The 72089-nt window shown below is 37.1% G+C and overlaps 1 protein-coding gene across 1 annotated transcript; it reads left to right on the plus strand.

The window, feature by feature from the left end:
- Positions 1–7157: 7157 nt before the first annotated feature.
- Positions 7158–10373, plus strand: LOC145089019 (putative indole-3-pyruvate monooxygenase YUCCA4). The gene is made up of 4 exons (XM_079027523.1): positions 7158–8188; positions 8653–8901; positions 8990–9115; positions 9882–10373. The coding sequence occupies exons 1-4, from the start codon at positions 7565–7567 to the stop codon at positions 10062–10064; spliced, it is 1182 nt and encodes a 393-aa protein (XP_078883649.1). The 5' UTR covers positions 7158–7564; the 3' UTR covers positions 10065–10373.
- The last annotated feature ends 61716 nt before the right edge of the window (positions 10374–72089 follow it).

Below are 72089 nucleotides of genomic sequence, written 5' to 3' on the forward strand. Positions count from 1 at the left end.
GTGGCCGCTGTGAAATGGTTGAAAAATTTGCCGTTATTTGTGTCGTCGTAACATCACCTAACGTAACACCTAAAAACGCCAGGGGGTGTTTTGGGCGTTATAACGCCGTTTTTCCGTTATCGGAATAACGCCCTTCTACGTTTCCCATAATGAGTGGTCTAAGGGAGAGAAACAAATAGTGATGACAGTGGGCCCTTTTTGACTATTTGACCGGCTTTTAAAGCAATTCCAACTATTTTTTCTACTACTAACCCTTTTTTTATATAATTCAAACTATTTTTTTTTAAAGTACATGGTTTTTTTTTTAAATTCAAAATTGTCAAACTTGCTTCCAAACACTATAAATACATACTTAATGACTTACATTCATATTTCAACACACAATTCTCTAAAAGATCTACATCATAAATGAATATTCATTGTATACCAACATTTTTTCATGTATATTCATAAAAGATCTACATCATAAATGAATATTCATTGTATACCAACATTTTTTCATGTATATTCATATGTGAATACAATTTTTTTTTTGATATTCATTCATAGATGAATATCAAATATAAACAAATACATACCTTCAATAACATGGTTGTTTAGAATTACTTTTATTGTTCTCGGTCAAAATTTAATTAAAAAATGTGTTAGTTTTAATAATATTTTTATAGAAAAAGTAAATCAAAATTTACCTATATTAATATTGTCCAAAATAGTTTTCATTTCAGGGTGGTTCCAGATTTCATCTTCTTGACTATTTAAACTTGAAGTTCCAATGACAAGCACATTACCTAGAATGTTTCCAACAACTTTATTGGCTGCTTTTTGCTTTGTTCATTCACAACATTACAACTTGTTTTTCATATTTTCACTGGTCTCTCCTTCATTACCCGTTCCTTCAATATCCCTATCCTTTTTCTCTTCATCATTCCTTTTTTCATTGGTCTCTCCATCATTCTTTGTTCCTTTATTCTCACCATCCTTTTTGTCTTCATCATTCCCTTTTCATTGTTTCCTTGACATTAGGATTCATTTGTTCATCATTTAGATTTACATCATTTCCATCAATCAAATAATCCTCTTCATCTTCATCATTTTCCTCTTCATTATCATTATCTTCAACATTTGTTTCATCGTTGCCATCTTTATCTTTCTCTTCATTGTCTTCCTCATCATTACTTTTTTCACCCATAATTGGTGTCAAGTTAATAATTTCAAGTCCAGTTGCATTACTTGGAAATTCAGAATTTTCACTGCTTCCATGTTTATCTTCAACAATTACATTTGTGATCTTTTCTTCCATATTCTTGAAACTTTCCTTTTCAGGAAATTTTGTAATTACATCATTGATTTTTGAATTTAGTATTTCCTTTATCATCTCAAAAGTATCAAACATTTTACATAATTTTGACTCATATAGCTATGTAATAAAAATAAATATAATTAGAAATTAATATAATAAATCAGCGTAATCAAATATGATTAAAATATTCAAAATAAAGACCTCAACAAAATCATCGCCATCTTTATCAGAATTGCTATCTTCTTGATCAGTATATCCTTTAACTTGTTCATCAACAAAATCTTCATTTAATTCCCCAAGACCAAATTTACCTTCTTCTTGTTCACACGTCTCACTATATCTTATATTTTATGAACTACAAGAACAAATTGTTGGACATTTACGTGTTGCCATTAAAGCTTCAGAGTGAATTTTATCAACACAGAACAACTACAAATATATGATAATTAATTCATATTCAGAAATGAATATATACAAAATATTGCATTACTTATTCATAAATGGATATACACATTATAATATATTCACTTATGAATATTACTAATGAACAAGTAATGCTATCTTTTACTCATTCATATATATATATATATATATATATATATATATATATATATATATATATATATATATATATATATATGAATAATGTGTTATTCACTTATGAATAAGTAATGTTATTAAAAAATAAATATAAATATTATAATATATTCACTTATGACTAACTAATACATAACATTACTTATGAATAAGTAATACTATTTTTTACTCATTCATATATGAATAGTGTGTTATTCACGTATGAATAAGTAATCTTATTAAAAAATGAATATAAACATTATAATATATTCACTTATGAATAAGTAATGGATAGCGTTAATTATGAAAAAGTAATACTATCTTTTTACTCATTCATATATAAATAGTGTGTTATACACTTATGAAAGAGTAATCTTATTAAAAAAATAAATATAAATATTATAATATATTCACTTATGAATAAGTAATGCATAACATTACTTATAAACAAGTAATATTATCTTTTACTCATTCATATATGAATAATGTGTTATTTAATTATGAATATATAAAAGATAATTATATTCACAAATGAATATATACAATATAATATATATAAATAAAAGATATTATTTAACTTACCACCAAGAAAGCTGAAGGTCCAACAAAATAATTGTTATCCATGTATGGTATGTATGAGTTCTTTCTAATAATGAGACAATCTAAAACATAGTTACACCACCTCTATGTTGTTGATATCTGTTTTTCTTGACTTAATGGGATCAAGTTGCATCTTCCCATTGATGTTGACTCACAAAATGTGTTAACATAAAGAACTAATTTGAAATTCCTTTACCACCACTACTTTCTTTTTGTTTCCTATCTCGTGAATCCTTTTTCTTTTGTTGTTTGGAAGGATGGCTGCTTTCTGAAATCTAAATCTGAATCTGAATCTTGTAGTTGTCACTTTTTTGGAGTGTTTGTTTTCTTCTTAAGCAATGTTATCTTATTTTTCTTTTGCTGGACTTTTTTCTTTTTGATTCTATCTTTTCTTTGGTGTTTTTATTTCATATATGAATATTGAGATGCAACAATAATGATTAATGTAACATATATGCTAGTTTTTTTATACACGTATCATTTTTTTTCTCTTTGAACAAACTCTCTTTCAATTCAATTGAATCCTCATTAGAAACTTCATTTTTGTTACTCTTATTTTCTTAACTTTTTCTGAATTTGTAAGAAACAGAGAAAATTATTTTAGTTTGGTTTATATTTATAAGTGAATAGAACATAACTGAACTTTGATTTACATATATTCTATTCATATGTGTATTTAACACACACACATACACACACACACACACACACACACACACATATATATATATATATATATATAGGGTAGGTTATATAGAAAACAAAAAAAACCCTAAAAAAAACCATAAAAATGCATAAAAACAATATCTAGAGATCCCAAAACTTTTTTTTTTGATCTTATATATGAAAAAATCGCATATCTATTTGAAAATTCGCTAAAAAAAAAATAAAAAATCAATTTCTTTTTAAATTGGTTTTTTTCAAAAAAAAAATTCAACGAATTTGTAATAAAAGGTGCGATTTTTTCAAAAAAATTCAAAAAAAAGTTTTGTGATCTATAAGTATTTTTTATGAATTTTTATGATTTTTAGGGTTTTTTTTAGAATTTTTTGTTTTCCATAGAACCTAAACCTATATATATATATATATATATATATATATATATATATATATATATATATATATATATATATATATATATATAGTTATTCTTAAATGAATATATAAGGATGCAACATATATGATGAATATAACATATATGATATGTTTTTTTTTTTTTAAATTTGTTATTTTTTCGCTTCAAACGTTTCTCTTTCAATTTAGGTGACTTCTCATTAGAAACTTCATTTTTCTTACCTTTTTCTTTTTGTATCTTTTCTTGAAAATTTAAGAAACAGTCAAACTTAATGTAGTTTAGTTTTGCTTGTATTCACAAACGAATATAATATAACTAAATGTGACATATTCATGTATGAATATAACATATTAAGTTTCATATACAATTATTCAGATATGAATAGATATTGTTTTTTTTAGTATTCATAGATCAATAAGAGAATATTGATAAAGTATTCATATGTGAATAGAATATAAATAATTCGGTTTTATTTGTATTCACAAACGAATAGAACGTAATTGAGTGTTATATACATCTATGGTATTCATAAGTGAATATATATATATATATATATATATATATATATATATATATATATATATATATATATATATATATATATATATATATGCTTCTTTATACTAAGTCAAGTCACATAATATAGAACAGTTATGAATAAAACATGAAAACATATATATGAAATATATATATATATATATATATATATATATATATATATATATTGTTATTTATATGTGAATGTAATTATTATGAAAAGTACTTCAAATGTGAATGCAATTACTATGTATAACACATTAATATATGGTATTTGAGTTGAATATACCAGGTGATGGTTATAGAAAGAATGGTTTTGATTTCAAATTGTGGTGTATAATTTTGCCTAGATTAGATTACTTATGTTAGATTTTTGGGAATTATGATTTTGAATTATGTTTACTAATTTATGAAAATCGAATGAAATTAGATGTGATTATTGATTGATTGAATATAATAGAAGATGATTCTGATTTCAAATTTTGGTGTAGAATTTGCTCAGTCAAAATTGCTTATGTTAGATTATGAGAATTCTGATTTTGAATTATGTTTTTATTGGTTTCCGAGAATTTAATGAAATTAGGTTTGATTATAACAAGTAGAGGAATATTTGAGTTTGAATTTTGTATTTTGATTGCATCAAGAAGATGTTAATTTCATCTTGTTGTTTTTCTTTTCTAAAAATCATACTAGTTGGAAGGTCTGTTTTTTTATTTTGATGTTGTTTTTTGGTAGATATGTTAATATCCTATCCACCGTTTAGAATGAGGATTTTAATACAATTCCTTTGTGAGTAATGCAATCACAAGTGATAATGAAGTTAGTGTAAAATACAATTTCTCAAGTTATTGTGAACAATGTAAGAAAAACATGACATCGAAGAAGAAGATAACGATGAAGAATCTTTTGACAACAACTTTCAAGTTCATTCAACTTTAATGGTATGGAGAAAGCAAATATGACTAGTGAGCATGTGTTTGACAATTGGGAGTAAAGGATTGTTGGTTTCGTATTTAAAATTATATATATATATATATATATATATATATATATATATATATATATATATATATATATATATATATAGGGAGAATTTCATATATGTCCCTCTTAAACTTCAAAATATCATATTTGTCCAACTTAATTTCTCAATATCATATTTACCCTTCATAAACCTTCAAAATATCATATTTGCCCAAATCCTTTTTTATAATGTTTTTAATATTTTATAATCATTTTTTATACCTTAAAATTATTATAATAATTAAGAAATTTAACAATATTATCATTGCTTCTATGATAATGGAATGTGAACTTCTAAATTGTTGGAATGTCGACCTCTTCACAGACAAAAAGATTCATCTTCAACCCTTTCTATGGAATGTATATTTTGATTGTTTAGTTTTTGTTGTTGTTGATTATTATTATGTTGTAGATGAAGGATATTTTAGATATTACCACTGATATTTTGATGTTTAAAAAGTGCATATATAATATTTTGATATTTAATAAGGGCATATATGCTATTTTGATGTATAAAAAGGACATATATGATATTTTGAAATTTTATGAAGGTTAAATATGATATTTAGAAATTTTATGAAGAGTAAATATGATACTTAGAAATTAAGTTGGATAAATATGATATTTTGATGTTTAAGAAGGGCATATATGAAATTCTCCATATATATATATATATATATATATATATATATATATATATATATATATATATATATATAATCTAAGATGGTGTTTGTTGGTTTGATTTAACAAAACGTCTGTTGGTTTTTGTAAGAAGTCGTTGTTGGTTTAGATTTAAAAAATTATAGATCATAATTGTGTTTTAAAAAAAATATTGATAAATATTAATAGCAAAAACTAAAAAGAAAACAAAAAATTTTATATCAAAAAAATAAATAATAACTACATTGAAATTTTCATATGATATGAATAGGGTGTTGTTAAATCGACACCTTATGAATATTTTTATTAAAAGTCAACATACAATATACTATATATAAATTAATTTTTCAAAAAAACAATATAAATTTACCAATAAAAATACCTTAAAAATCAAATAGAATGTATAAATAGAAAAACATCGTGTTTTTTTAGCAAATTCCTATTAGCTTTTTTTTTTGTTCATGTCACATGTGAAACAAAAAATAGAACACAATATTTTTTATTTTTATTTTATTAATTTGCTTAGTAACCCATTTTGATAAATGAGAACTTCTCCAATAGTAAAGTTATACCATCATTTGAAATTTTTGTTACTTTCGTTATTCTAACAACTTTGACCTCTAATTAAATAACTCATATTATACTTTAAATATTTACACTTTTATCATATTACATTTTAAATATTTCTACTTTAATATAAAATACTTTTAATTAAGATTAGTATATAAATATTTTATAAACTATGATAGAAATAATTAAATAATTAAAAATTATTTAAAACTATAATATAATTAAAAGGATAAAAATAAAATATATTAATAAAAACCAAATGATTAATTGTTTAAAGTTTTATAATATATTGATAATTTAATATATATTAAATAATCAATAAAAATACACGAATAACTAGAAACTCCAATATTATTAAATAAAAACAAATGATCATTCACTAATAATAAAATAATAAATAAATCAATATCGGAGATGCCTACCTTTAAAAAAATAACAATTAGTAAATAAGTTTTTAAAACCATAAAAACTGTATAATAAACAGATATTGAAACCCCTTTAAAAAAATAAAAGAAAATAGTCTATGCTGACATCATCTTACTCTGCCTCTCACATCAATTGCAGGCCTACCTCTTGAGTCTTGTAGAGAGAGTGACAAGTAGAAGGTCTAAGGTTTAACGTAAATAATTTTCTTTGAATTTGCATGATGAAAGGATTTGATGAAGTAATCAAGAGAACTTTGGGACCCACACTCAGCCATAGGCAAGACTAGGCGCGTGAAGTACAAACAAAGTATGGTGCGAGCGGTGGTGGCGTTGGCTTATAAATTCAATTCAACTATACACAAGAAAACACACAGTCATCCATATAAATGTATTTATAGGTTTCCCTCCTTCGTCACTTTGCCCCTTCACTTCACTTCATATCCCCTCCCCCTTTCTCTGCACAGAAGAGCCTCAGAAGAAAGAGCCTTGAGAAAGTGAACTAAATCCTTTCCTTAACCTTCACGCCTCCATTTTTACATCTCTTTTCTCTCACTTCTCATAAAACACTCTTTCTCTATCTACATTTAATTAATATCGTCAGAAAGACTTGCTCCCAACTAACGCACAATTTCCCTTCACTCATCACCCTTTTAAACTCACAGTCTTTGAAGTAAAAAAGAAAAGAAGCAGAGCATTTCTTGGATAACGGAGGGGTTTCTGTTACTTCCTCACTGAAACTCCCTTCTTGTTTCTTGTTTTCTGTTGTGAGGTTTCATCTTTCTTGATAAATCTTTGATGGGTTCTTGTGAAAAAGATCAAACGTTCATGAAGTTTGATGGGCCAATCATTGTGGGTGCTGGCCCTTCTGGAATAGCAGTTGCAGCTTGCCTTAAACAAGATGGCATCCCTTCTCTTGTTCTTGAGAGAAGTGATTGCATTGCGTCTTTATGGCAACATAGAACTTATGATCGTTTAAAGCTTCATCTTCCTAAACAATTCTGCGAGCTTCCATTGTTTGGGTACCCAAAGAATTTCCCAAAATATCCCACCAAAAAACAGTTTGTTTCCTACATGGAGGCATACGCAAAACACTTTGAAATCAAGCCGAGGTTCAACCAATCGGTGGCCAGAGCTGAGTTTGATGCTCAAGTTGGTGTTTGGAGGGTGAATACACAAGACTCTGTCTATGAATCACGGTGGTTGGTGGTGGCCACCGGAGAGAATGCGGAGGCGGTGGTGCCGGAGATTCAGGGAATTGAGAGGTTTGAAGGGGTTGTTAGACATACAAGTGAGTACAAAAGTGGGTGTGTGTTTAGAGAGCAAAGGGTTTTAGTAGTTGGGTGTGGGAATTCTGGCATGGAGGTTAGTTTGGACCTTTGCCGTTACAATGCAAGTCCTTTTATGGTTGTTAGAAACTCTGTAAGTTTATCATCACCACTCTTTCTTTTCAGTGTGTGCTTTCAGTGTTGTGTGTGTGTATCTAGTTATGATTAGGGAATTATTGCTCTAATTCTAAATGTCAAAGTCAATTACATTCGTCTTTTTCTTCACTTTTTGAAATGGATATTCCTTTTTAAAATTTAAAAAGATCACTATTTCAAAACTCAAAACATCTGACTTTCTTGTGTATTTCTTGAATCTTTTCTTTTCTTGTTTATAATCACTAAACTTTATGTTTTTCCATATTGGTATTTCATCTTTTTTCTTAAAGAATCCTTTCTTGACATAGAAATTTCTTTTAGTCGTAATAAAATCCGTAAAAAGCCTCTATATTTAATGAGTAGTTGCAATCCTTTTGATTATTTTAATGCTATAAAGACTTTCTTGACGTACTTTCTTTGACTTTGAGGGATGTTCATATGGTTGTTTTAATGTAATTACAGGTTCATGTTCTGCCTAGAGAGATGTTTGGATTCCCAACATTTGGAATTGCTATGGGACTTCTCAAGTGGCTACCTCTTAGGGTGGTGGATAAATTAATCTTGTTTATGGCCAATTTAACACTAGGAAACACCGATAAATTAGGCCTACGGAGGCCGAAAACTGGCCCCCTTGAGCTAAAAAACGCCACCGGTAAAACCCCAGTACTTGACACCGGAGCCTTATCTCTAATCAAATCCGGTAACATCAAGGTAACTATTGAAAGATTCAACACATGCAATAATGATTTGTAACGTACGATTCTTAAATCTTGTTTGTGTTTTATTGGAATTTTTGTAGGTTGTGGAGCAAGGAGTGAGAGAAATAACTAGAAATGGAGCCAAATTCATGGATGGGCAAGAAATTGCATTTGATTCGATTGTGTTGGCAACGGGGTATAAGAGCAATGTGCCATTTTGGCTCAAGGTAAATAGCATGGCATCCATTTAGTTCTTTTATCAAATCATGTATGAAATAAGTGTATGCTACATAAGAGACATGTTTCAAAATATGTACTTTGAATACAATACTTGTAATGTATTTTACTATTTGAATTTTATCTTATTCTCCATCTCACATCACTTTCCAAGTCTTACACATCGAGAAGCCTACAAAATGGTTTTTAGTAACCAAAAAGGTGAAAAACTGGTGGCACTTGTTTGGATGATTCTCAATCTCTTAACATTTTTGTTGTCATTTTATGATGTGTTAACATCAGCTAGTATTCTCATGATTATATTTCTCATTTTTTATGTCTTTTTGCTTAAAAGATTTAAATAGCTTACAAAAATGAAGTTTCTAAATCAAGAGTAATGTACTAGTTTTGATCCATATCCTACTAGTCATTGTAGGATTTTAGTTCTGGTTTTAGTAATTTCTACTCTGGGAGTAATGATCACCATATAATAATATTTTTTGTTAAAGAATCATAATTGAAATATGTTGTGCTTATAATGATCTCATTATTTTGTCCTTTGATAATGAGCTGGGTCATTGACCATGACCCACATCTTTCAGATATGTATGTGGCGTATAATTTATAAACTATAAAAATTTAATTTTTATTTTAGAAAGGTTAAGACTTAGGATCTGAATGTTTTAACTTTTTACTAGTTAAATATCTTTAATTTATTGTGTTAGATCATTATATCTTATGTTCTAATGTTTTTGTTCTTGTTCTTGTTTGATATAGGGAAGCGACTTTTTTACCAAAGAGGGAATGCCTAAAATGTCTTTTCCAAACGGCTGGAAAGGGGAGAATGGGTTATACACGGTTGGGTTCACTCGAAGGGGTCTTCTTGGAACCACATGTGATGCCCTTAAAATTGCCAAGGACGTTACTGGTCAATGGCGGTCAACGACTTGCAAACCCTAACAAAGAGTTAAATCGAAGGGATGTGCCAATATTGGAATAAAATGAACAAAGAAAGTAACATAATTAAATAGGGTTTTATTTTTCTTTAGAGGGTGGAGGGGTATGGTGATATTTACTTAGGGGGTATTATTTTGTAGTTGGAATGTTTACCAAGCAACATTGTGTTACTTCTTGGAGGGGTGATGGGGTTAAAAATGTAAATTAACAAGTTTTGTAGTTCGTTTTTTTGTTTTTTAATCTTTAAATGCATGACTCGGTTGTATTGTACATTCCATGCCTTCAATAAAGTTTTCTTTTTCTTTTTTTGTATTTTACCCTTTTTAATGTCATAATTATTTAATACCAGTTATCACCATAAAACATGTTTGAAAATATGTAGTAATATAATTAGGGATATATACAGTAAAGTCCCAATATTTTCATCGATTAGACAAGAAAGTCCTAAATTTTATTTTTTTGACAGTAAAGTCCAAATTACCGGCAGTTTTTGACACTTTTACCATTTTTTCCCGGTTAGCCGGTAATTAGGACTTTTTTGTCAACAAAATAAAAAGTTTAGGACTTTCTTGTCAAATCGTCAATTACGACTTTACTGTCAAAAAAATAAAGTTTATGACTTTTTTGTCAAATCGTTGAAAATATTGGGACTTTAGTGTATATATAATTTTTTTGGTTAGAAATTTAATGGTATGATACTCTTTAAGCATAAGAGTTATTGAAACCTTCTCTAATCAGCTAGATCCTATTGAAATCCTTTACGTTTGCTTCTTGATAAATCGTTTTTTTAATCTCAACAAACAGATATTGAAAAAAATTGAGATAATCAAGAAAGAAAGAAAGAACCAGGGTTATGTTGGCTTTTTGCAGTCTCAAAAATGGAGAAATTAGAAACCTAAAAAAACGAAATTGCCCTGGCTTTATACAAACACAAACAACACATGTCTAGTCAAAAGGGTGTGAATGTGGAGAAAGGAAAGAATGGCAATTTCGTTTTTTTTGGTTTCTTATTTCTTCATTTTTGGAGTTGCAAAAAGTCAACACTACCCTGATTCTTTCTTTCCTTCTTTCTTGATTATCTCAATTTTTTTCAATGTCGGTTTCTTGAGATTAAAAAAACGATTTAACAAGAAGCAAAACGTTAAGGATTTCAATACGATCTAGCAGATTAGTGAAGGTTTCAATAACTCTTATGCTTAAAGAGTATCATACCATTAAATTTCTAACCAAAAAAAGTTATATATACACTAAAGTCCTAATATTTTCAACGATTTGACAAAAAAGTCCTAAACTTTATTTTTTTGACAGTAAAGTCCTAATTGACGATTTGACAAGAAAGTCCTAAACTTTATTTTTTTGACAAAAAAATCCTACTTACCGGATAACCGAGAAAAAAGGGTAAAAGTGTCAAAAACTGCCGGTAATTTGGACTTTACTGTCAAAAAAATAAAGTTTAGGACTTTCTTGTCAAATCGATGAAAATATTGGGACTTTACTGTATATATCCCATATAATTATACTTTACAATTCTGCGTCTAGCTCAAAGGTTTAAAGCAGTCAAAAAGACGTTCAAGTATTGAAGAGCTAATTCTCGGTCTAAAGAACATTAGGAGTGCAATGATCAAAAGAAAAATGAACGAGCTTGAGTTTTGGTAAAATCAAGGCCCTTGGACTCAACAAACAATTTCCAAAATTTAAAAAAAAAAAAAAAAAAAAAAAAAAAAAAAAAAAAAAATCGATGAAATAGGCAAGAATAAAATGGGTCATTAAGACTGATAAAACACTTCCTTCTTCCATGGACTATGGTATCATCCATGAAAACAAAGGTCCCGTATCAACGGTTTGACTATTAATGAGCGTGGGTCCCTAATTCAAATGCTATTAAAGAAGTGATATGGAGTTTCTTTTCCTCCAAATGATGAGTCTTCCTTCTATAGATCGTAATGGATTACCAAGAAAATGATATGGAGATTTCAAACCCGATGGATTTACCTTTAAGTTTCTTACAGAAATTTATGACTTGGGAAAATACGATTTTCTGAGGTTTATAAAGGATTTTGAAATCTCAGGCTAATTCAGTTGGGTAACTAATGCTTCATTTATTTCACTCATTTTGAGAGTTCAAGATCCACACTCTCTTAGAGACTGCTATCATTGTTCTCATATTCACCCATGCGATAAGAGTTTGGTGGATGTGGTGTAAAATTCATAAAGTAGGTTCAAACTTTGCACACCTAAAATATTACAAGTGTTACATGATTTACCACCCATATGATGGGCCCTAGGATAGGTTCGATGAGGGTCATACATAGGGTACAACTTACCCTTTAGACATTATTGGCCAATCAACCTTATTGTGTGTTGGTACAAAGCATAATCTGAGTTACTAGCCAACTGTTTCAAAGTGGTTTATTGCTTAGGTCATTGACCCTAGCAATTGGCGTATGTGGAACATAGAAACGTGCTTGATGAACAACTCATCATTTATAAGTTCTTTTCTTGAGCAATGAAATTCATTAAGAAAACGATGATATTTAAAATGGATTTTGATAAGGGGTTTGACTCTTTAAATTGTAGTTACCTTGATTCATGATGAAGAAAATGGTATTCATACACACTTGAAGAAATTAGATTAAAGGTTGCCTCTTTTTTTGTACAACTTTAATTTTGGTAAATTATTACCATGCCAATGAATTTGTTATAAGTAACGGTGTTTGATAAGGTGATCCACTATCTATCACAACTAGCATTTTAGGGCTAGAAATTCCTATCTATATACAACTAGCATCCTTTGAGTAAATATGTAACACTATGTGTCGTATAAGTTACTTTCAATACAATACGAATTTATACATCCAAAACAGTGTTTCCAAGTCGAAACTTTTTCATGTAAGCCCAAAAATCAAATCTAATAAGTTATGTGCATTCAACTTTGGGCCTTAACTCAAAACTCTCTTATTGAGCCTAATAGGCTGGTAACTCCTCAACTTGGTTCTTTAGGCCATAAACCTCCTAATGGACCTTATTGGGCCATGATGGATTATTTTAAGACTTAATTGTGCCAATACCCTTCATGAAGCATTTGTTGGGCTGAGAACACAATTTGGTTCGAAAGCCCACATGTAGACCCTAACGGATCGAAAATCCTTATTTGGGCCCAATACAATTTCAAATTACCTTCAAGCCCAAATCATTTCTTCTCCCCCTCTCAAACTCGATTCGGTTATAAAAAAAAAGATAAATTGTGGGTTAATAGTGATGACACCTCACTAATGCATGGTGGAAACGCATACATATTGTCCACCATACTTCTATGGACCTTATGCTTAACCTCCATGTAATTACCCCTTAACCATCTCTCTCTTCTCCCTCTTAAACCAGTCGATACCACCCCCTCCTCATCACCATCTTATTTTCAAACTTCAATCCTATTTTCCATATCTCCTCAACACTCTAAAATCCTCTCACTTTTTCCTTCTAAGAACCATGATCTTGTGAGTGCTTTTAAGTATTCTTCAACAAAGATCATAACTTGGTACGTCACTTCACACTCAAGTCGTTTTCAATCAATCTTATGCTAGAAATCTTTCCTCAAACCACTTTAATTCGTGTACATGCTTCTTTAGAGCCCCTCAACACCGAAAACCTCCTCAAGAAGCTAGCTAAGACCGAAACCACCTTCATTATCCTCTTCACAACCAAGAAAACCCAAGGTGAGCTTCATACCCCTTGTCTTTCGTGATTTACTATCTTTTGGGGGGGAGAAAACAAGCTAGTTTTGTGTAAGATCTTGTTATGTATGCTTGCATGTGTATTGTAACACCCTGAATTCAGGAGGCCTAGAAGGGAAAGGAAACCTCAAAAGAGGAAGTGACTCGACGAGTAGATGGATGACTCGACGAGTAGGATCGCGATTTTGGTCGCGGGTTAAGTGACCTACTCGACGAGTCAGAGGACTGACTCAGCGAGTTGGCTAGGTTTTGGGAAAACCCTAAATCGGGAGTTGGTGCCCTATTTAAGCATCTTATTCTCATTCTATCAGCCTCATTTGTAGCCTCCATTGTCAAGAACCTGTCCCACGAAACCCTAGTGCTCTCTTTGAGTGTGTGAGCCTTTATTAAAGGATTTAGAGTATTCTTAAAGTCTAGAATAAGAAGAAGGAGGTTGGAGGTCCAAGGAGAAGGTTGTAGATCCAGGAAGTTTGCTTCGTCTTCTTCAATTTCTAGTAATCAAGTTCTCACCTTGACTTCTAGTTTGTTTGATCTCCTTATGTCCCTTTTTACGGAGTTTATGGTCCAAGAAGGATGTCTTGTGGGATTTAGACGTCCCCAAGCTAGATCCTTCCAGATTTAGAGGTGTTCAGAGTAGTAAAGACATAAAGGTGAGAGCTTTATGCCATTATACCTCTCCATGCATAGATTAAGTGGTTATTATGGCCTTTTGAGCAAAAAGGGCCATGCAAAGGTAGCAACTTTGTGTTATATCCCGAACCTAAGAGGCCAGATCTGGGTCTTGGATGCCTTGAGCTTGTCTGAAATCGTCTGAATAATGTGTGTGAAATACAGAGACTCGGCGAGACGGTTGTGGGACTCAGCGAGTCAGGCAAGTTCTTGCCCCAAAACCCTTATGTTAAGGGTATGAGTTGAGATTGGAAAGGGACTCAGCCAGTCTGAGTCCATAATGGTCATGAAGTTCATTGTACTCGACGAGTTCAAGGAAGAACTCGGTGAGTCTAAGGCAATCTCCTTAGTTATGATGATGGAATTGACGAGTTGTTCATACAACTCGGCGAGTCACAGACTAGACACATTCATATGTGGATGATGAACTCGACGAGTTCAAGGATGAACTCGACGAGTCGGTTGAAGATGGTCCCGATAGTATGGTTGAGGAGGACCCATCGAGTTCTTGCTAGACTCGACGAGTTGAGTCGAGGGATGTATTGGGTTGTAGGGATATGAACTCGATGAGTTGGTAGACCAACTCAGCGAGTCAGGTCAACTGGATGTTGACTTTGACCGTTGACTTTGACCAAGTTTGAACAGGGTTGACTTTTGGAATATTATGGTCTAAATGTTGTTTGCGTATTGATAGTTCGGCAAGCCGAAGGGTCAACAGTTCAAAAGTGCCGGTTAGCAGTCAGAAGTGTTCAGAAAATCTTCAGCGAAGCGAGGTGAGTCTCCTCACTGTGTGCATGGGTCTACGGCCATAATGTCGGCCCATTATGTTCATGTTTATGTTTTGCTTATATATAGAAGGAAGCCCTAGGGGTTAGCCCTAGGCAGTTATTGATATATGTTCCGCGTTACGACCTGATGTCGGGCGAGGTCCGAGGAATGATAGGATGCTAGAGGTCTTTGTGATTCTTGCATGTGTTGGGATGATAGGATCCGGACCGAGGGTCCGATGTTGGGGTAAGCCCGAAGTACGTTAGATAATAGTATGTTTTTGGTCCGGGGGTCGATGTCGGGGTATTCCCGAGGAAGATTCTTATGTAGTGCGTTAGAGTATACTTGTTGGCTTCGTGATACTTATATGTGCCTGGTAGGGAGGTGAGTGTGGGCGAGGTCCCGTATCTCATCACTGGCTAAGTATGGATGGGGTTCCATATCTCGATATTAGCTGAGCAGGGGCGAGGCCCGTGGTAGGAAGGATGTGAGTGTGGGCGGGGGCCCGTATCTCACTACTAGTAGGAGGGTGGATGGGGTTCCACTACTTCAGTAGCAGACCAGGGGCAGGGCCCAAGTTAGGCGAGGCCTTAGATCAAAGTATGGTTAGGGAATGTTTATGAATGTTTCAGTATGTTATTTGATCATATGTATGTGTATGGAGGGCGAGGCCCGGAGACAGGCAGGGCCTACGGGAAACTAATATGTATACCGAGCGGGGCTCGATGCCAGGTGGGACCTGATAACGGATGGGGTCCAATGGCTGGCAAGACCCAATGCAGCGGGCAGGGGGCCAGTATGTGGTTATGTGCTCAGAATTATGTATGGCATGTTTGGATCACTAGATATGTATGGTATGTGGTAGGTTGGGGAACTCACTAAGCTTCGTGCTTACGGTTTTCAGTTTTGGTTTTAGGTGTTTCCGATAGTGGAATGAAGAGCTCGGGATGATCGCATGGCACACACCAAGAAGTTTAGTCTGGGTTTTTTACTCTGATGAAATGAATAAGTGTTTTGAGAAAAATACTCTGATTTGTCATATAATCCTTTTTAGTATGTTTGAAACGATATAATGCTATGGTTAGTAATATTTTTAAAGAAATTTTTGGTCATGATTTTTGGGATGTTTCATGTATGTTTGGTATAATATATGTGTTATTATGTTGTGATATTATGCTAAAAACTCCAAAATTTCGAGATTTACTCAAGCCTTGAAGTTGTTGGAATAACTTACATTATGTAGCTTCTTATGGTTGGTTAAAGAGGCTAAGAAAGCTTGAATATTCAAAATAAAACTAAAGAAATCATAATAAGGGGCCATATTTGCTACTTTTCATAAAGGTGGGCTTTTATTGACATTCACGGTTCTAGTGAGCCAAAAATGTCATTTTTCGTAAATATGAGCTTTTATTGACATGCACGATTATATTGGGCCTAAAGTGTCATTTTTGTTAAAAATGGGCTTTAAATGACATTCACGGTTTTGTTAGGCCTAAAGTGTCATTTTTGATAAAATGGGCTTTTATTTGACATTCACGGTACTTATGGGCCAAAAGTGTCGTTTTTAATAAAAATGGATTTTATTTGACATTCACAGTTTAATGGGCCAAAAGTGTCATTTTGTGATAAAAGTGGGCTCTTTGTGTTATTTTCGATATTTTGGGCCAAAAAAACTAATTTTGATAAAAATGAGCCTTTTATTGTCAAATTTGGTATTTTGGGCTAATATGGTCATTTTTAGTAAAAATGGGCTTATATGACATTTCTATATAAAATGGACCAAAATTTGATTATTTAGTAAAATGGGTCACTTTAACAATTTGTACCAAAAATTGGACCTTATATGACACTTTTATCCTAATTGGGCCTCATAATGTCAATTTTGTGCTAAATGGGCCATAGCATCAATTTTATAGAAAAAAAAAATTGGGCCTCTCGGGAACATATCGCTAACAATCGTCTATTTTGATAACAACGATGAAACAATGAACTATTCTGACACTCTCGATAAAAAATGATTGCATTTTTACTATTTATGAGTTATAGTCAAAGATATACACTCGTAACATTATTTTTAATGCTAAAATAATGAAACACATTATTTGCGTAAAGATGTCATTAAGGCTCTTGTGAGACGCACCTTCATCGTACCTACCTTAGTGTACACCGTAAGTCTTGTAGTTATAACCAGAGTCTTCTGGAGGGAGAACGAGAATTTGTGTATAGATCTATACGGGGTTGACACCCCACACCTGAGTTGCTCGCTACAGCTAGACAAGCCAGTCTAGCGTAACAAATGTCTTCTACGAAACTGACGCCTGAAGAACGTCAAGACAGACACTCCGTCCTATTAGTATGCTTATAACGACTCACATAGAGAATAACAAAACTATTATAAGTTTTACGCTGAATATACATACCACTTAGTTTTTTGAAAGGTATAAACACTGTGTTGATTATTTGCACGGTCCACCTCACTCCGGTCTTTGGGTTTAAGACCACAATTTCTCATGACACAGAAAATACAGGATTTTCTGGGAATCACTCCCGATACATTTTTCAAATAAGATAAAACAAGGATACACATGCTATAATACGATATTTGAAACAAAACTCAAAAACTATTTTTTTTACAAAAAATATCAGATTTTCTGGAGTTTGCAACTAATACAAAGTTTTTCTTACAAATATGCTTATGAACTCACCAACATTTTATATGTTGACGCTTTCAAAATAACTTGTATTCTTAGGAACACATTAAGAAGGTTGGCAGCTTTGGACTTTTTGCATGTTGTTGTATTTTGTTTCCATCATACACTTGATATTTTTGGGATGTAATTTTTTCAACAAACACAATGATGTAAACTATGTATGTTGTTATATTTTATGCATGGTGATGATGATGTCTATGTTTCATTTATACACACTTAATATGATATTACAAAATGAAGTCATTCGCCCCCGGACGTTTCCGCCGTTCCGGTTCGGGGGTGTGACAATATTGCCTTTCCTCTTCATCATTGTCATAGAAGGGCTTAAAATAGTTATGAAAGTGATGTAACACTCGAGTTTGGTAAGTTTCACATTTAACACCTTTTTATCTAAAAGTGTTGCATTTTGGTCCTTAAGCTAGTACGTGGGGGCGTACTAGCCTGATATCTTGATCACAGATCCCATCCACGTACGTTGGGCGTACGTGGAGTATGCATGGCGTACATGAGCATGAGTGAAACCCTAATTTTTAAGGTTTGCACCCTATTTAAACCTTATGATAGCCTTATTTGGTCATGTTTAGCCAGCCTCCACCTTCCTTTCCCCTGAAACTGAAACCTTAGTTTATTTTTGTGAGTTTTGAGCCTTAAAGAGTGTTTGTTCGTGGTTTCTGAAGGAGAAGAAGAAGAGGAACATTTTGAGAGGTGTCTTGAGCTTAAAGATATGGGGTTAGCGCATCATTTGCAAGCTTTTTGAGGTAAAAAGCTCACATATTGATAATCCATGATGCTAGATCTAGTCATGTTGTTATTTTATGCATTTTGAGTCCTTAGAGTGATTGATGAGCTTCTTGACTCACTTCAGAAGTATTGGTGTTGGATCTAGGCTTCTTCTGGCCCCCTTGTTCATACAAATGCAAGCTTTATGGTGTATCTTGAACTATGTGTGTGTTAAGACCTTTGTTAAGCTCTTCTTGAGCTCTTGAGCCCCATTAAGCCATGCATGTGTGTAAAGTTGCCAACTTTACATAATAAGTGATCTTATAGAATCATATCTGAGAGTTTGGCTTGAAGTCTCAATGGATTAAGTGCTTAATGGAGCGGGGTGGCCAATTGGGGAGTATGTTAGGCGTACCAAGCTGGTACGCTGTGCGTACTAGCCCTAAAGGGTGTACGCTAAGCGTATAAGCTGAGTACGCCCCACGTACTCAGCAGATGGACTTTTTGGGCTTGCATTCTCGGTTTAGGCCATAGGTTAGGTGTTCTTCATTTGGGCCTTGTTGGGCCATTAGATTTATGACTTGGGCTTTTGGCTAATGTCTTGGGTTCTTTGGTTTTAGGCCCATGATGGGTTTGGGCCCAATTTGGAAGATTAGGTCATATTTGGGATTTGGGTTATCAAATAGAATTTGGGCCTTTATATTAGTTGAATTGGGCCTTGGTCATGGGCCAAGTTAGATAAAGGGAAAATTTGTCTTTTGCCCTGATGATGGGCCCAATTCTTTAGACTGATGGTTATGGATTTGGAATCCAATTATTAATTGGATGTTATTGGTATTGATAACATGGGGATTATCGGACCAGCAGACAGAGATTTATCTGAGTGACTCAGCAGCTTGAGGTGAGTTTTATTACTGGTTTTAGTGGGTCGAAGGTACTGATGCCGGCCCATGGTTTATTATGTTAGGATTCTAGATGACTGTGTGACTCTTGCATGTTTTATGCGTTGGTATGTATACTGAACTGGGCTCGATGTTGGGCGAGTCCTGATGAGTGTATTGTATGCTATTGTCTTTGTGATTATCGCATGTGTTAGCCTGATTAAGTTTTTATATGTTTATATGTATACCGGATGGGGCCTGATGTCAGGCGGGGCCTGATGATTGACAGATCTGTAAACCGAGCGGGGCCCGAGGCCGGGTGGGACTCGATGTCGGGCGAGTCTTGATGAAGGGCGGGGGCCTATTATGTGTTTATTATGTATGGTATGTGGTAGTTTGGAGAGCTCACTAAGCTTTGTGTTTACGGTTTTCAGTTTATGTTTCAGGTACTTCTGGTGCAAAGGGGAAGAGTTCGAGGTGATTGCAGTGCACACACTATTTGTTCCACATTTTATGATTACTCTGATGTTTTATGATTAGGATGATATATTTGGATTTTCTATGAGTATAAAGATGTTTAGACAATTCTTTTGGCTAATTAAACATTAAAAAATTTTGGTCTATATTTTTATGACGTTACAAGCGGCATGTCAGAACAAGGTATACCATGGCGTCTCTTTTGTTAATAATAAGCCCTATTTGTCACACCTCATGTATGTCGTTGATGTGTGGTTCAGTGGGGAATGGTTCTTTGTAAATATGCTTAATTTAATTGGATGCTTAGATGTTTCTATCAAGTATCCAACCTAAATGTAAGCTTTCACAAGATTAAGATTTAGCATATTAGTTTTTAAAGCCTTGAAATATCTAGACTTGCCTCCATTGTAAATTTGGAGTCCTTATTGGATCGAATATGAAGCTTGTAAAAAGCTGGACCATAATCATTGATAGTTTCCGTCACACCCCTGGCCGGCGACAAAAGCGTCGGGGTATTGACATAACGTTGGATCACAATTAACACACACATAGTGAACAATACAAAAACTTATAATAATATTACATACCTTCATAAATCTTACTACAAGGATTACATTGTTTGGAACTCTGAAAGTATGATAATATAGAACAAGTTCAGCAAAACGTAATTCAAAATAAAACAAATGTGTGAACATATCGGCCAACAATAAAGACAAGGAAATAGATTTTCCATGAAACACGAAACGTGTACTCCAGCTCCTAAGTTCCTGAGTATACATGCGTTCAAAATACGTCAACAAAAATTGTTAGTGAGTTCCACAGGTTTTGATTCTACGTACTTTGATAACCAAAAGTGTGTTTTCTATAAATATAATTGAATATCAACTTATATAAATTAAACGTATTTTTTCTAACTAAAAAGTGTAAAATGAATTGTTTAAGTGCTTGTAATCCCATACAAGTGAGGGTGTTGTTTATATTAAAAATTATTAAGTATAAGTATAAGTTAATAAACAATAAAAGTCATATCGTAAAGTTTATTAAGTATTATTTTACTTAATAAATTAACCGACACTTATCTATTGAGCAAAATATTCCCAATATATATAGTCATATTTCAACTTGTATGGGTATTCAAACTTTGAATAAATACTATTTCAATTCTATACGTGCGTTTTTAGAGTGTACTCCGGGTCAATAATGAGTTTATAACCAAACTATGGACAAGAAAGCTTTTGAAAAATCACTGCAGAAGGGGAGTGACGAGAACATCACCAACGCTTCATCTACATCATGAAAAAAATGTAGAGAACGAACATTAATGTCCATTTCAACTTGTCAGACGTAGGTTCTAGCTAGCAACCACAGATGGGGTTGTCAACCCGTATAGATATATACCAAAAGTTTCACACTCCTTACGTGTGTCATCCTCATTTTTACGACCAGAAACGACTGATTTGTTTATTTTTATTTAATCAGGGTATTCTTTTAAAAAGATTGATTATGCGGAATTTGTCCCAAAAACATGATAATAATATTGTTAAATCATTTTCGAAGAAATGTGTTTTATTTATAAAACTCGGCATGTCATCGTCAATACAAAAAAATAAGCATACACAAGTCTTACGTTATCTTAGACTAATAGAATACATCTCCTTGAATCTCTCATCATGCATGCAACTTTGTACTATTACCTGTGATACAAAGAAGCTAAGTGGATCAGGTTGGGAAACCTGGTGAGTACATAGGGTTTTCAACCACCATATTATAATCTTTATTTATATATATTCTTCAGCATTAAAATTTTCAAATAACCTAATTACCCCACTCTCGTTATCTTCACTTCCTAATCCTAATATGATGATCTCGAGGGATATTTCTTATCAGACTTTTATTAACAAGAAACTATAATTCCTAGATTCATTAGGCATGGAAATATGATATTACTTTGGGTAAACATGGCAACATGACAATACATTAGTACTTTGGATAGGCACAACAGTACAATACTTGGCTAGGCACAAGAGGCACGACAATACAATAGTACTTCGAATAAACACGAAGGTACAAAAGTACTTGGGATAGACACGACAAACACGGCTTATTATTTTGCACAGTTCTCACCAACCTAGCACAACTACTATCTCACACGACTCTAGCATGAACTCTCATTTATTATCTCACACGACCCATTATACCCAATCATATTATTAAGTTTGATAATATATATTTAGTTTAATGAAATAATAACTATATCAAGTTACACACACACATATATATATATATATATATATATATATATATATATATATATATATATATATATATATATATATTAAACACAACAAGACAACGCACATAGAATTTAAGCGATTAGAATACTTGTATCTATGTGTAAGTTTGAAAGTAACTATGCATTCACCTGATAAAAGTAGATGATTGATGTTAGGGCAGCGCTTCGCCTTAACACTTTTCCAAAAGACCTAGATGCATATATTGCTAAGTCTTAGTTTCGTGATCCTGGAGACTATAATAATTATAGTCTAGATTTTGAGATAATCCTAATGTCTGCTGATCTATAGTTGATAAGGGATAACCATGTAGGATCATATCGGAGGTAGGGTCCGTTTGGTATACAGTTTGGAAATCCCACTTTAATAACCTCACTAAATCCAGCCAATATATCATCCTCGTAAGTAGATCAATCAGTATAATGACTTGTAATTACTGATAAATCTTATTTATAGGTTCATAATAACGACTTATAACTATAAATATAAGTTAAACAGAAAGAATGAGACTGTAACTTAACTTACAAACATTTCTTGGACAAAAATCCCGAAATTGCACTAGTAGAGATTCTACTTGCTGGCTATTACTACTTCAGGGATCGCAAGGCCTCACCGAAGGCTAAAACTAAGAGAATATGGGCTAGAATCGAAAGCAACTCGAGAGAGAAGAACTTTGGGAGGTGTGGGAAGAGAATGAGGCTTGACCTCCTATTTATAGCCATTTGGGGGTGCGTGGCGTGCAAAAGGAGTGCATGTCGTGCATTTTAAGGCTATGTCTCCCCAGCCACTTTGCGCCACGTGTCGGCCTCTCCGTGATTCGCGTTTTCATATTCTAGAAGTATGTGGCGCGCACCCGGCGTGCACTACGCGGAGTGTAAATCCCAGATTTTGTAAATTCCATAACTTCTTCGTACAGACTTCAGTTTTGACTTTGTTTTTTCCACGTGTAGCTCTCAATGAGTACTACAACTTTCCTTTAGGCTCAATCGGCTAATTTTGACTTTATTTTTAGCCCTTATTTTTATCTGATTTAATGATTTTGCAAAAATCATAGCTCTTTCATAATGACTCTGATTTTTTTGTTCCTTTTACCAAAATTCCTCTCTTAAAGAATACTATGACTTTCATTTTGGTGACTTTACCCAAAATTCAATCATTCTCTTCCTACCTTTTAACGTCCCACATTCCTTGTGCGAGACTGACTTTTATATCTTTATAAAAATCATATGTAATTCATATAGAGTCGGATTTCTACGAAATTCATATTTTTTGAATCGGGACGAAATGTACTATATATGCTTTGGCGTATTTATTTTTACGATTTACGGACGAAAAGGCTGATTTTTCCTATATATTTCTTAATAGGAAACTTGTATTATATGTTAAATTCTTAACCCGATTCTGTGTGTGTTACATTATGGATTAACAGTTATAACACAGATGGCTTTACTAAGTTTTCGTATTCTTAGTTAATGAAGAGTACTTCTCATATAGGAAATCCTGAGTTTAACAAATCTAAAAGTGTGCGTGCATTTAAGTCCTAAACATTAGTTACAAGTTTATGAGACTATTATTTGTTCAAATCATTTAAAAATGCTAACCCAAGTCTTAAAACTTAAAGTATAAACTTTATTAGACTTGGCGTTCAAAAACTATATCAAGGTTTTCTAACAAAAACCACGCAGCAAAATGTTTGGATTTTAACCAAAACCAGATTTCAACCAATATAAAATCAACCATAACAAAGCAAATATGTAGTTTATAAAGCAAATATATATATATATATATATATATATATATATATATATATATATATGAAACATCCCAAAAATACGACCCGAAAATTTTATTTTTAATATAACAAAATCGTAAAACTGAGTATCACATAATAAAACCATACGTGCGTATCTCAAAACCATACTAAAATACTGTGAGAAAAACTGTGTCACAACTGTATCAAAACATATCTAAGAAACTGAATCAACTCCCAGGACAAAAACTGAAGCTGTGGTGTGTGCGGTGCCATCATCCCGAGCTCTTCCCTTTACTTGCGGAAGTACCTGAAACCAAAACTGAAACCGTAAGCACGAAGCTTAGTGAGCTCCCCCAAACTACCACATACCACACAATAACAAATAAAGCACATACTGGGCCTTGCCCACTGCATCGGACCGAAGTCCGGAACTAGCTGCATCGGACCAAAGTCCGGAACTGACTGCATCGGACCGAGGTTCGAAACTGACTGAATCGGACCGAAGTCCGGAACTAGTTGCATCGGACCGAAGTCCGGAACTGACTGGGACCTTGTCCCCCTGCATCGGACCGGATTCCGGAACCAAATGCATCGGACCGAAGTCCGAAACTGTCTGAACATAGCATAACATAAACACATATTTGCTAACATAACCTATATACTGCATCGGACTGAAGTCCGGAACACATAACACAAAACATGCTTGAATCACAAAGACATCAAGCACTCTAACTACTGCATCGGATTGAAGTCCGAAACTATTGCTAACTAAACGGGCCGGCATTGTGGCCGTAGACCCGTTCTTACTGGAAGTAAACTCACCTCGTGAACTGGCTGCTGAGTGTATGGCTCTGGAAGCTATCTGCTGCTGCTCCGGTATCTCCCCGGCTACAATTCCATAAACACACTCAATCAAATACTAATCACTGTATTGGGGTAAAATGACTCTTTTACCCCTGGTCAAAGTCAACTCTCCCTGTCAAAGTCAACCTACAGTTGACCTGACTCGCCGAGTTGGGCCGCCAACTCGCCGAGTCCCTATTCTCACTTCTCAACCCTACTTGCTGCTACTCATCGAGTATGGCATCAACTCGACGAGTTCCCTTTCGATTCTAAAACTCAGACTATCTGCATCCGACTCGACGAGTTGTTCTTGAGCTAAGAAGATTGCCTTGGACTCACCGAGTCGTATGAACAACTCGTCGAGTCCCTCCATTACTGAGTTTGACCTCCAACTCACTGAGTCCACTCTACTACTCACTGGTCCCCACTCGGCATCACTCAAAAGGGGAAAAATCGTGGACTCGCGACTCGACTCGCCGAGTCGCATGCATGCAGCTACTCTAAAATCGATTCTGCTTGAATCCAGCGCATAAAACTTATAGATCTGGGCTCCCTTAGCTCGATTAACACGTAAAGATTCTATCTTTACGTGCCCATATGCACCCATGAAGATTAAAAGGCTCAAAAAGCACAATAAAGGCTAGATCTAGGGTTCTCAAGCAAGGAAACCTCGAAAAGGCACTAGATCAGGGCTCTAACACTCCTAAATGAACAGATCTAGGGATATCTCAACCCAACAAGGCATCCATACAACTATAAAGCTTGGAAAATACATTAAACTAGCCTTAGAGGTGTTCTAATGGAGGTTTTAAGTACAAAACAGGGTAATTCCGAGACATACCTCAATGAACTCTGACTTTGGCCTTGGATCTTTGCTCTACTCTTCCTCCTTTTGGTCCTTTCTTCTTTTTCTTCTTTAATCCTTCAAGAATCCACACAAAAATACTTAAATAATACAAGGAATTGTTTAGGGTTTCTCACAGGCTCTCTGAGGGTGAAGGAGGTGAGTTTGGGGCACATAACATTGCTTAAATAGTGAGCAAACTCGGGGATTTAGGGTTTCTTCCTGGCAGGCGGACTCGCCGAGTCCTGAATATGGACTCACCGAGTCGCCGACTTACACGTGCTCGAAATCCAGTCCCTACTCGACGAGTCGGGCTATAGACTCGCCGAGTCCTTCTTGAAAACTTCTAAATAAATACCATGGAAGCAACATAATAGAGACGGGTCGTTACAATTCTCCCCCACTTGTCTCAGACTTCGTCCTCGAAGTCTGCTACGACTGAATCTACAAATAACTCCGGGTAGTGCTGTCTCAACTCCTCCTCAGCCTCCCACGTCCACTCAGACCCCTTCCGGTGCTGCCACTGCACCTTCACTAACTGAATTACCTTGTTCCTCAAGGTCTTTGTCTTCCGGTCCAGAATCGCGACCGGCCTCTCAATATAATTCAGGCTGCTATCAACCTGAATATCTTCTAAGGGAACAACTGCTGACTCATCCACCAAACACTTCCTTAACTGAGACACATGGAAAGTGTTGTGGATCTGGCTAAGCTCTGCTGGAAGATCCAACCGATAAGCAACCCGACCCACTCGGGCCAAAACCCTGAAAGGACCAATGAACCTGGGGCCCAGTTTGCCCCTCTTCTGAAACCTTATGACACCCTTCCAAGGTGAGACCTTCAGAAGGACCATATCGCCCACCCGGAACTCCAAGTCTGAACGCCTCCTGTCGGCGTAGCTCTTCTGCCGACTCTGCGCAGTCTGTAGTCTACTACGAACCTGATGAATCAACTCGACCGTCTTGAGCACCACCTCTATGCTCCCAATGACCCGCTGACCGACCTCGCCCCAACAAATCGGGGTCCTGCACTTCCTCCCATAAAGCATCTCAAAGGGAGGTCGATCAATGCTCGCATGATAACTGTTGTTATACGAAAATTCCGCTAACGGAAGATACGTATCCCAATTGCCACCGAAGTCTAGGGCACATGCCCGGAGCATGTCCTCGAGAGTCTGAATTGTCCTCTCGCTCTGCCCGTCCGTCTGAGGGTGGAAAGCGGTGCTGAAATGGAGATGAGTGCCCATCTCGTCGTGAAACCGCTTCCAGAATCTGGATGTAAAACGGACGTCTCGGTCTGACACCACCGATACCGGCACTCCATGACGTGCCACTACCTCCCGCACATAGATATCGGCTAACTTTTCCGCCAATATGCTCTCCTGGATCGGTATGAAATGAGCACTCTTCGTCAACCGATCCACTATTACCCAAATCGAATCTACCCCACGTGCGGTCCTGGGAAGCTTGGTGATAAAATCTATGGTGATGTCCTCCCATTTCCACACGGGAATGTCTAACGGCTGCATCTTGCCGTGAGGCCTCTGGTGTTCTGCCTTGACCTTCCTGCAGGTCAGGCACCTCTCTACATACCAGGCGACATCCCGCTTCATGCAGGGCCACCAGTAATCGGGTCGAAGATCTCTATACATCTTCGTCGCCCCTGGGTGGATAGAAAATCGAGACTTATGAGCCTCGTCCATCAACACCTACCGTACTCCGCCCCAGTACGGTACCCATACTCTCCCATGAAGGCTCAACAACCCCCGACTATGATAATCAAACGAAGCTACTCGGCCCACTATCCTCTCACACTTCTGTCTCTCCTCCTTGAGGCCCTCAACCTGAGCCTCCCTGATCCGTTCCAACAACGGAGTAAGTACTGTCATCCTCAGACATAAGTCTCTGATAGGGGCTGCTGTCACCTTGCGGCTTAGGGCGTCGGCCACTATGTTGGCCTTCCCTGGATGGTAAAGGATTTCACAATCATAATCCTTCAGCACATCCAACCACCTCCTCTATCTCATGTTTAGATTCGGCTGATCCATAAGGTACCTCAAACTCTTGTGATCCGTGTAGATGGTACAACGGACCCTATTAAGGTAATGTCTCCAAATCTTGAGGGCAAACACAACTGCCCCCAGCTCTAAATCATGGGTAGGATAGTTAGCCTCGTGAAGCTTCAACTGTCTCGAGGCGTAAGCTATCACATGGCCTCGCTGCATCAATACTGCTCCCATACTTGTGATTGAGTTGTAACACCCAGGATTTTGAAAGCCAAGAAAGTAAAGGAAACCCTAAATTTAAGAGGGACTCGACGAGTCAAAGGAAGGACTCGGCGAGTCGGAGCGGGATCCGGGTCGATAAGAAAGTGACCGACTCGACGAGTCAGCCATTTGGACTCGGCGAGTCTGGTCTGTGCGAGGAAAACCCTAAATCCGGGGCTTGGAACCTATTTAAACGTCTCAATCTTCTTCCTAGGGCTCCTTTACAGCCTCTCACACCCAGAACGCCGCACCTTAAGCCCCCATTGTGTTCATTCAAGTTTTTAGCCATTTTTGAGTGGTTTTAAGGAAGAAGAAGGAGTGGAATTCTTTGAAGCATCAGGGAGAGGCTTTGGATCTGAAGTTTGGGAAGCATTTCAGAGCATTGGAAGGTATCAATTCGTTTCCCTTCTTTAGATTTTCCTTGGTTATGAGTTTTGAGGCTTTTGAGCCATGTTTAAGACCAATCTTGAGCTTGAGGTCCAGATCTGAGGTTGCTACCTCAGATCCATGCTTGTTTTGGTATGGAATCCCATAAGTAGCAGCCATTGGGTGGAAATTGGAGTCTCTTGGTCCTAAACCCTAGCTATGGGTGTATTTTGCCTAGATCTCACTCTCTACACGTAATGTTTGCAACTTTACGTGGGAAAATAGGCTTGGGGAGGGTAGATCTACAGTTTGGAGCTCATGCATGACTCGGAAGTCCTCTGCATGTAAGTGGATCTTAGTGGACTCGACGAGTCCTTCGAGTGGACTCGGCGAGTAGCTTGAAGATGAGGAGGAACTCGACGAGTGGGATGAACAGCTCGTCGAGTCGGATGAAGATAGGCATGAACTCGGCGAGTTGGACGAAGATTGTCGTGTGCTCGGCGAGTCTGTTCTTAGACTCGGCGAGTCAGGTCGAGTGGTCCCAAACCCTTCGAGTTAAGACTCGAGTCAGCGAGTCGAGCCAGGACTCAGTGAGTTGGACAGGACAGGAATCGGGAATCAGTAAACTCGGCGAGTCAGGGGCTGACTCGGCGAGTAGAGTCGCGAGTGGAAGGACTCTGGATTTGTGAACTCGGCGAGTCAGTAGGGTGACTCGGCGAGTAGGGTTGACCTGGAAGGTTGACTTTGACCAGGACATTGACTTGGACCAGAGTTGACTTGGTTGACCTTTGGAGGTCAGTTAGGCTAAGTGTTGGATTGTTATTGGTAGCTCGGGGAGCTAGCGGAGCAGCAGTTCGGAGTTAGCGGTCAGGTAGCGGTCAAAGGGGTTAGCAGCAGCAGTTCAGCAGTATCAGGTGAGTTTCCCTTTGTATGAATGGGTCGACGGCCACAATGCCGACCCATGTAGTTATGAGTAGAAGACCCGGGGGTTAGCCCTAGGCACAGTATGCTAGTATGATATTTGGACGAGGTCCAATGACAGAGGGCGGGTGCCCAAGGAGCGGTTTATGTGATAGTTTATACTTGTTGTCTGTGTGATACTTGTATGTGCCTGGTAGGGAGGTGAGAGAGGGCGAGGTCCCGTATCTCACCAATAGCAGAGTGTGGATGGTGTTCCACATTTCAGTAGCAGCAGAGCAGGGGCGAGGCCCAAGTTAGGGAAGGAGTGAGGGTGGGCTGGGCCCGAACCTCACTATCAGCAGGAGTATGGACGAGGTTCCATGACTCATCAGTAGCAGGATTCGGGCGGGGCCCAGAGATAGGCGAGGCCTTAGAGTAAGAGTTGTTAGTATATGTTTAGCTTATGTAATGTTATGTGATACGTTTATGTGCTATTATATGATAGTGGGCGAGGCCCTGTGACAGGCGAGGCCTAAGTGAAACAGATCTGTATCCGAGCGGGGCTCGAAGCCAGGCGGGGCCTGGAGCGGCGGGGCCGTTATAACGGGCAAGGCCCGAAGTAGAAGGGCGAGGCCCAGGCTAGCGGGCGTGGCCCAGAATGTGCAGTATGTGTTTTTGCGTGGTATGTGGTAAGGTGGGGAACTCACTAAGCTTCGTGCTTACGGTTTTCAGTTTTGTTTTCAGGTACTTCCGGTAGCGGAGGGAGGAGCTCGGGGTGATCGCATGGCACACACTATAGATTAGTTAGCCTGGGAATGTTTACTCTGATAATAAACAAGTGTTTTGAAAACTTATACTCAGATTATGTTTTGGAATGATGTCTTTGTTTAAAGTAATGTTTTATTAAAAAGAAATTTTTGGTCTTAAATTTTGGGATGTTACATGAGGCATCATAGTAGACTACAAAATCCTCTACTCCCTCTGGCAGGGTAAGGATCGGAGCCTTGCACAACCTCCGCCTGAGGGTCTCAAATGCTGCCTGCTGCTCAGGCCCCCAACAAAACACCACCGACTTCTTGGTCAGTCGGGTGAGCGGCGCTGCTATCTTGGAGAAATCCTGAATGAATCTCCGGTAATACCCTGCCACCCCTAGGAAGCTCCGAATCTCGGATGGAGACTTCGGGACCTCCTACTGCATCACGACCTCTATCTTGGCCGGATCTACTAAAATACCTTTCTGGTTGACGAGGTGACCAAGGAACTGCACCTCGCGCAACCAGAACTCGCACTTGGAGAACTTTGCGAAAAGTCTCTCCCTCCTCAGAACTTCTAGCACCTCCCTCAGGTGCTCCTCATGCTGCTCCTGCGTCTTGGAATACACCAGGATATCATCTATGAATACTATCACAGACCGGTCCAGCATCGGCCTGCACACACGATTCATGAGGTCCATGAACGCGGCTGGAGCGTTGGTGAGCCCAAATGGCATCACCATAAACTCGTAATGACCATACCTGGTCCTGAAAGCAGTCTTCTGCACATCCTCATCTCTGACTCGCATCTGATGATACCCGGAACGTAAATCGATCTTGGAAAACCAAGACGCTCCCTAAAGCTGGTCAAACAAATCATCTATCCTCGGGAGTGGGTAACGGTTCTTCACCGTTACCTTATTCAACTCCCGGTAATCTATACACATACTGTGCGACCCGTCTTTTTTCTTCACAAACAAAATCGGAGCTCCCCAAGGCGAACTACTCGGTCTGATGAAACCTTTGTCTAGCAGCTCCTGCAACTGCGTAGACAACTCATGCATCTCAAGGGGAGCTAACCGATACGGTGCCTTAGCTATCGGCGCCGCACCCGGAATCAGATCAATCCTGAACTCGACCTGTCTCTCTGGAGGTATTCTAGGCAAATCCTCTGGGAATACATCAGGGTAGTCTCGTACTACCGGAACATCATCTACTGCCACCTTACCCTTCTTCCGGGCATCCAAAACATAAGCTATATATCCGGCGCAACCCTGCTGAAAATAGCGCCTCGCTCTCGCGGCTGAACAAAAAGCTGGTCCGCGCTGTGGCCTCTCGCCCTGAATCACTAACTCTCCCCCACTGGGAGTGTGAACCCTCACTAGCTGCAGCTCGCAATCAATCACCGCCCCATTGGGACTCAACCAATCCATGCCTACTATAACCTTATTCCCTCGCAGGGGAATAGGGACCAAGTCCACCGAAAACTTCTCGTCGAACAACTGAAGAGAACATCCTCTATGCAGTCTGGCGACCCTCACGGTCCTGTCATCTGCTATCTCAACCTCTAGTGGACAATCCAACTCCCCTAGAGCTCTACTAAATCTCTTGCTAAGCGCTAGCGATACAAACGATCGGGTAGCCCCTGAATCAAATAATACTGTAGCAGAAATGCCGTTCACAGAGAACGACCCTATACAAAACATATAACCATAAGAAATAATCAATCAATAATAATATAGAGATGAAGGGAAGATACATACCTGTCACCACATCAGGAGTCGCTCGTGCCTCCTCTGCTGTCATCTGAAAAGCTCTACTCTTCGCCACTGGCGCCTCGGCTCGGCCCTGCCGGCCATCTGTAATCCTCAAAGTAGCAGGGGCAGGTGCAGCCACCTTCCCTGCTACAGCTAAACTCGGACACTGGGACTTTTTATGTCCCCTCTGATTGCACTGAAAGCAAATCAGATCTGATGCTGCAATGGCGGTAGCAGGGGCCGTACAATCCCTGCTCAAATGCCCAGTCCGACCGCACTTGTAGCAGCCGGAACTCCCTGCCTTGCACACCCCATCGTGCAATCTCCCACACTTGCCACATCGACCGTGGCTATGCTGACTCCTGGATCTGTGATCTGAAACCTTGGGCTTTTTGCCCGAACTACCTGTACCCGAAACCGCCTCCGGTTTCCTCTTCTTCTCCATCTCAAGGTCAATCTCCCTCTCCCGGGCCCTAGCAATCATGTCATCCAGCGTTTTACAGCTGGACCGGCTCACAAACTGGCGGATATCGCTCCGCAACATCTCATGATAATGGGCCTTCTTCATTTCCTCATCGGCTGCATACTGAGGAACGAGAAGAACCCTCTCCCTGAACTTGGCGGTGATCTCCGCCACGGTCTCTGTAGTCTAGGTGAGGTCCTGAAACTCTCTGGCTAACTGCTGCACCTCAATAACCGGTGCAAACTCCGCCCTGAACCTGGTAGAGAAATCAGCCCAGTTCATGGCATCTAGCGCTGCATCATCTCCAATGGTATGTTCGACCTCTTCCCACCAATCCCGTGCCCTGTCCTTCAGAAGACAGGACATCAATCTAACCTTGTCCCCCTTGGGACACTTGCTCGTGCGGAAAGCGTTGGCCACATCCGCCAACCATCTAGTACTCGCTATGGGGTCCCGCGCCCTGTGGTAATCTGGAGCTCCACATGCCCTGAACTCCTTGAACGTAAGTGTGCGCTACCCCATCATGGCCGCCACCTCGGCACGGAAGGTGCCCAAACTCTCATCTATCAGCTCTAGGATACCCTCCTTGATCGAACCGAAGATCACAGGAGTCTGCTCCAGTATGATACGAGTAATCTATGAAGAAAGAAACTCTCTGGTCTGCTCATCCATACGCTCGACCCCTGAGCCTGATCCTGATCCCTCCCCGGCACCGGTACTGCCGTCTGCTAGCCTTGAACGCAAAACCACCATTCTGAAACACATCATGGCAACATCAGAAAACTGAAATATCTCAAGGTATCATTGATACTACTACTAGCTTCCTGGTCTTGCCTCAGCCTTCCTTGATTCGAGTATGGATCCTTTGCTTTCAGTAGTACGGGCCCATACTACCTTCCACATCTATCCGTACTTTCCTCAAGAACTGCCTTGACTCCACCAAGTCACTACTACTACTACTGATCTCGGCTACTCTCATCCTAGGCTTGCCCTAGGGAAATCTCTGACTCCACTCAAACCAGTCCTCAGCTGCCGAATGCCTCCTTATAATGCTAATTAGCCATCACCTGAATACCATCACATGTGATGAGGCTCAGATAATCATTCGAGTAAAAGGCTCGTCCCTATAACGGTTGGACTCAAACAAGAGCTGCGCAGTAGGGCTAAATCCAGCACTCTGAGATTATTCAACCCTGATCACATGTGATGTGACGTATTCACCTAATGGCTAACTCCCATCACTCAGAGTCCCACAAAGCACAAAGCAAGCAGCATTCGGATAAAGGAAACATACTCAGGCAAAACTATTCTTATAACAAGAAACTGTACTAGCATACAATGCTAAGCTCATACTATCAGACATAACCTACACAGGCTATCCTACTACTGTCTACTCAATACTAGCATGAAATTCTTATCAAGCTGAAACACATAAAGAAGGCACATAAGGCATCCTCCTAGATCCTTAGTCCTATACTAGCATGTTGTTCTACTGAAACTGAAACTGAAACTGGAACTGGAACTAAAACTGAAACTGAAACTTGTATGGGTAATTTGGGAGTACTTACTTGAACTCGGCTGATCGCATGCACTACACCCTTATCTCGTTTAAAAATTCTTTTCTTTCTAAGTGCTTTTCAAAATTTCCTTCGAAAACATTTTCTTTTTTGCAAATCTTTTTATCTTTCCCTTAGTTTGAGTTCAGATACACCCGGAAGTGTATCCGAATCCCTCAAACCAAGGCTCCGATACCAACTTGAAACATCCCAAAAATACGACCCGAAAATTTTATTTTTAATATAACAAAATCGTAAAACTGAGTATCACATAATAAAACCATACATGCGTATCTCAAAACCATACTAAAATACTGTGAGAAAAATTGTGTCACAACTGTATCAAAACATATCTAAGAAACTGAATCAACTCCCAGGACAAAAAACTGAAGCTGTGGTGTGTGCGATGCCATCATCCCGAGCTCTTCCCTTTACTTGCGGAAGTACCTGAAACCAAAACTGAAACCGTAAGCACGAAGCTTAGTGAGCTCCCCCAAACTACCACATACCACACAATAACAAATAAAGCACATACTGGGCCTTGCCCACTGCATCGGACCGAAGTTCGAAACTAGCTGCATCGGACCGAAGTCCGAAACTGACTGCATCGGACCGAAGTCCGGAACTGACTGCATCGGACCGAGGTCCGAAACTGACTGCATCGGACCGAAGTCCGGAACTAGCTGCATCGGACCGAAGTCCAGAACTGACTAGGACCTTGTCCCCCTGCATCGGACCGGAGTCCGGAACCAGCTGCATCGGACCGAAGTCCGAAACTGTCTGAACCTAGCATAACATAAACACGTATTTGCTAACATAACACATATACTGCATCGGACTGAAGTCCGGAACACATAACACAAAACATGCTTGAATCACAAAGACATCAAGCACTCTAACTACTGCATCGGACTGAAGTTCGGAACTACTGCTAACTAAACGGGCCGACATTGTGGCCGTAGACCCGTTCCTACTGGAAGGAAACTCACCTCGTGAACTGGCTGCTGAGTGTATGGCTCTGGAAGCTATCTGCTGCTGCTGCTTCGGTATCTCCCCGGCTACAATTCCATAAACACACTCAATCAAATACTAATCACTGTATTGGGGTAAAATGACTCTTTTACCCCTGGTCAAAGTCAACTCTCCCTGTCAAAGTCAACCTACAGTTGACCTGACTCGCCGAGTAGGGCCGCCAACTCGTCGAGTCCCTATTCTCACTTCTCAACCCTACTCGCTGCTACTCGTCGAGTATGGCATCAACTCGACGAGTTCCCTTTCGATTCTAAAACTCAGACTATCTGCATCCGACTTGCCGAGTCGTATGAACAACTCGACGAGTTGTTCTTGAGCTAAGAAGATTGCCTTGGACTCGCCGAGTCGTATGAACAACTCGTCGAGTCCCTCCATTACTGAGTTTGACCTCCAACTCACTGAGTCCACTCTACTACTCACTGGTCCCCACTCGGCATCACTCAAAAGGGGAAAAATCAGGGACTCGCGACTCGACTCGCCGAGTCGTTCTTCCGACTCGCCGAGTCGCATGCATGCAGCTACTCTAAACTCGATTCTGCTCTAATCCAGCACATAAAACTTATAGATCTGGGCTCCCTTAGCTCGATTAACACGTAAAGATTCTATCTTTACGTGCCCATATGCACCCATGAAGATTAAAAGGCTCAAAAAGCACAATAAAGGCTAGATCTAGGGTTCTCAGGCAAGGAAACTTCGAAAAGGCACTAGATCAGGGCTCTAACACTCCTAAATGAACAGATCTATGGATATCTCGACCCAACAAGGCATCCATACAATTATAAAGCTTGGAAAATACATTAAACTAGCCTTAGAGGTGTTCTAATGGAGGTTTTAAGTACAAAACAGGGTAATTCCGAGACATACCTCAATGAACTCTGACTTTGGCCTTGGATCTTTGCTCTACTCTTCCTCCTTTTGGTCCTTTCTTCTTTTTCTTCTTCAATCCTTCAAGAATCCACACAAAAATACTTAGATCATACAAGGAATGGTTTAGGGTTTCTCACAGGCTCTCTGAGGGTGAAGGAGGCGAGTTTGGGGCACATAACATTGCTTAAATAGTGAGCAAACCCGGGGATTTAGGGTTTCTTCCTGGAAGGCGGACTCGCCGAGTCCCGAATATGGACTCGCCGAGTCGCTGACTTACACGTGCTCGAAATCCCGTCCCTACTCGACGAGTCAAGCTATAGACTCGCCGAGTCCCTCTAGAAAACTTCTAAATAAATACCATGGAAGAAACATAACAGAGACGGGTCGTTACAATATATATATATATATATATATATATATATATATATATATATATATATATATATATATATATATATATATATATATATGATTGTTTTTTATGACTTTTCTTTTATAAACACAAAATGTATATGTATATGTAGTTATATTTATTTATTTTTTTTACTTTATGACGTAAAGATGAGAATGGATTTACATACCATGTATATATGAAATATAAACTATATCCAGTTTATATAAACATTAATAAAATGTATAAACTATAACAAGTTTAGATAAAATATATATAAGAAATACAACTAAAACTAGTTTATATATATATATATATATATATATATATATATATATATATATGTGTGTGTGTGTGTGTGTGTGTGTGTGTGTGACATAGCTAGTGCAAATGCTACTTCTGGTAACTCAAGATTGTGATTTAAGTAGTTTAGCTTGTGAACATTCAAATATAATGATGTATCGGCTATTAACACGTCTCATTAAGCGAGTACACAACATATTTTGTATATTTGTATATCATTAGTTTAAATAATGTTCAACTCATGTTTTTTATTAGCGTTTTTGTGTCGTTTTCAGATAGTTTGCGTGGAGGGTAATTTGGGAGTAGCTAAAATCATATTTGCAGCCTAAATGGAGTTGGAAATGAAGAAGGATGCTAAGGAATGACTTGGAGTGCTAAAACTGAATAATCACGTCCGAATCGAGCCGAATACCTAAACTGCGATCGCATAAATGTGTCGAAGTTTTGCACGGTCGAAAAACATCATTTGAAATCTATATGGAGAAAAATAGCAAAAAATGCAATGGTATTTTTATATCTGCGATCGCATTTTTGTGACGCAACTCGCGAAACTTTAGAAATAGTATAGTACTTCATTTAAGGGAAAATCTGGAAAATATCCCAAAATTTGAGATCACATATATGTTTTGTGCGATCGTATTTTTTGATAACTTCTTCCGGAAGGTTCCTGCTCACATATAAATAAGACCCACCTGATCATATTTGAAGGTGAGACAGTTTCAGACAACGAAAAACATTTCTTAAGGCGATTTCTGAAGATATGAAGGCTGTGAATCATCTCATATACCTAGTTTAGAAGATTAATCAGCTCGTTTTTCTTTTTATTAGTTTTGATTCATTTTTAGTCATGCCTGGATAAAACTCTAGTTTTCAGTTCTACATTAGACTAGTACTTTTCTTGTGATTACTCTTGTTAGTCTGATCACCTAGATAGGGTTTTATTATTCCAAATAATCAGTTAATAGAATCCTTAATTGTTCTTATCAATTGGTAATAAGTAACAAGTATTATATTGGTTATGTGTTTGGAATCTAACTTTGGTATAAACTAAAAAATCATACATTTACGATTCCAAGCTTATGAGAAGTATTGGATATTGCTGGAAATTTTACACAAAACTTAATGCAACTTTTTGACCTTAATTAAGAGCTTATTAATTTGACAGTAAAAAGTTAGGTTTAACTAAAGATCTTATTTTGGTTAATTTAACCAGGTAAAAGAGATTATACCAGAGTTTGTTAGTTTTTCTTAATACTAGTTTAGATAGAATGCATTCTGAATAAGTAGATCTTTTTTTTGTTTCATGACTAGAATGTGACTTACGCAAAAAGCATTGACTGTTAGGCTGTTTCCCTGAGGATCCGACCTTGCTTCCCTATGCTATATTATTTGTGCAACCATAAGTGAAATTTTATTGGCTTAATACGCCCGCGACAATGTGTTAACAAATTGGCGTTGTTGAAAGGGACACAGTGCTTCAAATAGTTTTATGCCATGAAATTTTTGTACAAATACAACTCTAGCTTTTGATCCAGAAATAGAAAGAACTGCACAGAAACTGAAGAAAGTAGCAGCAAAGAAAAAAATCAGCTGGTTTCTTTGGTTCATCCTCTTGAGTACCTCCAGAAATCACCACACCACAAGACAGTCCCTTGTGCAATGAACTAGACCTAACTTTTCCATTATTTTTCAAAAGTACCCCCATCTTCACCTTCTGATAGCCCCTTTAAAACAAATTCCCCAAGGCCCTTATTTAAATCCGAAAAACCAGACTCTTCTAAAACCCAATCTGAAAAATATGAAACATGAGAACCTTTAGAATCTGAAAAATCAGCCATGAGTGACGCAGGAGATGAAGCAAATAAGACTCTCGGAGAGTAGGCCACCCAAGAGGTCAATCAGGAACCCATCTGCATCACCTATCCAGAAGCCCATAACTTCGAACTTAATTCTGGGATGATACATATATCTTTCCCACGTTTAGAGGTCTTGAAAACAAAGACCCACATAAATTCCTTATGGAATTTCATATGGTTTATTTAGGAATGAAGCTGCATGCTGTAAAAAAAGATCAGATAAAGTTAAGGTCATTCCCCTTTTTAGTTCATGACTCAGCAAGAGAATCGTTGTACGAACTCCCATCCGGTTCGATCACCACTCGAACAGAACTCTAGAAGTTATTTTTAGAGAAGTATTTTCCAGAAACGTGAGTTTTGAGTCTCAGAAGAGAAATCCTTGGTATCAAAAAAGGAAGAAGAAATGTCATACACACTTACTGGGAGAGATTTAAAAAGTTGTTGGTTCTGTGCCCACAACATGGGATCAGTGATTACCAGTTGTACAACTGCTTCTGTGAAGGTCTCACACCCATGGAGCGACGTCTAATAAATGCTTCTAGTGGCCATTGCTTAGGTGATATGACACCAACAGAAATCCAAGAACTACTCGAGAAGCTGGCGACAGAGTCAAGGCTTTCTAAAAACAAAGACAAGTGGTATTTTGAACAGCCAAAAGGAGTAAAAGAAGTCAACAATGCTCATCCGCAGTCCCAAATTCCTGAGTTAACAAAAGTTGTAATATTATTAACAAAGGAAAAAGAAGCTACAAAGAAACAATGTCGTATCTACTTAAAAACTGAACACCCAAAAGATATGTGTCCACTATTGCAATAGGATGTGGCTCCAGGAAAAGCTGTCGGAGGATACCAGCAACAGAAAAACTTTAATCAAACTCCAATTTTTTATCAGAACAATATCAGCAAAGACAACAATTTCAACATCCTCCGAGTTTTCAGCATCAACTGAATTTTCAGCCCAACTTTCAGAGTCATCACCAGCAAAATTATCTTAATCCGATTTTTCAGAACCAATCTTCAAATCAGCAAGCCAATACTTCTAGTGTGGCCTTAGAAGATATTGTAAAAAGTCTTGACATGAGCACCTAAGCATTTCAGAACGAAACTAGAGTTAATATCAAGAATCCGGAACATCAGGTGTCTCAACTTGCGACTTCTGTGGGTCGTCTGGAATCTCAAGGAAAGTTACCTTAACATACTGAAAATAATCCAAAGCACAATGTGAGTGCTATTTCTTTGAGATGTGGGAAAATTTATGAAGGTCCAAACGTATCTGAACCAGAAAAAGAAGCTGAAGAAGAATATTAAGAAGTTCTAGGTGAAGAAGAAGATGAAAAAGGTAAAGAAAAAGAAGCTGAAGAAGAATATGAAGAAGTTTTTATTGACAAAGATGCTAAAAAAGATGAAGGAATAGAAACTCCAAAACCATTGAAGCCAAATATGAAAGAGTACAAGCCAATTGTACCATTCCCATCCTGAATAAATAGTACGAAGCACGAGCGAGAGGATGAAAATATTATGGAAATTTTTCGTAAAGTTGAGATAAATCTTCCAATTTTAGATGTTATACAACATATCCCTCTTTATGTAAAAATTTTAATGCAATTAGTTATTTCAAAGAAAAAGATTTAAAACTACCAAAACTAAAAAAGTTGGCGAAAACATTTAAGCTATTTTGCAAAAGGGTTTACCTCTAAAGTGCAAGGATCCGTGAGTTTTCTCAATTCCTTGTAAATTGGGTGACCTTAATTTTCTGAAATCCATGCTTGACCTTGGAGCTTCAGTCAATGTCCTTGTCTTTTCTTTTTTTGAAAAATTAAAATTGAGAACTTTAGAAAAGACTGAGACTATTATCCAATTGGTAGATCACCGACGGTACACCCAAAAGGTGTACTGGAGGATGTTCTTGTCCAAGTGAATGACTTGATCTTTCCTCCTGATTTTTATATTTTGAACATGGGTAATTTGAACATATCAGATAAAAACTCTATTATTTTAGGCCGACCATTCATGAAAAATGCTAAAAAAAGATATTTTTAATGGCACAATTTCAATGGATTTTGACGAGGAAGTGGTTAATTTTAAAATGAATAATGATGATTTTCCTTCTGATAATATTTCGGTTAATTATCCGGGTACCAGCAGTCCTTTATCTGAGGACTGCTGTGAGTTTCCTAATGTTTCTGTGCAAGAGATATTTGAAGATAGAATATCATCTGGCATATCAGAAAAGCTGAAAATAAATAAGCTTAAGGAGGTGAAGGAGAATCTGATTTTTGTTGAATAAGCATCAGAGAAGGAGCTGGCAGAAAAAGATAAATTTGGGGAGGAAGAAAAGAAGATTTCTAAAACAAGGGTTAAAGAGAAAGTGAAGGTTTCTGCTGAGCAAAATCTGAAATGAAGAAAAACTTAAGAGAATGATGAGATTGATGGAAAAAAGTGGATCAGAAAACGATAGAGAATCAAAATCTGAAGAACTTATTTGATAACACTATGAAGTCTTTTCAATTTTCTGAAAAAGTTCTAGATCCACAAATTTCTCCATATCTGAAGGGATTTGGAGTGACAAAGAAGATAGTTGAGCTTCAGACAAGTCCCAACCACACCGGTTAATAAATCTGGTTGAGCAAAGTCAAGCCAACGACTTTAAAAATAGGCGGCTTTCTGGGAGGCAACCTGAGGAGTAGTTTTAGTTTTTTATGCTTTCAATAAAGAGATGGTCGTAGTTCTAAGAAAGCTTGGGGAAATCAGAGAATCGACGAAGTTATTGAAATTCAGATTTTTTGCTAACATCATCGTCCAAATCAGGAATTTCTACAATCTTATCAGGTACATTCATTCCTAGCTGCACAATTTTGCTTTTATATGCCTTATTGAGCTGTTCATTCCTCTTTAATCATTGAGGACATTGCATCATTTTAAGCCTAGGGAGGGGCTTAGAGTAAAATTTGCATTTTTTGTTAAAATTATAAAATTTTCACTTTTTAGGTTAAATTTTTCAAATTTTAATTTTCTTTTTGCACATTATTTTCTGTATTGCATTTGCATATAAAAAATTCAAAAAATCCAAAAAAATATTTTTCCTTTTTATTTTTCTGCATTCACGAAAAAAAAAACAAAAAAGATTTTATTTATATTTTTTTTTATTTTCATCATATCACAATTCTGAAAAATCAATTTTTTTACATGAGATGAGTATATTATTTACATTGATAGCCCTGTAAAGATGAAGTGTGATAGGATTTGAAAATAACATTAGTGTGATAGGATCCAAAAATAACAGTCTCATTACAATCGATTTTAAGAACCATCTTTTCATATAAGAAAGTGCTTTAAATATTTTCGAAATATAAGACAACATAAGAGTCACATAATTTTGTAGAAGTGTGGGATGGAAAAACAAACAGTGTTTTAGAAACGAGTTCCTTAAATGCCTTAAAAAGAACCTAGATTGAATAACCTTTATCTTTCCTTTTAGTACTGAACCTTATAGTTTCTATGCATTTTGAGGTTGGGAGGAAACCCCTGTTTTATCCACACAATTTATTATCATTTTTGAAGTATTGAATAATGGTGGGCCTCAAAGTGAAATCTGCACTCAATCAATATATATGTTAGAAATGGTACATCAAGCAACTTGAAGAAATATGAAATTCAAAATGAAAATCCAAATCAAGTTCAAGTCAAAATCAAGAACTAAGAAAAGTTAAATGTGAAGAGTTGATCAAGACAAAGAAGATGTGTGGTATAATTAGATAGACCCCTCGATAGAGGAATCATAGGGATACGCTTGTATTTTCTGTCCATAAAAGAGCTTACCACGTTTACTGGAGGAGTTCGGAAAAAAGTAAGGGGTCGGTCAAGCTAAGTTTTTATAAATGAATTTTCATGAAATTATTTTTAAAAATAAATTGTTTTCACAAATTTAATTCGACGAAAAAATTATTTACTCAAACTTGGTTTGAATTATTAAATATGAATTCTGAATCTGCAATAAAGGTATTGCAATTGTTTTATAGGTAGTGATTTCATTGGAGCTTCCTCGGTTGAAATCTGATCATGTGAAGAAAAACAAAGAGTGAAGTAATTTTAGTTCAAGTTTTTAGTTTCCTTTATTTTGTTTTAAATTCTTTTTAGGTCATCTACATCTTTCCATTTTGTTTATAATGTTTAATCTTTTTATTACTTGAGGGAAAGTAAGGTTTAAGCATGGGGAGAATTGATAAATGTCATTTTGTGCATCTTTTAGGGTGGTTTTTATTAGCATTTAGCATCATACTTTGTACATTTGCATATCATTAGTTTAAACAATGTTCAACTCATGTCTTTTATTAGAATTCCCTTACTGCTAACAATTTTATGTCATTTTCAGATAGTTCGAGTGGAGTGGTACTTTGGGAGCACTTGGATGCATGGAGCCTAAATGGAGTTGGAGCTAAAGAAGGATGCTAAAGAATGATTTGGAGTGCTTAAATTGAAGAATCGTGTTCGAATTGAGCTGAAAACCCAAATTTGCGATCACATAAATGTGTCGAAGTTTTACAGAGTTGAAAAAAGTCATCTGAAAGCAATCTAGAGGTAAATAGCTAAAATTGCGGTCGTATTTTCATATCTACGATCACACTTTTGTGACGCATCTCCCGAAACTTTAGAAATAGCATCGTTGAGAAAGAAGGATCTGATTGCGAGTAGACATTGGTTGGTAGATGTCATGAATGCCTTCCGCACTAGTTGTTGCCCCGAGGAGGCAAATATCAGACTTGCATCCTGTCTTCTGAAAGACAAAGCTCGATATTAGTGAGAGGAGGTTGGACATGGCTTGGGGGTGAGGTGGTTGAGTCTATGACTTGGGATGATTTCGTGCCGAGGTTTCGGGTTGAGTTTGCACCGGTGATTGAGGTTCAGCAGTTGGCGAAAGAGTTGCAGGACCTTCGCCAGACTACTGAGACGGTGGCAGAGATCACTGCTATGTTCTGAGAGAGGGCGTTGCTGGTTCCACAGTATATAGCGAACAAGGAGATGAAGAATGCAAGATATCATGAGATATTGAGGAGCGATATCAGACAATTTGTGAGCATATTTAGTTGCAATACATTGTATGATATGATAGCACGAGCCAGAGAGGGGGATTGACTAGGAGATGGAGAGGAAGAGGAAGTCGGATCAGGTTCAGAGTTCAAATCATTCGGGAAAGAGGCCCAAGGTTTTTGACTAGAGGTCGAGGGGACAGTAGGGTCGTGGCTGCCGCGACAAGTGCGACAAGACGCATGATGGGGCATACGGAGTAGGTGGTTCTGGCTGCTTCAAGTATGGCAGGACGGGTCATTTCAGTAGGGATTGCACTGCTACCACCACCAGGTATCTGATATGATTTGCTTCCATGGAAATCAGAGGGGACATACGAAGGCCAATTGCCCGAGTTTAGCAATAGGGGGACCAGTTATACCACCCTCTCCAACGACTTTGTGGATTACTGATGGCCGACAGGGCAAGGCGGAAGTGTGTGCTGTGAGGAGCAGGGCATTCCAGCTGTCGGCCGAGGAGGCTCGTACAACACCGGCTGAGGTGACGGGTATGTATCTTCTTGTTAACAGCGTGTCACAACGCCTAACAAACAAATAAAATAAATAAATATGATTTTTCTAATTCACTAAGGGCTAGTACAGGTAAGCAGGGTCGAATCCACAGGGACACGTCCTAAGGTCTATGCCTCTCTTGCGCAAGGCACTCACTAAGTTGATAGAAATTAAAATCGGGGGATTTGTTGACTGAGTAAAACTTATTTTGACGGAAATTCATAAAAGGAAGGAAATGCCATTTAAACTCTAAAATAAAATTCAAAAGATAAAAACAATTTCAGTTTCACGATGACTCTCCTAATCATGCAAATAACCTTCAACGCGATACTAGAATTGTGTACTGTTTAAACTGGTATTGAAAATCTTTAATAAGCTTTAACAATTTTCGTTTACTAAAATGTTTAACTAAAACAAGCTCTTTGAATTAAAGTTTACTTTTTTACTAAATTAACAAAATAAGCTCTTGATTAATTTAGAAAAGTAACATTAAGCACAATGTAATTCTCAATAAAGTCCAATAATTCTCATAAGCTCGGATGCGTAAAGACTTTTTTGATTAGTTTATATTAGAGTTAACCCTAACACAGAATTATTCCAATACTTGTTACTTTTACTGATTAATACAAACAATTACGGATCTAGACGAATCAGATAATTGGAATGATTTTAAAACAATTAAAGTGGCCAACAAAAATGGAATCAACATCAAGCGTTCAATTGGGTATAAAACTGATCAAACTAAACGTCTAATTCAGGAAGGAAACTAAATAACTTATAGACGGTGATGAGTCGCACACCCGCCCATTCAACCCGTATGCGTTTATCTACATTCTATCGGTAGCTTCTAATGACCCTCCAGTAGTAGGAGTTGAATTGGGTTTGTCAGACATCAGTGACCCATCAACTCACAGGACCCCAATTCCCAATCAGGGTGGAAACACGATTCCAATGATCAAACTGGGGCCCCTCGTTCAGTCGGGGTGGAAATGCGATTCCAATGATCAAACTGGGGCCCCTCGTTCACAGGGGTGTAAATGTGATTCCAACGAAAAAAGTAGGCCTATTCGGTTCACGGGGATGGAACTGCGATTCAAGTGGTGCAACAGATGATGTCGGACCACCCCACTCTAAATCGGGATAGAATGTTGCAGGAGGTGAGGCGACAACACCTGTTTCTGGGTGGAAGAAGGAGGCCAGCCCAGCAACAGAAGGTGAACCCAAATGTGGAAGGGCATGGAGTGGGTATATATACAATTTACCAGACATCAGTGACACATCGACTCACAGGATCCCGAATGTGGAAGGGAATGGAGTGGGTATATAGATCCAGATACAATTTACCCAATATACATATGTATGTATAGCGGGTAATGTTTATTATACATGTATACATCCAGATGTATACTTGGGAAATCATATCTATACCTACTCCATGCGCTTCCACATTCGGGTTCATCTTCTGTGCCTGGACTGGTCTCCTACTTCTACCCGCAAACAGGTTTTTCGCCTCACCTCCTGCAACATTCCATCTCGATTGAGAGCGGGGAGTTACGACATCATCTGCTGCTCCATTGGAATCGTGGTTCCATCCCTATGAACGAGTGGTCCTGCTTTTATCACTGGAATCACATTTCCACCCATGTAAAGGAGGGGCCCCAGTTTGATCATTGGAATCGCGTTTCCACCCCGACTTGGAATTGGGGGTCCTGGCTTCCTCATTGCTATCAATGAAAATGCTACACTTAAAATTTAGTAGTATTATGTAATCGAGTCCCATTCGTTCACCAGGATAGAACCACGATTCCATTGGTGCAGCAGATGATGCCATAACGCCCTTGATGTGTGTAAAACCCACTAGTTTTAAACCTACTTTTAATTATCAAATAACACACAAAAGGCAGTGAACCTATCAATTGTGGTATAGTTCAAGCAAGTAGGGTATCGAACACAGGGAACGGCAAATTAAATACTAAAACCTAATTTATCTAATTTAACTAATAAGTAGGGGTTTTCTCTAGTTTTACAAGACTAGAAACTTACTAATTATTACTAACTTAAACTAGAAAACAAAGACTTGACTAGATTCAATAACGGAGAAGTACTTCTATTTAGTTCAACTTAATTGATCCTATGGTTGATTTCAAGGTAAAAGTGCAATGGATTAATTCTTTTGCTAGTTACCGATTCAATTGATTAATTCCGTATTCACTTCATTAATCCTTAGCAAATAAATCAATTTAAACAATGGCCAGTTGTCTATTTCAATTAAATTTACTAGATATAATATTCGGGTTAAGTTAGACTTGCAATAGCTAATTAATTTATCTTTTAATTAACTTCTTGTTTAATGGTCATCTCACAAGCTTGCACATAAATTTACTTGATTTTCTTATTAATCCTAGTTTCATGTTCATTACACTAGACATATGACTAAAAGTGTTCACTAAGCATATGAGATTGATAACTAATAGATGTTCATGCTAATTAATTATCTCCCTATTAACAGAAAATCAATTATCATTCATACACAAGGTTCTTTAGCAAGCTAAAATAACTAAATTAACCAACATAGAATTAATCCTACCAAGAATCAAACCATATTACCAATTTCGTATCCCCAAATAGAAGTTTAAAGAATTTAGCTCATAACTAAGGTAAATAACAGCAAGCAAATAAGTTCAAGTTGCTTAATCATGTTGACAAAACAAAAGAAACAAATAGAATGGTGGAATTATGCCTTAATTACTCCCGGAATTGGATTCTAGCTTCCTTGGTCGACTTCTAGGGTTCTTCTGGCTTCTTATTCGCAGCTAAGCACTTCTGAATCGTCCCCGAACTTCTTTTTCTCGATCTGTGGAATTATCTTTAAATAAGCGGTTCGACTCGTCGAGTCAAGTGATGACTCGTCGAGTCCCTCTCACATTCTACGTATTGCGATAACTATCTGGAATCCCGAGTCATTATCCTTCTGATTCCTCGACCGGACTCGTCGAGTAGATATATGACTCGACGAGTAGAAGCTTCTTTTTCAGTGTTTTCCTTCTTCATTCCACTCTCAATCTTCTAACCGCTTCTCTTGTTTCCTTTTACTTCCGAGCTTCATTTTTGGACTGAAAAACATAATTTAACACTTTTAAGTACCTTTTGTCCATAATATGCGATAATTTAGCCAATATATGAATAAAAAACTATACTAAATACACACTAAATATGCACATATCAAAATACCCCACACTTGTCTTTTGCTTGCCCCCAAGCAAAACTGAATTTTAATCATATTAGAATTATGTATAACAACTCCAATCTAACCCAGCCATTATGCCAAGACCGCAACGCATGTATTTGTGTCTAAAATTTTTCCTAAAGAACCCCCCATATTCCAAATACTCACAATCCTCATAAACATTCACCCACTCACCCCGAACTATGCTCATTTTATGCAACCCTCCGAATCCATCCGCAGAAAACCTCTTTACCCTCAAGGTATTTTTAATTGAGCAACCCAAGCATACATATTCTAGAAAATTACAATTTATCCGATACCACTATGGAATTCTTTGAATTCTTCACTTCTTTGAAGATTTCATCTTTGATATCTTTGAATTCACCAACTTGTACTAGCTTTTGGTATCTTCAACTTTTTTGGATTTTTGGAATTTTGATCTTTGAACTTCATACTTAACTTTGATGCTCCAAAATTCTTATAACTTTTCTTGTAATTCTCTTTTTTTTTCATGTATTTCTCACTTTTTTTTTTCACTCAAATCCTACATGCTTAAGCAGGGGCGCTCAATCTCAACCTTTATTGGCTAATGATAAAAATTTTCCTGGATACATTTCAGGTTTAGGCTGCTAAACATATTGCATCCCTCAGGCCGAGCAAGGTCGTGTTTTTGTCTCATGATTTCACTGGAATAAGGAAGCCACAAATGCACTAGAACGTATATAGGCTCAACTAACATTTGGGTTTTCATGTAATCATCAACATAATACTAGCATGGAATCCTAATTACTTTTACCAAAATTTTCTAAATTAAGTCCTAAGCAACATTTTTGGTATGCAAAATTTTAAAATTATACCTAAAATAGGATTCTAATTCAACTAATATGACCAATTCTAATTCAACTAATATGACCAACCCCCTACCCCACACTTAATTCATGCAATGTCCCCATTGCATGCTATGCATGATAAAGAAAAATACTAAAGTAAAGAGGGAATTGGAACAAACTCCCCTGGGATAGCAGTGGCGAGGCTGATCGTCTTCAATTTAGCTCCATCTTCAATTAACTTTAGACATGGGAACAACTTTTCCATGCCTTGGGTGTCAAGTATCGTGTGGGTCGCTCCAAATACGCGGAAATAAGTGTAAGATCTTCAAGAATGGAAATGGAAGAATAAGTGAGCAAGTGGGACCAGTAGCAGCATCAAATCAGCAGTCTATCGAGATAAAAAATGATCGACTCGTCGAGTCTTATGATGGACTCGTCGAGTACCAGCGCGCCTTCTCAGAATATGTAGAAATACAAGGCGACTCGGCGAGTCTGCTTAGTGCACTCGTCGAGTAGGCCACTGAACGAAAAATCTTGGTATTTTGCAACTGTTTTAGCTTCTAAAAACTTCTTTAACCCTTCCTCACATTTGGACTCAATTGCTCATACCCCCTAGGACCGGACTCGACACTTTGACGTTAAAAACTCGCTTCCTTGACTCGCTCTTACTCTAGAAAACATCCATGCTTTACATCTCTAACCCATCCTAAATAAGCAAGCATAATTCAATCCTGAAAAATACTAAAGCAAACAACCATTAATCATAAAATCTTAAAGCATACACACCAAATAAAAAAAATAAAACAAAACAAAACAAATTAAAATTGTTTGATTAAAAACACAAAAACATCAATCTTCATCTTCCTCATCATCATTAGCGGCTCCACTTCCCCCGGCTCCGCTTCGTCTAGCAGCAATCCTCTCATCCCAAGATGGAATGAATGGGTAATTCCCACCATCAATATGTGGAATATTGAAGTGGTCAAAAAGTTGAATGTGGGATTGGTTGCTAAAATTCAGCCCCCTTGCCAATTGATCCTGCATCCGCCTCATCTCTACATTGTACCAATCCATTGGTACATCTTCATTTTCGACCGGAATCACTGGCGGCTCGTCCTCCACATCCCGTTCTCTTCTCGGTCTCACCCTCCTTCCCGGTGCATCGGGACCAACAACGGGGTCATCATTTGGGATGGCATAATGGCCACCACCATAGTCTTCAATTATCCGCGCTCGTCGGAAAAGAATGGGATTAAACAGGGGCGTCGGGATCATTGTCATGAAGTTCCAGGCTCCGCGGTTCATCAACCCGAATGAATTCGCCAATCGAGTGACAAACATTCCTCCATTGATACGGGATGTTTTGCGATCTTTGACCGCACCCTCCGAAAGGTATGAAGCAATACACCATGGAATGTTGCAAAAGACGTCGGGTGTTATTATGCTCCATAAGTAGAAAACATCAAGGTTGGAGACCTTGTCATCGTCTTTCCTTTGGTTGATGGTGGAGGAAATAAGGCGGTGAATGAGGCGGTGAGTCGGGGATCGGATGCTCCCTTCTTGTGCAGACTTAGGGATGTAGACTTTGTTTCCTATGGTATTCCACCAACCCGTGCTCGTGACTCCATCGGGGAACGCCATATGAGTGTTTGCCAAGAAAGCCTGAAAGATGTTTGTTGTCACTAAGGGTTGATCATAGATCCCTAGTCGGCAGGCAAGGTCCACCACCGAGCATTGACGATACTCGCCCCCAAGACAAAAAGTAAAGCTCGTCAGGTGATACACATCCACTCCCCCGATGAAAGATACCGTGGAAAAGAATTCTAAACATAGCTCCAAATAAACCGGTTCTTGAATACGGAAGACCCGGCTCCACCCATCACACACCATGCTGTTGCCTTCATGTTGGAACTCCTTAAAAAGGTAAGGAGCTAGTTCTTCTTCATAGCTAACGCTCTGCAGCCATTCCCAATCAATTCTGTTCGGTACATACACCTCCTTCTTCTTAATGTCGGAGAGCTTCTTCTTCCACTTCCTCATTGTTGAAGGGGATTCAATTTGCGGGAAGTTTAACCATGGAAACTCCCCTGGGATAGCAGTGGCAGATTGTCCTCTTCTGAACATGATTTCTGCAAAATAAACACACAAAACCCAGAATATATAATTAAAACTGGAAGGTATCTGTAAATCGACTGGACTCGTCGAGTCCATGCCTGACTCGACGAGTCACGTAACCTGCACGAGTCAGTCGACGGGTCGCATGAAATTGGACCTTAAAACTTGTAATTTCTGTCAAGGGTTTTTGTTCAAGGACTTCCTACTAAGTAATAAGGTCAAACTAAGCATTCAAAACAACAATATTCATGAAAAATCGAAACCCTAGAATTTCATTATTTTTCAAAAACGGGTTTTTTACATGCAATTGCAGGCATAGATGGCCTTATACTCTCATTTTCTTTAGAAATCAAGAAGAAAGTTGTTACCTTTTGAGTTTAAACCTTGAGAAATTGAAGAGAATTTGAAGATTTCTTTGAATGCTTGAGAGTGTTTGCGAATGGGGGTACCCGGCGAGTGTGATGTTGAAATTGAATTTTTAGGGTTAAAACCCTATTTACCAGATGTAAAAGTAATTTCAAAATTAATTTTTTTTTCTGTAAATAAGACCGACTCGTCGAGTTGTGGTTAGACTCGCCGAGTCTGGTCGCGAAGTTAAATGCTTTTCTGGAATCCATGTGGACTCGTCGAGTCGTGGTCAGACTCGGCGAGTCATTTAAAAATTTGCATATTTTTCAAAATTTTTCTATTTATTATGAATCATTTCACCCCACACTTAGGCTATGCAACTCTCAAGCAGACATGCCCGATGATTTAGAAGATTTAAGAATAAAAACGAAGGGAAAATAAAACGAAAAAAAACAAAAAGAAGACTAAAAAGTAAAAGAAAGCAAACTCTATTGAACGGGTTGCCTCCCGCCAAGCGCTTCTTTTTGAGGAGTCATTAGCTAGACTCCTTCCCATTTACGTTTTGTCATCTTCAAGCATCGGGAATGTACGCCTCACTTTTTGTGGTTTATACTTGGTCTTGTAGGCGTAAATCTTTTTCTTGTAAGCCCTCTTCAATTCGTCTCTTCTCCTTTTCATTGCTTCATCTTTAGCTGCTTGGGCTTTCCTTTTTCTCTTTTTCTGCTTTACCCTCTTCTTTTTCACCAACTCTTGAACATCCTTCTCTTTAAATTTAATGACTTCATATTTCATGATGGTCCGTGCTCTAGGTTTAGTGTTGAATTGGTGATCAGCTTCTTCCTTCCTATCCTTTATTCCTGCATCCTTTCCCGTGCTTAACCCTTCTCCAAATGGCATCGTATCAATGCATGCCACATTGGCGTGTTGCACCTCCATTCCTTTTTCCTCTTCTGCCAGTTGTTCTTCAAAAACAGTAACTGAAACCAGGGTATGTGAAGGACTATTCACAAACAGATCAGCTTTGGTCAAGTTTCTATCCAGATCGACTGGACTCGTCGAGTCCATTATGACGACTCGGCGAGTCGGATCGTCTTCGATCACTCCTGGAGTGTTTTCTGAGTTGGCTTCTTCCAGTAGCTTTTCTAGCTCCTCCAAGTCTTTGTTAGCATCTTCAACTTCTTCAAAGTGTAATGTGAACTTACTTGGGTCTTCTTTTAGTAAAATTTCAAGCTCTTTTTGTAATACCTCATCATCCAATTGGATAAATGAGATCTCTTCTCTCTTTTCTTCTTCTTGCTTGACTTCTGGAATAGCTTTAAACATCACCGACTCATCCCCCACTCTTAATGTCAATGTAGACTCACATATGTCAATTAGGGCACACGCGGTGTTTAAGAATGATCTTCCCAAAATAATTGGTATTTCGGGGTCTTCTTCCATTTCCACCACCACGAAGTCTACTGGAAAAATAAACTTGTCCACTTTGATAAGGAGGTTTTCACAAATGCCTTGTGGATTAATTATTGTTTTGTTTGCCAAATGGATTCTCATATTTACCGGCCTTGGTGCTGGTAAATTTAGCTTCTTAAAGAATGAATAGGGCATCAAATTGATGCTTGCACCTGAATCAGCCAATGCTCGTGTAGAAACTTCATTACCAAATTGGCAAGGAATTACTATGTTACCCGGATCACCCTTCTTCTCAGGCAGCTCACTCATCAATATCTCCGCGACTTCAGCCAGATCCTTCCTAGCAGCAAAAAGGCCTTTAAGCAAGTTAAAGTATTTAGGAGTTTGGAGCATTGTTTCCACAAATGGTAAATTGACTTGTAAGGCTTTAACATGCTCCATGAAGGTTCTATAGGCTTGAACTTTTTCTGCAGGCATGGCTCTGGTTGGGTATGGCAAAGGAGGGTTGTATGGCTTTAGGAAACTGACAGTGTCTTTATTCCCGACTGGACTCGTCGAGTCCATGAGAGTGACTCGGCGAGTCTGGTCGGGTTTTTCTGGTTCTGGTTTTTCTTGCTTCCCTGCCTTCTTCTTGGAGACTCTTAGTGTTTCTGTAAATTCTTCTTCACTGCTGGAGGTTATTACGCTCACGTTCTCCTTTCTTGGATTGGGCTCGGTGTTGCTCGGAAGTTGACCCGGTCTTCTTTCATTCACTTGATGTGCAAGCTGTCCCAGCTGTTTCTCAATGTTGAGAATGGAAGCTTGCTGATTCCTCAGCATGTTTCTGGTTTCTTGCATTGCTACATCGTGATCATTATGTCTTTTCTCGGACGCGGTTATGAATCTTGTGAGTATGTCTTCTAAATTTGCTTTCTTTTCCGCCACCGGCTCTTCCTTTTGATAGAATCCCCTCTCCCTCTGTTTGTATTTCTCCTCCTTAGCCTTTTTATACTCTTCGTATGGGAGCCATTCCTTCTTGGGCTTCCTCCAGTCTTCATCGTATCTGTTGCCACTGGAATAAAATACTTGAGCCTTTTTATTTCCATTCCCGTCTCGATCACATTCCTTGGTAAGATGGGGGCCGCCACAATTTTCGCATCCTACCCTAATAGCATGGATCGTTTGATCCATTTTCGTCATTCTTCGGTCTAGGCTATCGAGTTTAGCTATTACTGCCGCCATGCCATCGTTCACCGAGTTTACTGCTCCACGACTCACTTCATTCCTCGGATTGTGGTATTCTCTAGAATGCTTAGAGAATTCTTCAATCAATTCCTTTATTTCCGGAGGTGGCTTTCGGGTGAGCGGGCCTTGTGAATCGAGTAGTTGCCTTGTAGTGACATTAACTCCATCATAAAAGATGGAGACCTCCTGTTGGCTATTTAGATCATGGTGTGGGCAATTTCTAAGTAGGCTCTTGTACCTTTCACAAGCTTCATAAAGAGATTCTCCGGGTTGTTGCTCGAAGTTGGCAATGGCTTTCTTTAGCTTGGCTATCTTGGAAGGTGGGCAGAAATGGTCAATGAACTCTTCTTTCATTTTGGCCCATGTGGTGACCGATCCGGGAGGAAGTGATTTTAACCAATCTTTCGCAGCGCCTTTAAACGTGACAGGGAGCATTCGAAGAAGCTGGGTCTCGCGTGGAACATTAGGCACGTTGAAGTAGTCGGCCACATCATTTACTTCGTCCAAATGCTTGTAAGCGTCTTCATGATCTCTTCCGTAAAAAGGGATCTCCTTGAGTTGAGCGAGAATATGGCCCTTTAGCTCAAACGTAGCGGTTGCGGGAATTGCGGGTTGCACAAGTCCCGGCCCGGTGTCATCACGCATCCTTTTCTTCCACTCCCCCATGGGGACTTCATCGATGTTAGCCATAGTGATAGCTAACTCTTCTTCGGAATCGGTCTCGTACTCGCTACCTTCGTGAATTGGTTCTTCAATTGTTAATGAGGCACTGGATACTCCTGATTTGCTGCCTTTCTTCTTGCTGAAAACGGATTTCAAGTTCTTGAGTGGTGAGTTCTTTGAAGTCGCGGTTTCTCCTACGGCTTTTCCCTTGCTTCTCTTTAGTGCGGATTCCGGGTCTTCCAAAGGTGGTACTAGAGGTGTGTCCGCTCCTCGGGTCATGAAACAGCTAAAAAAAACGAAACAAAAGAAACGAAACGCGTAAAAGGAATAAAAACGAAATAAAAAATAAAGACTGAAACAGCGATGGACTCGCCGAGTCTGCTCGAATGCACTCGGCGAGTTCAAGGCCAAAACAGAAAATAAATATTTCTAGTTATTAAAAACGAAATTTTATTAAAACTAAATCTACTTACTGATTTGCTTTGTAAATAACTTTGTGTAAGATAAATCCCACACAAAGGATCGATTAAACTAGATTTTACTATTAATTTTAGAACCGTTCCCCGGCAACGGCGCCAAAAACTTGATGTGTGTAAAACCCACTAGTTTTAAACCTACTTTTAATTATCAAATAACACACAAAAGGCAGTGAACCTATCAATTGTGGTATAGTTCAAGCAAGTAGGGTATCGAACACAGGGAACGGCAAATTAAATACTAAAACCTAATTTATCTAATTTAACTAATAAGTAGGGGTTTTCTCTAGTTTTACAAGACTAGAAACTTACTAATTATTACTAACTTAAACTAGAAAACAAAGACTTGACTAGATTCAATAACGGAGAAGTACTTCTATTTAGTTCAACTTAATTGATCCTATGGTTGATTTCAAGGTAAAAGTGCAATGGATTAATTCTTTTGCTAGTTACCGATTCAATTGATTAATTCCGTATTCACTTCATTAATCCTTAGCAAATAAATCAATTTAAACAATGGCCAGTTGTCTATTTCAATTAAATTTACTAGATATAATATTCGGGTTAAGTTAGACTTGCAATAGCTAATTAATTTATCTTTTAATTAACTTCTTGTTTAATGGTCATCTCACAAGCTTGCACATAAATTTACTTGATTTTCTTATTAATCCTAGTTTCATGTTCATTACACTAGACATATGACTAAAAGTGTTCACTAAGCATATGAGATTGATAACTAATAGATGTTCATGCTAATTAATTATCTCCCTATTAACAGAAAATCAATTATCATTCATACACAAGGTTCTTTAGCAAGCTAAAATAACTAAATTAACCAACATAGAATTAATCCTACCAAGAATCAAACCATATTACCAATTTCGTATCCCCAAATAGAAGTTTAAAGAATTTAGCTCATAACTAAGGTAAATAACAGCAAGCAAATAAGTTCAAGTTGCTTAATCATGTTGACAAAACAAAAGAAACAAATAGAATGGTGGAATTATGCCTTAATTACTCCCGGAATTGGATTCTAGCTTCCTTGGTCGACTTCTAGGGTTCTTCTGGCTTCTTATTCGCAGCTAAGCACTTCTGAATCGTCCCCGAACTTCTTTTTCTCGATCTGTGGAATTATCTTTAAATAAGCGGTTCGACTCGTCGAGTCAAGTGATGACTCGTCGAGTCCCTCTCACATTCTACGTATTGCGATAACTATCTGGAATCCCGAGTCATTATCCTTCTGATTCCTCGACCGGACTCGTCGAGTAGATATATGACTCGACGAGTAGAAGCTTCTTTTTCAGTGTTTTCCTTCTTCATTCCACTCTCAATCTTCTAACCGCTTCTCTTGTTTCCTTTTACTTCCAAGCTTCATTTTTGGACTGAAAAACGTAATTTAACACTTTTAAGTACCTTTTGTCCATAATATGCGATAATTTAGCCAATATATGAATAAAAAACTATACTAAATACACACTAAATATGCACATATCAGCCCTGCTCTGAATCGGGATGGAATGTTGTGGGAGTGAGGCGACAACACCTGTTTCCAAGTGGAAGAAGTAGGCCAGCCTAGCGAAAGAAGGTACACGAATGTGGAAGTCATGGAGTGGGTATAGATACAATTTACCTAACATCAATGACCCATCAACTCACGAGAATCCGAATGTGGAATGGCATGGAGTGGCTATATAGATCCTAATACAATTTACCCGGTATATATCCGTATGTATACCAGGTAATGTTTATTATACCTGTATAGATCCGGATGTATACCTAGTAAATTGTGTCTATACCTACTCCACGCGCTTCCACATTCGGGTTCACCGTCTTTCGCTGGGCTGGCCTCCTTCTTCCACTCGGAAACAAGTTTTTCCGCCTCACCTCCCGCAACATTCCATCCCTATTGAGAGCGGGGCGTTCCGGCATCATCTGTTGCTCCACTGGAAACACGGTTCCATCCCTGTGAATGAGTGGGCCTGCTTTTATCAATGGAATCACGCTTCCATCCCTGTGAATGAGTGGGTCTGCTTTTATCAATGGAATCATGCTTCCACCCATGTGAACGACGAGCCCCAGTTTGAACATTGGAATCGCGTTTCCACTGCGAATGGGAATTGGTGGTCCTGGCTTCCTCTTTGTTATCAATGAAAATGTTACACCTAACATTTAATAGCAGTACGTAATTGAGGTCCATTCGTTCACCGGGATGGGACCGCGATTACAGTGGTGCGACAGATGTTGCCGGAATACCCCGCTCTCAATCGGGATGGAATGTTGCGGGAGGTGAGGCGGCAACACCTGTTACCGGGTGGTAGAAGGAGGCCAGCCCAACGATAGAAGGTGAAACCGAATGTGGAAGGCATGGAGTGGGTATAGATACAATTTACCAGACATTGGTGATCCATCAACTGACGGTAACCCAAATGTGGAAGGCCATGGAGTAGGTATATTGATCCAGATACAATTTATCCGGTATACTTTTGTATGTATACCGGATAATGTTTATTATACATGTATACATCCGGATGTATACCTGGTAAATTATATCTATACCCATTCCATGCCCTTCCACATTCGGGTTCACGTTCTGTCGCTGGGATGGCCTCCTTCTTCCACCTGGAAACAGGTTTTTTCGCCTCACCTCCCGCAACATTCCATCTTGATTAAGAACGATGCGTTTCGGCATCACATCTGCTGCTCCACTAGAATCGCGGTTCGATCCCTATGAAATAGTGGGCCTTATTTTATCATTCGAATCACATTTCCACCCGTGTGAATGAAGGGCCCCAGTTTGATCGTGGAATCACGTATCCACCCCGAATGGGAATTAAGGTCCTGGCTGCCTCTTTGCTATCAATGAAAATGCTACACTTAAAATTTAGTAGCATTACTTAATCGTCTGATTCAGGAAGGGAACTGAATAAATTATAGATGGTGATGGGTCGCACACCCGCCATTCTACCTGTATGCGTTTATCTACATTATATCAGTAGCTTCTGATGACCCTCCAGCAGTGGGAGTTGATTTGGGTTTGTCAGACATCAGTGACCCATCAACTCATGGGAACCCCAATTCCCAGTCAGGGTGGAAACACGATTCCAATGATCAAACTGGGGCCCCTCGTTTACATGGGTGGAAACGTGATTCCAATGATAACATCAGGCCCATTCGTTCACCAGGATGCAATCACGATTCCAGTGGAGTAGAAGATGATGTCGGAATGCCCCGCTCTCAATCGAGATGGAATATTGCGGGAGGTGAGGCGGCAACACCTGCTTCCGGGTGGAAAAAGGAGGTCAACCCAAAGACAAAAAGTGAAGCTGAATATGGAAGGGCATGGAGTGGGTATAGATATAATTTACCAGACATCATTGACCCATCAACTCACGGGAACCCGAACCCGAATGTGGAAGGGCATGGACTCGGTATATAGATTTGGATACAATTTACCTGGTATACATCTGTATGTATACCGGGTAATGTTTATTATACCTGTATACATCCAGATGTATACGTGGTAAATTGTATGTATACCCCCACTCCATGCCCTTCCACATTCGGGTTCACCTTCTGTCGCTGGGCTGGCCTCTTTCTTCCACCCAGAAACATGTTTTTCCGCCTCACCTCCCACAACATTCCATCCCGATTGAGAGCAGGGCATTTCGACATCATCTGCTGCTCCACTGGAATTGCTGTTCCATCCCTGCAAATGAGTGGGCCTGCTTTTATCATTGGAATCATGTTTCCACCCATGGGAATTAGGGTTTTTGGCTTCCTCTTTGCTATCAATGAAAATGCTACACTTAAAATTTAGTAGCAGTACGTAATCGTCTGATTCAGGAAGGGAACTGAATAACTTATAGACGGTGATGGGTCACACACCCGCCCATTCTACCTATACACATTATCTACATTATATCGGTAGCTTCTGATGACCCTCCAGCAGTGGGTCACATACCCGCGCATTCTACCCGTATATGTTTATCTACATTCTACTGGTAGCTTCTGATGACCCTCCAGCAGTGGGAGTTGAATTGGGTTTGTCAGACATCAGTGACCCATCAACTCATGGGACCCCCAATTCCCAGTCGGGATGAAAACGTGATTCCAATGATCAAACTGGGGCCCCTCGTTCATAGGGGTGGAAACATGATTCCAATGATAAATGTAGGCCCATTCGTTTACCGGGATGGAACCGCAATTCCAATGGTGCAACAGATGGTGTCAGAAAACCCCGCTCTGAATCGGGATGGAATGTTGCGGAAGTAAGGCGGTAAAACCTATTTCTGGGTGGAAAAAGGAGGCTAAACCAGTGACAGAAGGTGAACCCGCATGTGGAAGGCATGGAGTGGATATAGATACAATTTACCTGACATCAGTGACCCATCAACTAACGAGAACCCGAATGTGGAAGGGCATGGAGTGGGTATATAGATCCGGATACAATTTACCCGATGTACATATGTATGTATACCGGGTAAAGTGAGGATGAGTCATGTGTGTATGTCAAAGCTAGTGGGAGTATAGTAACTTTCCTAGTATTTTATGTTGATGACATACTCCTTATGGGAAATCACATTCTGACCTTACAAGAAGTGAAATCTTGTTTGGGGAAGTGTTTCGTCATGAAGGATCTAGGGGAAGCTGCGTATATTCTTGGGATAAGGATTTTAAGGGACAGAAAGAAAAGGCTAATTAGTCTTAGTCAGTGTACATACTTGGATAAGTTACTAAAACATTTTAGTATGGAAAATTCCAAGAAAAGAGAGATACCTATTTAGAGCAATACGAGGTTGAGTAAGAATCAAAGCCTTAGTACAAATGAAGAGATAGCGGAAATGAGTAGAGTCCCATATGCTTCAACTATAAGATCGATTATGTATACTATGACATGTACTCACCCTGATGTGTCTTTTTCCTCGAGCATGGTTGGTCGCTTTCAGGGAAATCCTGGTAGAGCTTTGTGACATCCCCATTTTCTCGGCCAGAAAATACCGATTTTTGTTTATGCTTTATAAAAATCAAAGTACTTCTTTTCATAAAAAAAAACGTTGCGGAATTCGTTCCCAGAAAAACATGATAAATACGTTATCAAAACATTTTCGAAGAAACATATTTTATTCATTTTAAAACGTTTGAGATGTCATCGTCAATACAGAAACATAAGCAAAAACAGAACTTACATTTATTTACACTAGTGATCTACATCTCTTTAATCTCTCGCTGTAATGTAACTTCATAACAACACCTGTGACATAAATAAACTGAGTGGGTCAGGTTGGGAAACCTGGTGAGTACATAGGGTTTTTAACCCACAATAATATATTTATTATGTTTAAACAATTAAACAATCAACCCAATTACTCATCCCCATTATCTTCTTTATTCTCAAGGATCTACCCTTAGAATCAGCTATTCCTCATTCATTTATTCCTATGTATCATCCTAAGGAATCGGCACGAAGTCCATCATTGCCACGGTTTACACAACAGGCACTAAGTCTGCATAGTCGCCAGGGGTTAGGCATCAAGTCTGCATGATCGCCAAGGTTTACACAACGGGCACTAAGTCTACTTAGTCGCCAGGGTTTAGGCATCAAGTCTGCATGATCGCCAAGGTTTAGGCACCAAGTCTGCATGGTCGCCAAGGTTTAGAGTACGCCGGGTGAACACATCGTTCACAATACCTACAGGTTGTGAGCCTGATAGTGTTCCACTGGACTGTCTAGAATAGTCCGTGGTTGTCATCCATACTCTACTGAATGACGGGGCCATCGTTTGGGAAAAGGCTTCTCACATCGTCCACCTCTCACCCTCACCTCGTGGTCTATAGCACCTCTCAACTCATCATCCAACTCATATTCCATCTATTACATCTACCCATGTTTTTCCCCAACATTATCGTAGATATAAAATACATATACAGTTTAAATCATTTAAATCATGTATAAAATCGTTCATCCAGCATAGACAACATGTATTCAGATAATAAGCACACATAACACGTAATTTATATAAAATACTTCATATCTAAGTGTAAGCTGAAAGTAACTATGCACTCACTTGAAAGGTGGTGACTCAGTACTCGGACAATGCTTCGGTACTCTTAAAACAATTTTCCTTCGATAAAACCTAGTATCAATACCACTAGGGTTTAGTCTAACGATAATCGCGACAAATTAATAGTCTAACTATTATTACTATTATATAAGCGTTAAACGATACTTATATAACTCATAATAATAGCCCAAATAATTATTTTAAGGACCTAATAACATTACTATAATTATTTGAAAGCTATATTAAAAATTGCGTAAGCGTAGCTCACTTACAACGAATTTTAAAGAAAACCGGGCTTTGCTTGAAGCAGCGTTTCTGAAACCGAAAGACCCTTTTTCTCGGGACTCCGGGAGCCTCGGGGCTTCCTTAGGGTGCTAGGGGATCACCTAGGCTTAGGGGAGGGTTAAAACCCTTAGAGAGAAAAAGAAATTTAGAGAGAGAGAAAGAAATTGGTGTGAAAAAGTCGGAGACCCTCGCCCCCTTTTTATACCCTATGAGGCCTCGGACTACGCTGGGCGTAGCCGAGGTACGCTGGGCGTAAGGCTCGCATCGTACAACACACGTCCGAACAGGCTTGGTGCGACGTGGCTGCTTGTGGACCAAGGAAGGCTAGAACGCGGAGCGTAGGGACTTCGTGCGCGAGGCGTACTCGGACGCTGGGCGTCTTCGGATTACGCGGGGCGTATGTGAGGACAGGTGTCACCCATCCGAAGCGAGGCGTGGGCAACAAGGGACGGTTGAGATTCGGCCACGTCAACAACTTCGCAATCAGCTTGGCAAATTCACACTCCGACTTCTGAAAATCATAACTCTCGCATACGAGCTCGGTTTTTGACGTTCTATATATCCACGCGAAGGCGGGAACATACTCCACAACTTTCGTTTAGAATTTGTTGGCTAATTTTGACTTTATTTTAAATTTTATATTTTTAATAGGCCGGGACAGGATTGGTTTGTTAAATTCTCATAACTTCTTCATCCGACATCCGTTTTCGCCCATCTTTTTTTTTGTTATGCTACTCTTAACGAGATATTCGATTCTCATTTAGGTCGTGTCGATTAAAAACCACTCGATCTAATATTCGAATTTCGGGCTGCAGACAGCTAAGCCGAAACTTCGAAAAATCATAACTTCCTCATACGAAGTCAGATTTGGGCGTTCTTTTTATGGACGCTCTCGGTTTAACATATTCTATGACTTTCTTTTAGACCGTTAAGACTAAAACTCGCTCTATCGTAAATTCACTATTTACGCTTCCCGGTATCGTGCCGGTTTTGTCGCGAAACTTCGACGAGTCATAACTTCTTCGTTATAACTCGGATTTCGGCGTTCTTTATATGTACAGAAACCTTGTGATATATACTAAAACTTGGTTAAGATTATTTATTCTAAATTAATAATTTGCCGAAGAGTCAGTTTCGACACTTATTGCCTCTAATTTGACTAGCCCGGATCTACGGGCGTTACAAGCTTATTGGATAGTAGTAAATAACATACTCAAGTATCTACGAAGGACAAATGACTTGGTTCTAATTCTTGGTGGAAGTGATACCTTGAGAGTTACTGGGTATAGTGACGCCAACTTTCAAACAAATAGAGACAACCTTCGTTCTCAATATGGCTGGGCGTTTCTATTAAATGGAGGATCAGTCACTTGGAAAACTTCCAAGCAGGACAAGGTGGTTGATTCTACTTGTGAATCATAGTACATAGCTACAAGTGAAGCATTAAAGGAAGCGTCTTGGATGAAGAACTTCATCAGTGATCTTGGAGTAGTTCCGACCATTTAGGAGCCGATGGAACTTTTCTGCGATAATGAGCGGTTGTTTTGATCGAAGAACCAAGAGATCATGGTAAATCTATACATATCGACATAAAGTACCATTACATCAGACATAGAATTGAAGAAGGTAATCTCATAGTAAAGAGAGTGTCATTAAAAGACAATAATGTAGATCCTTTCATGAAGGCTCTAAGTAGGGTTACACATAGTCAACATGCTAGGAGCATTGGTTTGAGAGATTATGTTAGTTTTAGTAGTTAGATGATTAGTTTGAAACTTGTAACAAAATAAATGTAATTGATTTTGGGGATTAAATAATAAAGATTATTTATGAGTTTGTTTACTGCCTTTGTCAATTACTTATTCTTGTGTTTCGATCTGCATTTTTACTTCCTAAGTGATTTAATTATTCGAAACTCCACAGTCGCTCATACTTTAGGAAGTAAGTAGTGAATGAAGATTGTCATGAATTGGATTGTAGATTGTCTAAGGAGATTTGACATAGAAATTTTGTTGCTACAACATTCATGAGAACTTAGAAAAATAGAGATTTTGAGTATTGGATAAACCCACGCACAAAGAATTACTTCATAGATTCTATCACGAATAATTATGAGACGATAATATCTTATACTCTTATAACAAAGATATATGAGTTGTAATTTACAAGTCGGTTGTGCATTAGTGTTATGTAAACGCATCAGTAGTTGATGTTATAAAACTTAGTGTCATGCATGATTTGGTGAGTAAAGGATACAAGCATATGACTCAAAGTTTATTCGTTCCTTTTGCCCTAACAAAAAAAGAGATATATTTGGGCCCCTCGGTGCTTTTCTGTTGACTTATAGTGTTGCGCCCAACCATGACTAAATTGATGTGTTCAGTTAGTAAGTCTTATGAGGTCATCACAAATCGGGAAATCAGGAAACAAAATTTTGGACGATGATATTGATTCTAATGCATGTCTCGTGTCGATACGATATCTTATAGAATGAAAAGTATTTGATTACTTATCTTAGGACTATTGTCTGATCAATTTAGAAACTGGAGTTGCCCTGGGAAGCACCATTTACTATTAGTTTAGAAGTTATACTGACAATTATAGTTATAGACTTATCCAAGTGGGAGACTGTTGAATTAGGTCTCTAAGACAATAACTAAATTGGTATATACTTAAACAGCTAGCAAAATCCTTTTGGGTTGCCCTCAAACCTAGTAATTGGATATGATGACTTTTAGAGAGAGAGGGACTGATTTATTGACTTATTATATGATTAATAAATAGCAATAAATGATGTATTAATATATTATGAGAATCATATATTAATTAGTATTATTTAATTAAGAATTAATCATAAATTTATAAGGATTAATTAGATTAATTAAAAGTGCAAGGGTCTAAGCAGTAATTGTTCGATAACTGAACAAAAGAGATTCTAGAACCTTCCTAGGGTTTGGACAGTTTTGGAGGCATCTTTGAGGTATCTGGAATATTTCTTGAAGATAAATAAGAAGAACGATAATTACCTAATTTGAAATAATAGTATTATATTCAAATTAGGGTTTCCACGGTTTCTATAATGTACCTATAAATAGGCCCTTGACCTTCATATTTTCGGCCACTCATACCTTTAGAAGGATAGTCAAAAAATTTCTTCCCTCTCCTCTCTTTTCAAGTTCCTTAGTTGCTAAGGTTTGGGTGTTAACCATCAGAGGCACGAGATTTTTGATGCTTGCTTCCAAGAGCTTTTGAAGAAAGATTGGGTTGATTTGTTAGCTACAACAAATCAAAAGGTATTTATATTTTCCTTATGAATTTCGATTTCATTAGGGTTATAGTAGTTTTGTTTAATTCCAAGTATGTTGCCTTTATATACAAGACATAGATCTCTTTAGGTTGCATGTGCCTAAATTCTTAATTGTTAAGTATTTTTCGTTTTGAGCATTGTTGTTGTAACCTAAATAACCCATCAATATCTTCAACCATAATTCGTTCCTTATGAAATTAAACCCCAGTAGTGTCGTTTTGAGGGTCTAGAAGGCAGTCGTATGGCTGTTCAACTGATATGGAGCGAAGAACTGAAGGATTTAAGAGCATATTCATGACAAGAATCATTCGATTTGCTTTTTTGATCATTATTAGTATACCACTTGTGTTCCTATTATTTTACTTTCTAAATTTAGATGTTATAACCTTTTTCTTTGTGTTTAAAATTAAATGAATCACGGGAATTTGGATTAAATTGTTATTTGAATTGTTTGTTCTTATTTAATTTATTGTGTGAGTTTGATTCAAGATTCATATGTGTTAAAGCTCTTTACTTTATTACATATTGCTAGTCTATGTGATTAGAAGAACAATCTAGTTATATATTATTGAATCATAGTTGTTTTATTACCATAAAATAATTATGATTATTGTTGGATCAAAACCTATGGTTAGGTTAATAAATATATGAATTTTAATGTGTGTAAATGTTTTAGATTACCGTTCTTAGCATGATTTAATTCTAATAACTTTTAGGATTAATAAAAATTGAATCTTGTATGATACAAAGTGAACAATGAATTTATGGATAACTAATTACATGACGATGAAATTAAAAATCCTTTTAATCATTAGCATTTGTGTATTGACCAAATACATAAATCAGTTTGAGAATCGTTGAGTAATGAATAAATGATCATTACACAAAAGTAATCCATTATTTTGAGATGTAATCTAATTTGAACCAAAATACCTTAAATGATTCATTTCTAGCCAGTTTATGAAGTTAGTTTAGTTATTTATTTACTTGAGTTTTCATAATCAAAACTCTCACTTTTTATTGCTTTTATGTATTTAATGTAACCTATAATCAAATATTATAATATTAATTCATTATCGTTCCTTTTAAATTCGACACCCTTGTTTATCAACTATCATTTGTTTGGGGTTCATCCTTATCAAATGTAAAATAAACAAAATAATTCTTTTGTAAGAAGTTTATAAAAATAAAACATCTATTAGTTAAGAATGTGCAAAAAGAGAGTGGTATAAGTGAAAATATTTATTGTGGGGAGAACAATGGCGTGTGAGAATGGTGGTAAGTGACTGACTAAATTATTTTATCGATAAATTCATATAGGGATTGAATTATTGTTAACGTGTAATAAACAAGAAAAACTCTTTAATTTAAACTGTAGAAGATCGATCCGCTTTAAATGTGAGTTGTTATTTTTAGAATAAAACACGAATAGTCGTTTTGATGGAATTTTTAAAAATATGGATAATTACTTTAAAAAAAACATTACTTGTTTGACCCATATTTACAGGTTATAATAGTTATGATAAAAAATTTATTAAGAAATTGATGGTTTTATAGTAAAAATTAAAATTAGATGGTTTAATAATAAAAAAAAACTAACAAAATATAATGATTTATATAACTTTAACCATTTTCTAATTATATAAATTAGTTTTAAAAAGTATAAAATATAGAGAAAAGGAAAAGTTTAACCGTAATACATGTTGGTTTTTTGTTAGTGACGAAAAGCATGAAAATAGTGTAGTCCGTACATGGTCACCACGCGTGTGAATACCCAAAGAGGGAACTCTGTGGAAGCGTGTCCACTGTAAGATCCCTGTACCTGAGTTTAGTAAAACCAATGATAGTAAGTCTTAACCCCTATTGGCTAGTGACACCTTTTTCCAAGTACCCTTTTGCTTCCGTCACTCTCTGTCAGTACTCTATATCAACAACACACAGATTCAAGACAAAGGGAGAGGGTAAAAACCCAATTATGCCCCTAAATCACGTCCAAATGACCAAATCCTTCGATATATAAATAAATAAAACTTTTTTTCTATAAATAAATAAAGACAAACTATATATATATATATATATATAAAATAAAATTTTATATATATATATATATAAAATAAAATCCCTAAATCACGTCCAAATGACCAAATCCTTCGATATATAAATAAATAAAATTTTTTTTCTATAAATAAATAAAGACAAACTATATATATATATATATATATATATATATAAAATCTAATAATTATTGTCTCACAAATATAAAATAAAATCTAATACTTATTGTCTCACAATAAAATTATTTGCCAAAAGAGTTTTTTATTGCCGTCGCTTTGTACGGGTACAAATCTAGTACTATATATATATATATATATATATATATATATATATATATATATATATATATATATATATATATAAAAGATGCATTCGCGCAAAGTGGCGACAATAAACAACTCTTTTGGCAAATAATTTTCTTGTAAGAAAATAATTATTAGATTTTAATATTAGTTATTATGCATTAAAATGATCATTTTTAAATAAAATATTTATATTTAGACATTATATTTATATTGTCTGTTTATATATTTGATTTAAATTAATTAACATCCGTTTCTTGTTTAAAAAATATAAATTATTTTATATACACGAATTTAATATTTTAAAATTTTTATTTTACTAATTTTTTTAATAGCCTTTCTTAATTCAAGGTTTTAAACGTTTGATAAGTATTAATGATTTTTTATATATAATTGATTTGTAGAAAAAACTGTGTAGCTTATATCTTTTATAATTCAAGATATGACTAATATGTTTTATAATATAGCATAAGATATATATATATATATATATATATATATATATATATATATATCTTAAAATATTATAAATTTTATTAATTATATTTTTTTTATTATTTTACAATAGAACCACTATAATTTAATACTCGATTAATTAATAACATCGATAAAATTAATAATTTGTCTGATTCCAAATTAGGACCAGTATAAAATTGGACCCCAATCGATAAAATAATAAAACAAATTTTTTTTAGAAATCCTAATATAAATATATTGGTCCTAGAGAAATTATAAATTAATAATTATTAAAATATTCTAAAATTCTAGAATTATCTAGTAAAAAGTGAATTTATAGTCATTTGTTTTTTTGTGAACTTCAAATCTATATTGAGTTCATTTTTAAATGTCTTAATTGCACTTAAGAGTTGAGACATTGTATTCTCGTATTGCAACAAAAGTTCTGAAGAGTTGTTGCCGCTTGCAATGCTTATTTCCGAGTGACCGGTTCCAAAGGTACTGAATCATCATCAACTTCATAATCAACCAAATTTTGAACGGTATCCACGATAATTTCTTTAAATTAATAAGTTATTAATTTATCGATATAATAATATGTTGTTAAATCAATAAAATATCATAGTCCCAACATTATTAATTTATAGAGGTTATATTTTATATGGGTAAGAAATAAAATTATATATATATATATATATATATATATATATATATATATATATATATATATATATATATATATATATATATATATAAAAGAGGACTCTCAATTTCTTATATATAAATATAGAGATATTTTAATGTGTCTAAGAACATATATAAAAAATATTAATTACGGAGAATATTATAATAATTAAATATAAAATATATTAACAATAATAAATATTGTTTATTAAAAAATAATTAACTATAAAAAATATTCTTTATAATTAATAAATTTTACATTTAATTATTATAATATTATTTATATGTAACCATTATGGCATATGTAGAAAATCTCTAACAATTTTTTGTTACATTTACATTTATAAGTAATTTAAACACTTTTCTTGTTTTCTATAAAAGTAACACAGTTTTATAATTTGGAGAAAAATATTTTATTCATAGTTCATTACTAAAAATAAAAATAATGTGAAATACCACCACCCTATTTCCAATGCCACAACAACCATTTTACTGATTTTTTGGAGCCCGTTCAAAATCTAGATGCAACTTTGTCGTTTGTATGGGTGTCAGATTTGGTCATCGTGTCGTGTTTTTATTTGACACGATACGACGTGATAATGTTTTATGTAACATGAATACGACACAATATGATTTTGTGTTTTTTTAACTAACACGAAAATGAACCGATTAAAAAACAAAAAACACAACATGACACGACAAAGATAAAATAAAATAAATATTAGTTTATTTAACTAATATATAATCATATATAACACGATAATCACAAAAAACACGATAGAAAATTTCTAAATCGTGTCGATTTCGTGTCGAATTTTCAACACGAAAACTACATAACACGACGTCGTTTTTTTACACTTGACACGAATACGACACGAAGACGAATTTTAATTTTAGTTCCGTACAAATTTCATTTCGTGTTGTGTATATTTCTTGTGTCGTGTCATCAATTGTCATCTCTAGTTGTTTGTTTGATATCTGAAGGTTTGTATCGATCGGATACACTTCAAATATAAAGAATGAAGATAAGAAAACAAAGAACAGAAAGTAAATAACACAGGGTTCCCCAAATTGTTCTTTCACTAAGAAACAGTTTTTGTCTTCACCAAGAAAGACGGGTTGTCACAAAGACGATTGACACAAACCCGAACTGTCTACATTAGGGTTTACCCTAATGTAGATTATATACTAATGTATACATGTGAATCCCATGATTAAAGGGATTGTATCTTATCTATACAAAGAACTGATCTTCATAACAAAGTTATCGGATCTGCTGTGTATTCTATTGTAACACTCCTAAAATCAAAATAAATTTAAAACTTTTGAAACCAACCATGAATCAAGATTGTTTACAAAAGAGTCATTGTTTCAAAAGCATTATTTCAATTTAGAGTTTTCCCAAGACCCGAAGACATAAAAACAGGAAGTTGTGTAAGTTCACGCCTTCGCCTTTCCATGATCATCAGAAGTACTTGAAACCATAAACTAAAACTGTAAACCAAAACTTAGTGAGTTCCCCCAAAGTACCACCACACAAACAAATAATCAAATAAATAATGGGTCCACAACGTCCTGGTTGGATTACCCCTAGCCCACAACCTTTTGGTTGAAATGCCCCGACCCTCAACCTTTCGGTTAGCTTGACCAATAGATAACGAGTCGAAAACCTTCTAGTTGGATTGCCCAATACATAACGGGTCAACAACCTCTTGGTTGGATTATCCCCGGCCCACAACTTTCTGGTTGGAATGCCTTGGCCCATATCCTTTCGATTGGAATGCCCTGGTCTGTTGACTTATAACACAAAACAGTACCGTCTCAACCCCACCATACCATGTCAATATATACATAAAAAATAACATATATCCAACAACAGATAATCATATAACTAATTAATAGACTAGTAGACAGATCTACAGATCCCTATCACATAGCAACATCCTATATACTAGGATACAGATAGTCGGCCGACATTGGTGCCTTTGACCCATAAGTATAATGAGGAAAACTCACCTCACAGTCTGACGAATAGCTGAACAATACAATGCTCTGAATACTGGCTCTACAAGTTACATATTCAACAGATAGAGACCAAGGCTTAACTACAACTCAAAATACCCAAAATACTCTTTGGTCAAACTTAGACAAAATCTTGGTCAAAGTCAACAGCCCTTAATCTCAAATATCCATCCTCACGTCGTGACCAGACCTTGGTCACGTCGTAATAGTCCACTCGGTCCGATTCCACCTCGACTCGACCCAACCTATCGAAATCAGTCAAAAAATTAATCTAAGTTGGCATCACGATGTGAGCACCCACTTTCACGTTATGTCTCACATCGTGAGCACCTCTGAAACTAAAAGTCACCACTTTAAGTCCTTATTCCATTAAGTCCTTGAATCCATTTCATCTAGAAGTTAAAGGGGACTCCTAAAGTCCATAAAATGTCTCTTTTATGGCCATTCTTTGTAACACCCCCCTCTGGCACGTATCACAATATTGTCCGCTTTGGGCCACTCGGCACGAGGACTTCCCAGGGGGTCACCCATCCTGGTACTACTCCCGCCCGAGCACGCTTAACTGCAGAGTTCTTATGGGATCTGCTGCCCTCACGGCTTTAAAACGCGTTGTGATAGGGAAGGTATCCACACCCCTTTATAAGGAAATGTTTCGTTCTCCTTCCAAGCCGATGTGGGATCAGATCTAACCCACTTTAATTGTAACGCCTGCAGATCCGGGCTAGTCAATTTAGAGGCAATAGGGGTCGAAAACGACTTTTTGACAAAAAGATTATTTAGAATAAATAATCTTAACCAAGTTGTAGAATATGTCACAGGGTTTCCGTACATATAAAGAACGCCGAAATCCGAGTTATAACGAAGAAGTTATGACCCGTCGAAGTTTCGCGTCGGAACCGGCACGGCGCCGGGAAGCGTAAATAGTAAATTTATGATAGAGCGAGATTTAGATTTAGCGCTCTAAACGAAAGTCATAGAATATGTTAAACTAAGAACTTCGATAAAAAGAACGCCCAAATCTGACTTCGTATGAAGAAGTTACGATTTTTCGAAGTTTCGGATTAGCAGTGTACAGTCCGAAATTCGAATATTAGATCGAGCGATTTTTAGCCGACACAACCTAAACGAGAATTGAAGATCTCATTATTAGTAGCGTAACAATAAAAAGACAGACGAAAATGGACATCGGATGAAGAAGTTATGAGATTTTAACGGACCAATCATGTCCCGACCTGTTAAAAATATAACTTTAAAAATAAAGTCAAAATTAGCCGACGGAGTCTAAATGAAAGTTGTAGAGTACGTCTCCACCTACGCGTGGATATAAATAACGTCAAAAACGGAGTTCGTATGAGCGAGTTACAAATTATAATAGCATATTTACGTATTAAAATAAAGTATAAATCATATATACGTACACACATATATACATATGTATATATCATTAGAAAGGTATCGACGATGCGGTCATCATAAGACTAATGTTGAGTTCTTTCGACATTAGTTTAGTGCAAATATCATTAAATCTATTTAAAATAGTATTATAAAGGGGTGTTTAGTTGTTTATATAACTATAAGGTCATTAAGTAATTATGAAGGGTAGTTTTTGTAAATTCAATTACTATAAATAAGAAGCTTGAGCTCTCATATTTCTTGCACCATTTTCTTGATTCAAGAGTCTTTCTCTCCTTATCCCCCGAGCATTTCGGTCCCTCGTGATTCGACTTCTCTTTCTGTAGTTTTAGTATAGTAAGGTGAGCGCTGAAGCGCTGCACGAATCTTTCTTAGAAAGATTCAGCGACGAAGTTCTGCCCCTACAGAGCCCGACTCCTAGCTAAAATCCCCTTGTAAGTAAGTTATGTTTACCCTATTTTAAATATAGTTTATATTTAAAATTAGTATTGTTATTATAAATTTATAATAAATATTTGAGCTATTATTATGACTTATATAAGTGTCGTTATAATATCTTTTTAACTACTCGCGGTACGGGGAATCTGGTTTAAAGGGCCGCATAGGGTTGTTGGATTTCAGAAGTGCTATATGCCAAAATGGTCCTGCCCTCCGGTGTTTTATGTCTGGCCCCTGTTTGTACATAGTGGTTGGAAAGTATTGTTTAAACGCTTATATAATAATAATAATAAGACTAATAATTAGTCACGGTAAATATTAGACTAAAATCTAGTGGTAATAATACTAGGTTTCGTCGAAGGAAATTATTTTAAAGTAAACGAAGCGCTGTCCGAGTACCGAGTCACCACCTTCTCAAGTGAGTGCATAGTTACTTTCATCTTACACATAGATATGAAGTATTTTATATAAACTACGTGCTATATGTGCACATTATCTGAATACTTGCTGTCTATGCTGGTTGAACGTTTTATACATGTTTTAAAGGACTTAAACTGTATATGTATTTTATATATACGAAAATGTTGGGTATGAGATGGGTAGATGAATGATGAGAGATAGAAGATGACGTGAGTATACATTGGCAGCTACAGACTTAGTGCCTATGGGACAAACACCGGTAGCTATGGACTTAGTACCTTTTAGACGTTGGTAGCTATGGATTTAGTACCTGTAGGAATTGGTAGCTATGGACTTAGTACCTGTTGAACATTGGTAGCTATGGACTTAGTACCTATTAGATAAAGACTGGTAGCTATGGATTTAGTACCCGATGAATAGACTATAGCAGCTATGGAATTAGTGCTTTATGAACGAACATTGGCAGCTATGGATTTAGTGCCAGTCCCATAACCCTGGAAGTAAGGGACTTTGGAATAAA

The sequence above is a fragment of the Lactuca serriola genome, chromosome 1 (genome assembly GCF_051521515.1).
Source record: "Lactuca serriola cultivar US96UC23 chromosome 1, Lser_US96UC23_V15, whole genome shotgun sequence".
Taxonomy (NCBI): Eukaryota; Viridiplantae; Streptophyta; class Magnoliopsida; order Asterales; family Asteraceae; genus Lactuca; species Lactuca serriola.

What these genes read in the sequence shown, in the direction of transcription:
- LOC145089019 (XM_079027523.1), top strand. Translation starts at nt 7,565, where the DNA reads ATGGGTTCTTGTGAAAAAGATCAAACGTTCATGAAGTTTGATGGGCCA. An exon ending in TCAAATCCGGTAACATCAAG is followed by an intron (nt 8,902 to 8,989) that starts GTAACTATTGAA and finishes GAATTTTTGTAG; the next exon opens with GTTGTGGAGCAAGGAGTGAG. An exon ending in ATGTGCCATTTTGGCTCAAG is followed by an intron (nt 9,116 to 9,881) that starts GTAAATAGCATG and finishes TGTTTGATATAG; the next exon opens with GGAAGCGACTTTTTTACCAA.